General features: G+C 37.0%; 1 protein-coding gene across 2 annotated transcripts; it reads right to left on the bottom strand.

The window, feature by feature from the left end:
- Positions 1-1,853: 1,853 nt before the first annotated feature.
- Positions 1,854-38,317, bottom strand: SNX16 (sorting nexin 16). 2 transcript variants are annotated; one of them, XM_032610596.1, is made up of 9 exons: positions 38,135-38,271; positions 36,167-36,414; positions 35,940-36,079; positions 30,266-30,352; positions 22,618-22,766; positions 9,338-9,407; positions 5,262-5,398; positions 4,619-4,738; positions 1,854-3,876 (listed from the first exon to the last, which is right to left on the bottom strand). In XM_032610596.1, exons 2-9 carry the CDS (start codon positions 36,312-36,314, stop codon positions 3,780-3,782), a joined length of 948 nt encoding a protein of 315 aa, XP_032466487.1. In that variant the 5' UTR covers positions 36,315-36,414; positions 38,135-38,271; the 3' UTR covers positions 1,854-3,779. The 2 variants fall into 2 exon arrangements, with proteins under 2 accessions (XP_032466487.1, XP_032466486.1); XM_032610595.1 differs by having other exon boundaries at positions 35,940-36,414; positions 38,135-38,317.
- Positions 38,318-72,089: the final 33,772 nt, after the last annotated feature.

Genomic DNA, 72,089 nt, shown 5'->3' on the forward strand with positions numbered 1-72,089 from the left:
AAAGCAAGAGATTTCCCAGAAGCTACCAGACTTCCACTTGTGTTACTGGCCATAATGTGTCACAGGCTCAAACCTAGCTGCAAGGGGAGCTGAGAAAAACAAGTATTAAGTTTCTCCAATTCTTATTTTGGAGGTGGCAAAGGAGATGAGGAATGCAAGCATCCGTCAGGTTAGGCAATGAATGGTGTGTGCTATAGAGGGAACTGGAAGACTGGACTGGCAGATCAGCTCATTTTAGAAGAGTCCTTGAGATTAATCATCACAAGGTGGGCTTTATATTTCACACTGTAGCAAAGGACTTTAGCCACCATCTGACTAACACTAATACCTCTTTGATTACAATTAGCTGGGCTGCAAACATTACACTAGGGTATTTGAAGTCTGTACCTAGTCTCCCCTGTATCTAAAACACTACCTTTCATCTCTTGAGTATACATTGGCTGTATTTTTGTTGTTGTTGTTGTTTGCTTTGTGTGGAGATATTAACTCTGTTCTACTTTTCCATCAATGATAAATATAAGAAAGTGGCAAGTAGGGTTTGCTCTAATCTGAGGCAATGGTTAAAGCCATAATTTGAGTTTACTGTGTTCTGGCTGAGAACCTACCAATAGCTTACCACTAGCCAGCATTTCTAAATTTGCATTCGTGTTCACTGATTTTACTTAAAGGCAACTTTTAAAATAATTTGTATAATTACTGGCATCGCTTAATGATGCAGTAATTGTTTTAGTACAGGCTATGACAAGTTCTTACCTAATGTAGTCTAAAATATCATTAAAATCTGAGACTTTACCAGAACAAAATTACATCTGTTCTAATTGAAGAACTTAAATAGGGAAGAAAATTGGAGTTAAAAGAAAATAAGAGGGAAAAATAAAGTCATCTTTACTATACAAAAGGATAACTCATAAGGTTCTATACAGTAGCTACAGGTGAACCACAATTTGGCTTAAAGCTCCCCAGGAAACAAAACAAAAAGAGAATGACAGTAATAGTCTTTAAGATAAAAACAAATCAATTGTTTAGGAGACGCACAGGTTTTACTGGAACTGAGACCTACGAGAATTTTCTCCCATGAGTTCTCATAAATTGTACACAATGTGACAGAGAATGCATCAGCTTTAAAAACAACATGTACTGAAAATACAAGTTTTGATGATTGTTTTTGCTAGTAGAAGCCAACAGCATAGAAGCAAATTGCAATGGAGTAAAGCTAACTCTATGAAGAATCAAAATGTGGATCAAATATGTAGCTCTTTGAAAATCTCCCAGAATATAAAACTTAGATTCCTTTCTCTTTCTAGTTGGGAATACAAACTTGTTTTAACAACATCTAAAACTTCCTCTATTCCTATAAGTAATACAAATCCATTTCAAAACCAGACTAATTATTCTTAGACCTAAGGCCACTGTTCCCTGCTAATCTCACAGACAGGTGAAGCAGACTACATGATTTATCTGAGGACCATGGTTTTCCAAATAAATGTGCTTTAAATGGCTAATTTAAGTATAGTAGATAGAACATATTCTAAAATGCTGAACTTTATGGTTGTACTTCTTATACATGGACTTAATTTTCAAAACGTTAAGTTAAAAGATTATCTACAAAATTGTTTCAGTTACGTTCAAATTTTTAATCAATACTGGTTACAGTTGAAGTGCACTGCACCTATTTACAAAGACTTAAAATGATCAGTAATATGAAGTGTAAACTTAAAACGAAAATCACAGACTCATTCCACATCTGTGAAATGCCGCAGTTAACTGTAATTAAATTTACAATAATCGTAAGGGATAGGAAGAACATAGAAACTGGAGGAGAAAAATAGTATTCAAGATCTGAACAACACAGCTACTGTTGTACTGAAAAAATAATTTATTAAATGAGTATAATACTGGGAATAAGATGCATTATAAAGTAAATTCTAAATATAAACAACAGTGGTTTTTACAAGAGTTTTTCTTCACCCATTCAAAGTTTTAAATACAATCTTCTGAAACGCCAGATTTTGCAAGTGTATGGTTCACTTTAAACAGACATGTATGTAGCACTATAATATCTGGAATTTATCACCTTGTTTTATTAGACTAAAATGATATTAATTTAAATGATTGTTCTTTTTAAACCTTTTTAAAGCCTAGAATAATATTTTGAAATGAACAAGTAGACCATTTTATTATACTCTTTCTGTCTCCCCGGACAGCACACACATTTCTAATACAGTTTGTGGAAAATATTGAGATAGAGCACACCTGTCCATTTTGATGAAGACTTTAAAAAATTTTGGTACTTTGGTAAAAAGCAGTCTCCTTTTTAGATCAAAGGTTGACAACAGCCACTGTATCTATTAATCTACGTCCGTAGAATTTTAAACAACCACATCTTAATATGTACGTCAAGATACTGATAAGCTTTTAGCTAGTGAAAGAAAAAAATGGAGACCGTTACTCTTTCCCCACTAAGTTTCCTTCAGTTTTTAGAAAGCATACGCAGTTCAATATACCAACTGGGATTTCAAAATGCCAGCATGATAACAGTGCTTATTAACAGCAATATGCAAAACAATAGAAATATAAAATAAATAACTTCACACTATAAAAATGAAACAAGGCACTTTCAACAACTGTATGCAAAGCTGAGATAAACATTGTTTTCATAATGCGGACTCAAAGACTCTAGGAGACTTCTGTAAAGAGTGAAATAGTGAAGGCACTACATAATTCTTTTTCCTAACTCCACTTACTAAAGAAATTCACCAATTAAACTTGGCACAAAAGAGTTTAATTGTCATAAAGTGCATCACTTGGCTAAATATATTAAGAAGAAAATCAGCATCAATACATTATAGCAACATATTCACATATACAGAAATAAAAATGCAATGCCAGGAGTTGACATAGGAACTTTGTAGGATATATGGCTTTTTCTCTTTTATTTTTTTGTATAACTGCCTATTTGCTTACAATCTACATTTTCAAAAGAGTATGCCTTGATTAGCAAAAGAGGTAGTGTTTTGACAAAGGCAAACCCACTGATTCTATAGGTAGAGATTTAAGATAAAGATTATGTGGAAAATATACAAGTATAACAATAATACACTGGTACAACATTTATTATAGTATTTTGATATTAGCGAATTTGCTTTTAAAATCAAGGCTATTTTATCACTTTAGCTATGTTATTACAGCTCTTTCAAAGAGTTTTCCTTTGGTACTAGAAAGTTTTTTTCTTTTAAATAGTAACATTCCAAATAAGCAACTTTTATTTAGAGATGATAAACATGTCAACATTTAAAACTCAATTCATCTCTACCACTTATTTAAACCATTAATGAAAATATATCATGTCTGAGACACAAGGAAGTATATAACCAACAGATAGCAACATGCAATTTATGTCCACTTAACTAATGTAACTGGTGATTTAAACACACACAGACACACACACACACAAAATGTGCACACCCACGTTAGTCTGGAGCAATATATTGGCAAAACAACAAAATAATTTATGCACACTATTTAAGGATGTGGGCCTTGACAGAACTCCAGATTTTTTTTAGTGTGTTAAATACAAAGTTTGGCTAAAAGACAATGTAAAGCAACAGTGAATATATTTCCTATACCAATAACTTAAATTTTTCTTTATGTAAACTTTATACATGTGCAATCTTGCTGTTTTCTGTAAATGCTTCAGTCTCTTTTTTTCTTTTTAAATATCTGCTACTCTATTCTAAATTTGCAGGAACATAAAAATGGAAGGAACCACTTGAGATGCATTAGTCGTCTTCCGCATTATATGCCACTTCTGCTACTTCTATGTCTGATGTGGAATTTTCAGGTTCGCTAAAACTTGAGCATTGCTTATTATCAGCTCTGCAAAAAAAAGAAACACAATGAAGAGATTGGATGCATGCTATTTCACTTCACTATTACCTTAAACATTAATTTTTAAGTCATGTAAAGAATATTTAAATATTTAATGGAAAAAATATTTAATGAAAAAGAACATTTAAATATTCAATCAAGAATTTAATATTTTAAAGTTGTCATTGCCAGATAACACCTTTGGAGATATATTTTTAACTCTTTCAGCTCTCTGAACTACCACTTTTCAATAAAAATCTAGTTTGTAATGACCTTTAACCAACAGAAAATTTGTTCTCATAATTATAGCTTAACCACTATCACTAATGTATTAATGGTGACCTTGGATTTATATGTAATAAAAATTCTTTGTGTGTTCAAATATACCATCTTTCCATCATTCCTATTAGGTAGACAGGGTGGTTGCTATTACAGTGTCCCACTTTTTGCATGGAAAAGACTGACATTGAGAGAGATTAAAGTAATCTGTCAAGATTACAAAATTAATGAATTACCTGAGTCAGCCCAGTTAATTCGACGTATCTTCAAAATAAGTAATGAAATTTATAGGCTGGATGACAAAGATTCATTTTTAGGGACAGCCTAGAATATCTATAGTCTTCCTCTGTTTGCTCATCAGATTCATGATATAATAACACTGAGTTCATAAAAACATACTCTACAGAGTATTATGACTGTTTCTCTCCAATTATTCAGATGATTAGGTTATAATAAACCAAACAGTATATACCTAGATTCTTCATCTAAGACATCTTGATCAACCTCAAGTGCAGAGGACTCCACCTTTAGGATCTGTCCACCTTCTGTTCCTGACACGAGCAGTGATTCTTCAGGTTCCAAACGTAAGTTCCTAAAGGTAAAGTACAGCAACAAGTTATTTTCTATGAATAAAATAGGTATATATTTATTGTTCTGAATGTATGTAGCTTTAGTAGCCTTCAGCTGTTCTAAGTGGAGTCATATACCTAATAAACTGTTGACTCTGGGTGTCAACAGTGAAATCAGTACTTATGATTAATTTAAAATGATTTTAACATCAATTCGATATATGCTGACAAGAAGGCAAACTAGAACTTTCATATGTGAAAAGTTGGCATAAATGCCTAGAAACAAAGATACTATTTAAATAGGTTAAAAATAATGTTTGTCTTGGTGAACAACTTGAGCTTTATTTTCCTGATATTTCCTGTCCTTCAAATTTTCAGGCTTCTAAATAAATAAGCAAACAACAGACAATTTTCCCAATCTACAAGGATGTACACCATGAGTCTAAGACTTTTGGAGTCAGAAATTTCCTAAATTGTAACGTACAAAGGCATTTAGCCCAGAGTATCGAGCTGAATTAGACTGACAATGCAAGCATCACAACATACCTGATTCTGTTTTCTAGAGTGTCTATAAGAAGTTGCTTCTCACAGAGCAGTTTCTTCAGTGATTCCAACTCTTTTTGTTTTTCAAGTAGTTCTTTTTGAAAACGGTAGTTTGTCTCTTCTAAAGTTTCACAGAAAGCCTTAAAAACAAACAAACAGCAAATAAAAAACACATGCAGAAAGAGAATAACATTAATTACTTATGCAGTACCTTTCTCAAGGGCATAACTGAAGAGTCAAAGGACATAGGTAACCAAAATAATGTGTATACAAACCAGATGATTTGTTCTCCACCCTCATCTTTTTAGGTCTCTGCTACCTTAGTACCTACTGGGGAACTTATAAATAAGTACTGGGGAACTTATAAATAAATACAAGTCCCTTTTCTTGAGAATTATTAAGTAGTAAGCTAGGGTGCCTGAAATGAATATGTGATATCTCTCTAGTGTATAACTGGGAAAAAAATTACTAATAATCACTGTTTTAGCTTCTATTCTCCTTAGCCTGTTTTCGCCCAGTCCTAGATGATTATACTTTAAAGAAATAAAAAATAAAAAAAAGAAAACTGTGGCTATTGATTCCATTTGTATTAGCTCAGAAGACACATCCTATAATAACGATTTCCTTCATAGTGCCTTCAATATTATTTTCCCTTGCTTCTCCTTTTACTGTATTCACTCAAAGACATTCTATCCTTTATACCCAGGAAGCTAAACACTATTGAAATAGACTAAAACAAAATCATACTGCCATGAGAATGATGTCATGAAAAAAATCTGGGTCACTTACCTTGATGAGGCTTTCAGTGTTGCTTTTAACTGTTCCTAGTTATCTAACATTATCTATCATTCCCTGTCTCCTTTGTGACTACGTTAAACCTTCACCCCTGGCAAATCCCCTACAATATGTTACTACTGGTGAGCCCAAGCCCAGCAGATGATCTTTATTCCTATACCAGAAAAAAAAAAGTTACTCTCCCAGAATCCTAACTACATTTGCATTCCGTTCTTGTCCTCAAGAATATGTGCCTCTTCAAGTTAAGCCCAATCTCCTTTGGAAGCCCGCCCTATCCCATACACTCTCTCTTAAATTTTCAACCTTTCCCTCTCTTTTGGCCCTTAGATTTATTTAATCAAGTTGACTGAAGTTGATTAAGCAAACCCTAAAAATCTCTCCACATAAAAACAAAGTCATATCCACCGGTCCCTTGATAGGAGTCTCTCTAGCTACTAACTCATCTTGTTCTTTTCAAAATAAAAAAGATTTCCAGGAAAAAAGTTTTTATCATCCAAATTTAGCTTTCCCATTCATGGGAGAGTTTTACTCGCTTTTCTCTACTAATGCTAACAATGACTTCTAACTGTCAAATCCAAAGTACTGTTTTTCTCAACTTCATAGCATGTCACTACTGACTTAAAAAGTAAAAAAAAAAAAAAAAAAATTAATGGAATCCTCTTTTATTGTGCTCTGTGAAACTTCCTGGTTCCCCTAATTTTACAGTTACTTCTTAGATTTCTACTTGTTCTTTGCATGTGGGCATTCATCAGAGTTTTGTCCTTGATTATATATTCTCTTGCTCTATATTTCATCCTTGGGCAATTACTGTTATCACTTCAACTATAACCTATACTATTTGCTATTGACTTCCAATTTTTTTTCTGTTCATCTCCAGCCCAGACCTTTCCTGAGTACATAGATATCATTCATATGCCTATTGGTCCCCTTCAACTGTATGTACCAATGGTAAGTCAAAATGCACTCCCGACGGTGCATCTGCACTACCACCTCATCATCAAAGCCACCAGGCAAACATCTTAGATCACTGCATTTCGCTACTTTCTATGCCCCAGGTAACCCAGTCTTTTCCACCTTCCCCTTCTCCTCCTCTCCCACTGCCTCATCAACATCTCGCTATACTCATCTACTCTCTATACTCATTTCTACTGTGCAGTATAAGGCTAGGTAATGTGATCAGTGAAAGAGAAGAGTGCAGAAGCAAACCCTTCCTTTCATGTTCATTTGACTTTTGATAAAGGTGCCAATACAATTCAACACAGGGTACTGACACATTTTAATATCTATAGAAACTTAAGGTCCTCACTTCACACCTTATACAAAATTAGCTCAGTATGGATGTAAGAGTTAAAACTATAATAGAAAAAAAAATAGGAGAAAATCCTGGTGGCCCTGTGTTAGGCAAAGAGTTCTTATGATACAATACCAAAAGCATAAGCCATAAAGGATGTGATAAAATGACCTTCATTATAATTAAAAACATTAGCACTTCAAAAGATACCATTAAGAAGGTAAAAAGACACATACAGACTATGAGAAAATATTTGCAAATCATATATTTGATAAAGGACCTGTATTCAAAATAATGAATTCTTACAAATCAATAAGACAAACAACCCAACTAAAAAAATAAGCCAAAGGCTCAAACAGACAATTCATCAAAGAAAACATACAAATGGCAAAAAAACACAGGAAAAAGTGATTAACATAAAAATCATTACGGATATACAAATTAAAACTATAATGAAATACCATTTCACACCTACAAGAATGGCCATAATCCAACAGACAGATAATATCAAATGTTTGTGAGGACATGGAGAAACTGGAACTCTCATACACTACTCGTGGGAATGTAAAATGGCATAGCCACTTGGGAAAACTCTTTGTAAGTCTCTTAAAAAAGTTAAACATAATTTACCGTATAACTAAACATTCTACTCTTAGGGATCAACCCAAGAGAGATGAAAACATATGTCCACAAAAAGCCTTCTCTGAAATTGTTCATAGCAGCATTATTCATAATAACACAAAACGAAACAATCCAAATATCCCTCAGCTGGTGACTGGATAAACAAAATGTGGTATATGTGCACAACAGAAAACCATTCAATAATAAAAGTAATGAAATACTGAGAGAGACTATAACATGGATGACGCTCAAAAACATTATGTTAAGTGAACGAAACTAGATGCAAAGATTATATATACTGTATACTATTGCATATTGTATATATTATGCATATACAATATTATGCATATTGTATATATGAGATTATATATATATAGGCACACATATACACTTATATGCACATATATACATACACACACACAGTATGATTCTATTTATATGAAATATCCAGAAAAGACACATTTGCAGAGACTGAGAGCAGATCAGTAGTTGTCTGGGGCTGGGAGTGTGGAATGGCTGCAAAATTGCTTGTAGAATTTTTTTTGAGGTGATGGAATTTTCTAAAACTGGATTATAGTAATCTACAAATTTACTAAATTTACTAAAAAGTTACAAATTTACTGAAAAGTTATTAAATTGTACATTTACAATGGAATAGCAAATAGCAAATTTTATGGATGAAAGTTTTACTTCAATAAAGCTGTTTAAAAAAAAGCTATGGCATTCCTCTAACACAAAGAACTGACTCAGTTTAACTGAAAACATTACAAATCTACCAATTAAATCTGTTCCATTTAAACACTATTAAACATTTGGAAGAAAAACTTGCATAAATCCTAGCTAATCTATTATTACCAAATCTGTCTGTGAATCTAGCCAATTGCTTCAAGAAGTAGGCTACTTTAACACGTCAAGTAGTGTAATTTGAGTAGCCTTAAGCTTGAGCTGAATTGATAACAAGACAATAACTTCTACTTCTGAAGATTAGTTTTTAATTTGGTTTAACTGTAGGTTCTTTACTTTGATACTTAGATGGAAGAAAACTCAGCATGCAAATGTTACTTTTAAATGTAAAATAAATTTCCAAGTAAGCTTCTTTTTCTGAAATGGTATAAACAAAGAGAATAAATGTAGAATTTAATTTTAGGGCTTCATAGACTATAGGACATGTACGAATTTTATTTTTTCACTGAATTATGTTCATGTATTTCAATGAAAGAAAGCTTTGATTCAAACATTAAAAGCTTTCTGTGCAAAACTACCATGGTCCGAAATTATAACTTTGCTGTTTGCTGTTCCATTCAAGAAACAATGTAGTTATTGTACGGTATTATTTGTTCCTCTTTCATGTGATATATAATACAGCACTTACCCTGCTTTCTTCTAGGCTATCAAATGGACCTGGTGGATCATCCAGACAAAGAAATTCTCTCACTGCAAGGCTTTCAAAGGAAAAAAAAAAATTAGCTGGGATACAAATAAGTTACAAAAGAGAGCAAGATAGCAGAAAGCAAAAGTTACTCTGAAGTTAGCTATAGTGTTTTAAGCAAGTTGGTTCTGCTGATAAATGAAAATAAGCAAGATGGCGTATGTGTTTCACACAAGTAACAAAATACAAATATAAAATCTATAGAAGATACAAAGATTTAGGTTATTTCTATGATCTTATGAACATAAAAAGATTGTGAATTTATGTTACATAAAAACTACACGACCATAAAACATAAATCAGAAATGGTACGGGAAACCAACGTAAATGGTGAAAAGACAGTATAACTTTTCAAAGAAATATGAACTTGAACTAGTCTAAAAAAGTCATTATCTTTTATGAAGAAATACAATTTCTAATTTTATACTTCATTTGTTTCTTCTTCAGGAGATGATTCTAAAGTAACTAAAGTATTTACTATGAAACAAGTTAAAGATTTTTCTTGCAATCATGTTTTATAATTAATTTACTTAAATGTTTTTCCTAGAGAATTCAAGAGAAAGAATTCTGATTGCCCCATTTCTGAATACCATAAAGTTCAAATAATGAAATAATATGACATTGTTATACTTTTCAATTACCAGAAACAGGTTAAGAAGGTAGAAACCTGAACTTCCTTGTTACAAAATACTCTTCTTTCTAAAAAGTAATCTTGGATTGAGGACAGTTCTATATGTATGTTAAAACAAAAATGTGGAGACTTAAAGGATGATGATGAAGGGGGTGGTGATAAAGAGATAAATGGGATCTTTAGTAAAATCATTCAAAGGAAAAAATGAAATAGAGAAGTGGTGTTAAGAAAGTAATCAGAAGATCCCAAAAATAGAAAAAAGAGCAAGTTTCTGGATTATAAAATCTTGATAATATAGATAATAAAAAACATACACTCAGGGAAACTGAGATAAAACGTGAATATCATAATCATGAAATAACAGAGATGGAAGGGATCGTAAATGTGATCTAGTTGAACTATCCATAGTATGCTGCTTATATTACCCCTTTTGTATGTTCAGCCAAGAATATGCCTAAACACCTCCAGAAATAGGGACTATAACCATCTCTTAAAATAAACCATCCTAAGTTTGAATAACACAGAAAATTAGAAAATTATTTCTTCACTGAGCTGGATTTTTCTCCCTGAAGCTTCTATTCATGAGTCTTAGTTTGGCTTTCTGGGGCCCTTCCAGGTAAGGTCTAAGTCTTCTTTCACATGATAACCCTAAAAATATGTCAAGAATGTTATGTTTACTCTAACCTTATACCTCTAGCAAGCAATACTAACACACTAACATTTCCTTTTTCTTTTTTCATGTAACAAATTTAGTGAGTACTTAGAGCCTATATGGTCTTCTGCATTCATGGAGCCAACATTTTTTTCCCAGTTTTACTGAAATATAATTGACAAAAATTATATATATTTAAGTATATAACTTGACCCGATATATACATACATTATGAAGTACAATCAAACTACTTAACATATACTATTACCTCACATTGGTTACCATTTCTAACATTTTCAAAGATACATTACACACACAGGGTTTTCACATACCCTACTTTATTCAATTTCCACAACAATCATGTGAGGTGGAGGATAGGCATTATTCCTCCATTGTACAAGTGATAATAAAGTTCAGAGAGGTAAAATGACCCACCAAGGTCATAATGCAAGGGGTAGAGCTAGACCTTAAATCTGTCTTCTCAGTATAAATATGTGCCCTTTTCCTACCTTTAAACTCTTTTCTCTTATGTTTTGGTTCATTTGGATTCCTTCCCCTTGCTGATCACTTCTTTCTGACCACATTCAATTTCTCTGTATCTTCTTTAATCAAAGTCTCTAGAATACTGCAGTTGGTCTAATAGTATAGAGAAGAACAGGACCACCACACGTTCTTTTGGTTTAGATATTATACTTTCTATCCACCCACTATGTATATCAGAAAACCAACTATTAGGCAGAATGAGGCACAAGAAATAACTGATCTTGGGATTGCCAGGTCAAAAGTTTGGATGGGGGCTTCCTGGTGGCGCAGTGGTTGAAAGTCCGCCTGCTGATACAGGGGAGGCGGTTCGTGCCCCGGTCCGGGAGGATCCCACATGCCGTGGAGCGGCTGGGCCCGTGAGCCATGGCTGCTGAGCCTGCGCGTCCGAGCCTGTGCTCCGCAACTGGAGAGGCCACAGCAGTGAGATGCCCGCGTATGGCAAAAAAAAAAAAAAAAAAAAAAAAAAAGTTTGGATGAAACGCTGAGAGAACAGCCTTTAAGGATGAAAAGGAAAGTGCTAAGAAGTTTATGGAAGATTCTTTTAATACTTTCAGTGTATGACAACTTAATGTGTGACATTATTTCTTATAAGTTTATACTCAGATCTCCTCATTCTTTAGTAACATTTTTATGTTAACTATTACTCTAATTATTGGAATGCTGCTGCTAGGAAAGAAAAAGGGGGGTAAAGGGATATATGTATTTCTTTTCTCTTTTTTTTTTTTTTTTGCAGTACGCGGGCCTCTCACCGCTGTGGCCTCTCCCGCTGCGGAACACAGGCTCCGGACGCGCAGGCCCGGCGGACATGGCCCACAGGCCCAGCCGCTCCGCGGCACGCGGGATCCTCCCGGACCGGGCACGAACCCACGTCCCCCGCATCGGCAGGCGGACTCCCAACCACTGCGCCACCAGGGAAGCCCTGTATTTCCTTTTATACCTTTGATTAAAGCAGAAATTCAGCCCAAGATCCACAGTGATGTTGACAATGTACCTAGTTGTAGGAAATTTTTTTTAGAGTAGCTATTCCATTCATTCTCCTTCCCTAAAAATCTTATATGATTATGGCTCACTAGAGTTCTACGCAAATGAAATCCAATGGATTCTCTAAATTCTTTTTCACTACAGCTCCAAGGTTATATTCCATGCCCTATTTTGTTTAATCTGTAGCATAAGAGTGAAATTTAAAACTGGCACTTCAACTGTGATTGACAAAACAACTTTTTTCAGGGGTTCAATACATTTCTTCTGTTTCAATAGGACTCAGTTAATGGAGGAAGAAGTTAATACTCTTAAGCTCTTTTCCCATCCAAGGAAAGGGACACACAAGAATGTCTGGCAGATGGTAGTGTTTGAGAAAAGAATTTCTTTCTCAAAAATTCAGGTACCTTTTCCCCCCGTAGAAAAGGAAGCCATTACCCCTTCTTGCGAATCACTGACTAGAGAACTTTATTTAGATTTGATAAATATTTGACTGCCTATGTGTGCCATGGCTCTGCCCAGTGATTTCTTATATATTATCAATGTATAATTTATAAACAAATCAAGTAAATTCAAATAAAGTACCGAAAAGTCTGTATTATTAAATGGTCTATGGATTAAATAGAAGTCAATTTAAAATCTCTCTTCTGTATTTGATCTTTAATACTTTTGTTTCCATTTGACCATGATAATGAAGGTAAGAAAAACATCAGAATTAGGAGAGAAACCTATCTAAGAGAAAATCCAACAATCTGGAATTGAAAGGTATGGAAAGACTATCTTTCTGCTTATCACGTAGAGTAACTTCTTAGTGTGGTTGGGAAATCTCTATTTTAAAATTGTGATCAGTTGACTTAACTTGTCTGAATATAAGGAAACCAGAGATGGTACCCTTCAGCATTGTTTGCAATCAGAGCAAATTTGCCCTATAGCTTAAACTCTTCCTTTGAGTCTCTTGAAAAAGTCTCCTTTAAAAGAGTTTTACTGTAATTTTCAAACTTCTTAAAAAACTATTTCATCCAGTGAATCTTCACCTTTTATTTCATAATATACCTTCCTTTTTTTCTTTCATGGGTATGTATTTGTTTACATTCCACAATTTTTTTTAAAAGACCAGTAATTTAATAGCTAATGAGCTCTTTATCTCAAAATTTATATTAAAAAAAGCTAAAAACTAATGCCTACAATTCATTAAAAGGTCTATAAAGAACTAAGTAAAAAAAGTACTAAAAATACTAGATACTTCTGTCAAAATCAAATTAAGCACAAAAAGTCACTGCATGAAAATATTAATTGAGGGATTCAGATAGAAATGTTTATCAGGTTACTATTTCTCTTCAGTATTCTCTACCAGTAAAAAGAAAATAACAAAAATATGACATTAAATACAACCCCGAGGATAGGGACTCAGGGAATCAAGGTTGGTGACAGTGAGGGTCACGGTGAGGGAGATGGGCTGCTAGGTGTGAAGCTGAAGGGCTCACATTACCCTCCTGTGCTGGATATGCAGGCAAGGCTGTGGGCCTAGTTTATATCTTGATTATCTCTCACCTAGTTACTTTAGTCCACTTGTGTCCCTACATTCAGTTTTATTCCTTCTAATACAAAAATACTTCAAAAGCAAATGTTTTATGTCCATCTCAGCTTAAAACCCATCTATGCCTCCTCTAACAAGAGGGAACAAAGCCAAGGTCTTGGCGTTGGCATAACGCACCTGTGTACATTCAAGCTTTTACTGCCTTTCTTATTTGACACTTCAGCAGTAGTACTTCCTCATGCCTATCATGTTGTTTCATGCTTGCTGCTATCATCCTGGCCCACCCTTCCCACCTTCAGCTGGCTAACTCGACTTCACATTCATGACTTAGCTCATCTATTATCTCCTCACAGAATCTTCTCTGACTAAATCCCCCCTCCCCTATACTCTACTCGGTTCAGTACTCTTATATGCATTACTACACCACCTTGAAGAGATCCCTTTCATAGGACTTACTACACTGTATTATTAGTATTTCTGTTTACCAAGCAGTCTGCTTCAACAAAAGTAGATGACAAGTTCCAGGGCTGCACAGAATCTGAATAAATTAGCATAGCACAGAATAAGTATTCAAAAAATAATGAATTTATTTGTAAGAGCTATGCTAATTGCTCTTAAAAAATTAATGAAGACTATTAAGAGCATCAGAACAAGTTTCTACCCACTGTTGTAGATAAATAATACAGCACAACTCTCAAATTTGAGATGGAATTTAGTTTTAATAGATTATGCCTACTTTGACAAGGGAGTAAGCTTAGGACAGCAACATGTAAGACGAAAAGTCTTAAGAGTTAAAAGAAGGTTAGAATCTGGCTGTTTCTGATGGTATGCCTTCAAGATTTATAAAGAAGCACAACGAAGGAATAGCAATATGAGAAACTTAGAGCTGAAAGCGGATTTTTAGAGAACATTTAGTCCAATTACTTCATTTTCTAATTGGAAACACTAATTAAAATCAGTTAAGTAGGACTTCCCTGGTGGCGCAGTGGTTAAGAATCCACCTGCCAATGCAGGGGACACAGGTTCGAGACCTGATCCGGGAAGATCCCACATGCCACGGAGCAACTAAGCCCATGCACCACAACTACTGAGCCTGCGCTCTAGACCTGCAAGCCACAACTACTGAAGTTGGGGCACTTAGAGCCTGTGCTCCACAACAAGACAAGCCACAGCAATGAGAAGCCCGTGCGCCGCAACGAAGAGTAGCCTCTGCTCACCGCAGCCAGAGAAAGCCCGCATGCAGCAACAAAGCCAAAAGTAAATAAATAAAATAAATAAATATATAAAAAATAAATGCATACGTTTAAAAAAATCAGTTAAGTAATTGCCTAAAATTATTTCACTACTAAGCCCAGAAAACTGAATTTTGCATAAGGTCTTTGAGACCTAATTTAATTAGTTAAGAGTTTACGTGTATCTGAATACAAAATATTTAGCTTTATTACATTAAAAAAAATGTCCATAACTGAAGGTCCACCAAACTAATATTTTGTGGTAAAAATCATCCAACCAACCTTAGCAATAATGTGTTCATTCTCATGAGCTGTCATTATATAAACTATTGCATATATAATTAAATTCTTTTATAAAAATACTAACTCAACCTCTCTTGACAGTATCTTCATATATAAAAACAACTTACAAATTAATAAAATTTCCAGTAAGATGTGAAAATGTATAAAAAATAGCTTCTTTACATATTCTTGTTCAAAAATTATAGATTTATTGAATTTTACAACTAGAAGAGACCTAAGAAGTCATCTAATCCAATATATCCCATGTAAATAATTCCCTCTTTAATACCACTGATAGTTATCTAGCCTAGTCTCTTCAAATATTGATGCTTAAGGTAAACTCACTTTCTCAAAAGGCAGAACATTTTTATACCAGACAGCTTGAAATGACATGTAGCTCTTTTTTCTCTGAGCTGATGGGGCTTCCTCTAATTGTTCACTTATTCCTAGTTCTACACGTTAGTCTTGCTATTCAAAATGAGGTCCCTAGGCCGGCAGCATCAGCATCACCTAGAAACCTGTTAGAAATGCAGAATCTCCACTCCAGACCTTGCTAATTCAGGACGTGCGTTTGAACAAGATGCACACTATAGCTGGAGAAGCACCGCTTTAAAGCTAAATATCATTTGATTCCTTTCCCCATCATAATCTTTCAAAGACGTGAAGATGGTTATCATGTCTTCCAAGTACTTTTTTTTTCAAAGGGTAAATTCTCATTTCTTTCAATTGTTTCCTCACGTAAATGTTTGGATACTATATACTACAATATATATTTTTTTAAACCATGAATTGCTTGTTAATCCAGATCTATCTGTACTTTTTTTCTTTTAACATATGTAGAATTTAAAACACTGAATTTTGGCATGGGTAATATAAGGAAAATATGTAATTTTAAACCCTTGTATTTAAAGAATTAAGAAGAAAAATGTGGTAAATCAGGATATATGTGTAGTAATTCTGAAAACAGAGAATAGTAAGATATTTGGTGTGCTGATTAAATGATGTAATTATTTCAAAGTAGCACAAACTGGAATAAAACAATAAATAGCTAAATTTTAACTATAACAGATATGCAATATGAGAACATCCCCCTCTATCCATCTTTACACATGCTTCACCTTGACAAGCTGAGTTACATACTGTTTCGGGTACAGGACTTGGCCTGCTTGCTTCTGCATTTTCATATAATATTCCCTCTCATTTGGAAAGTCCTTCTTTACTTTCTCTTTGTCGGTTCAAATAGCATTCATTCTTTAAAATTCAGCTCAAATATCACCCTCTAGGAAGCCTCCTCTAATTCTCCCAGTCAAAAGTTCCCTCTCTTCCTCTTCTGAAAGACATCAAGCTCTATCCCGGTTATAGTTCTTTTGGGTTGTCTTCTTCCTATTCAGTTTTCTTGAATAAAGGATTAGCATCTAATGCACCTTTGTGCATTATATATAGTAAGTAATGCACCTTTGTGGCATTATATATATATATACCTTATATATAGTAAGACCTAAATAAACATTTATCAAACAAACAAAAACCAATAATAAATCCTTTATCATAAAAATATTAACATTTTTATCCGTTTTCTTACTTTGTATTCTCCAAATGCATCTGAAAATAACATTCTCCTAAAACATTTAAACCAACAATTCTTAACATCCCTTCAGTTCTTATTTCACTTCTGTTTTGTTATAGTTAGAGAAGTTGTAATATTTAAGAGCTGCCAGTTGTGTACTGTCAAGCTCTTAGCCCACATGAAGGTTAACAAATAACTGTGTCATGAGGTGTTAAGGAATCAAAACGGAAAGTGAAAGAACTGTATAAAGAATTAATATCAGATAATTACTTGGCCATATAAATATAGTAATTTTCTATGCTGCCGTTCCAACTATAACAGGATGCTAACAGGTATACCAATAGGTAAGGTAAACTCACTGATATTTTAAGTAGTGATTCTTAAATATGTAGTTTCATGTTTTTATAAAGAAGTATTGGGATTTTGTCTTTATCCTTTCCTCCCTTATAAGAATTCATAAATGGCTGTTTGACAACCTCGGACTTTCTGGATATTTTCTAATTATTTGTCCTCCCACCCATAATCTTAATCTATTGTTCAAGGTTCTCAAACCCCACGCCCTACTTTAGTATTGCTTGATTCACTGCAAACAGGACTGATCTTCCCCTTCTCTGAATTCCTTTTACTTTATAATCTGTATCATGCCAAGTAGGACTTCATAAACTCCATTATTTTGTTCAAACAGAAGCTTAATTTCTTCAAATGAATTAAGTTCAGTAAGTATATCCTCAGCTTCCTTTTTACCCTTCTTAGTATGACAAAGGGCAAATGCTTAGGATACAGATTAATAACTTTTCCCTCTGCCAAGTCATGTTTTAAACAGTAATTTATTAAGAAACTGCTTAAATTGTGAAATAAAAAATGCTACTCATCACTTGCAAAAAATATAGTACCCTAGAACAAACAAGGTATACAAACCTTATTTAGAGTTCTCTTTAAGTTACCTTACTTGTATTCCTTAAATGTCTGAGATATATGACAAAAATAAGTAAGCAAGTAAATGTGAGGCACAATAGAGGTTTTCGTGCAACACTTTTTCGAACCTTTAATATTCTAGGAATGTCAAATGAAACCTTTCCCCAACTTACTTGACCAAGAAATCATTCTGTCCCTGAAACACCTATCTATAAATTGAACATGATTATCACTGTTCTAAGGACTGCAGTTTTAGAAACAGGATCTTGAATGTTTTACCATACAGATACAGATCTATTAACAATAATTAAAAAAAAAAAGATACATCTCAACTAAGATACACTTTTAAGAAATCACAAGATGAGTTCATCAATGTGGTTCATACTATTTAATATTTCATTAAATAGAAAGAGTATAGTCATTTATAGAATAATTTGATTTTAATTTACCATATTTGCAATACAGAGACATAAAGGTTTACTGAATAAGGAATAAGAGAAAGGGGATATGATGTTTTGACTTCTTAGCTGTGAAAGTCTTCTTTTATGGTATGGTATAAAATATATTTTCTTCAAAGGCTTTTTCTATGATTTTAGACTTTGTTGGTTTCTATTCCTGCTTTGTGTATCTGAATTAACACTAACCTTTTTTTTTCTTTGGAGAAATGTAAAAAATTATAGAAAAGCATCCATCTTCCCACCACCTAGGCTGGAACACACAGTTGCTAAGTTTTGTCATATTTGTTTCAGTCTCTTTTTCTTATAAATAGTACAACAGCAAATATCAACAGTTCTGCCATTCATTCAACAAGTACTTATCGAGCATGGACTCTGTATTGCATTGTCCTAAGCACTGCACACTGAATGGTGGGTAAACCAGCCACGTGACCTACTACTATGTATGCACCTTACAGCCTGGTAGGAGAACACAATCAAATAATCACAGAAATAGTTACAAACTGAGATGTTGTGAAAGTAAAGTACCAAGTAGCCTTTCTCAGCTGGGATTCCATGACAGGATTAAACCCTGCTGACAATGACGTGAGTGACTATTTTCTCATTCTCTTAAGACTGGTACATAGCTAGTAGCATCCTAGAAGTATGTAATGAGAAGTTAATTCATTACATGCAATGGGTGTCTTAGGGCATTAGGAGCTGACTTTCAGAACCAGTAGAGAAGATACTTTGAGAAAGACCTGACCTAGTTTTTGGTGGTGGTGGTAGGTGAGGGGTTGGTCCAGAGAGCCAGTTACCTAAAAGTCTGTGTTGAAATGTGACTTTTAGGCCAGGGCTGGGGGAGCAAGGGTAGTAGTGTGAAATGTTGCCTTCCTAGGGAATAGCATATTGAAGGTCCTAGGGGACAAAGGAGCAGGTGACTTCGAAAAATTACAAGACCAAGACGGCTGATGTACAGAGAATGGGAGCAGGGAGGAATAACAAAACATGAAGTTGGAAAGACAAGCAGGTGGTCAGGGACCAGAAAGGATGACTTAAACTGCATTACAAAAGATCACTGTGGCTCCAATGGGCTATAGAAATAAGAGTGGATGAGGAAGATGAGTGATGGGAAAGGAGTAATTAAAGTGAGAGAAAACTGCTAGACTAGGTGGCAATGGCAGGAATGGAGAAAAGTAGACAGACTCGAGTAGTGTTTAAAGTATAAAGGCAGGGATGTGTCCAGATGACTTGTGGGTTTTAGGTAAAGGATGATGCTGAATATTGGGGGAAAAGTCAGAGAGTAAGCATTGAAGTCTTTCCTAGGTTTGAGGTTTGTCTGAAGGAGATGTCAAGGAGGCAACTGCAGATGTGAATCTGGAGATGAGAAAGGGGTCTGGCTTATAGTTCCTTTATTAGAGAAAGTGAGGGGGGATGGGCAGAGATCTTAAGCAGTCACTGAGCTTAGCACACATTAAGAAGCAAGATGTAAAAGCAAATTGGAAAAGAAGAAGTAAAACTGTCACTGTTTGCAGATGACATGATACCATACATAGAGAATCCTAAAGATGCTACCAGAAAACTACTAGAGCTAATCGATGAATTTGGTAAAGTTGCAGGATACAAAATTAATGTACAGAAATCTCTTGCATTTCTATACACTAATGATGAAAAATCTGAAAGAAATTATGGAAACACTCCCATTTACCATTGCAACAAAAAGAATAAAATACCTAAGAATAAACCTACCTAGGGAGACAAAAGACAATTTTCTGCATACAGAAAATTGTAAGACACTGCTGAAAGAAATTAAAGATGATACAAACAGATGGAGAGATATACCATGTTCTTGGATTGGAAGAAAACAATATTGTGAAAATGACTATACTACCCAAAGCAATCTACAGACTCAATGCAATCCCTATCAAATTACCAATGGCATTTTTTACAGAACTAGAACAAAAAATCTTAAAATTTGTATGGAGACACAAAAGACCCCGAACAGCCAAAGCAGTCTTGAGGGAAAAAAATGGAGCTGGAGGAATCAGACTTCCTGACTTCAGACTATATTACAAAGCTACAGTAATCAAGACAATATGGTACTGGCACAAAAACAGAAATATAGACCAATGGAACAGGACAGAAAGAGATAAACCCATGCACCTATGATCAACTAATCTATGACAAAGGAGGCAAGGATATACAATGGAGAAAAGACACTCTCTTCCAAAAGTGGTGCTGGGGGCTTCCCTGGTGGCACAGTGTTTGAGAGTCTGCCTGCCGATGCAGGGGACGTGGGTTCGTGCCCCGGTCCGGGAAGATCCCACATGCCGTGGAGTGGCTGGACCTGTGAGCCACAGCCACTGAGCCTCCACGTCCGGAGTCTGTGCTCCGCAATGGGAGAGGCCACAACAGTAAGAGGCCCATGTACCACAAAAAAAAAAAAAAGTGGTGCTGGGAAAATTGGACAGCTACATGTAAGAGAATGAAATCAGAACACTCCCTAACACCATACACAAATATAAACTCGAAATGGATTAAAGACCTAAATGTAAGACCGGACACTATAAAACTCTTCGAGGAAAACATAGAAAGAACACACTTGGACATAAATCACAGCAAGATCCTTCTTGATCCACTTCCTAGAGTAATGGAAATAAAAACAAAAATAAACAAATGGGATCTAATGAAACTTAAAAGCTTTTGCACAGCAAAGGAAACTATAGACAAGACGAAAAGACAACCCACAGAATGGGAGAAAATATTTACAAACGAATCAACAGACAAAGGATTAATCTTCAAAATATATAAACAGCTCATGCAGCTCAATATTAAAAAAAAACAAACAACCCAATCCAAAAATGGGCAGACCTGAACAGACATTTCTCCAAAGAAAACATACAGATGGCCAACAGGCACACGAAAAGCTGCTCAACATCACTAATTATTAGAGAAATGCAAAACAAAACTACAATGAAGTATCACCTCACACCAGTCAGAATGGGCATCATCAGAAAATCTACAAAAAAACAAAAGCTGGAGAGGGTGTGGAGAAAAGGGAACCCTCCTGCACTGTTGGTGGGAATGTAAACTGATACAGACACTATGGAGAAGAGTATGGAAGTTCCTTAAAAATCTAAAAAGAAAATTACCATATGACCCAGCAATCCCACTACTGGGCATATACCCAGAGAAAACCATAATTCAAAAAGACACATGCACCCCAATATTCATTGCAGCACTATTTACAATAGCCGGGTCATGGAAGCAACCTAAATGACCATCGACAGATGAATGCATAAAGAAGATGTGGTTCATATATACAATGGAATATTACTCAGCCATAAAAAGGAACGAAATTGGGTCATTTGTAGAGATGTGGATGGATCCAGAGACTGTCATACAGAGTGAAACAAGTCAGAAAGAGAAAAACAAATATCATATATTAATGTATATATGTGGAACCTGGAAAAATGGTACCGATGAACTGGTTTGCAGGGCAGAAATAGACACAGATGTAGAGAACAAATGTAGGGACACCAAGGGGGGAAAGTGGTGGGGGGCAGGTGGTGGTGTGGGATGAATTGGGAGATTGAGATTGACATGTATACACTAATAGGTATAAAATGGGTAACTAATAAGAACCTGCTGTATAAAAAAATAAAATAAAATTCAAAAAAAAGCAAGATGTATATGCATAGTACATGTGTAATATAAGGGGGTATACATAAAAGAAAGACTAAGAAAAATGGGTGAAAAAAGTAAGGGCAGTTTTCTTATTTGTTTTCCATTCTTATGTGAAAAATTGCTAAAGATAGTTACAGACACAGGTGTCCATAGAATATGCTATTGCTTCATTATAAATGCTCTGTAATTTTTCTCAAAATGGTTCTAATTTATCTGATAATGTCAGTTCCAAAATTAAATACCCAGGTGATATTAAATCATATAGCAATTTTCTTGTAAATATATTCAGATACAAAAACCCCATATAGGTCCTTTCTTTCCCTTTTTAATGATTTCTGGTATTTTCACTTTACCCTCTGTATAAATTAACCTGACTTCACAATTTTCATATTTTTGCATTACTTTGGAGACATATATTACCATCAAAATTATATGGTGTTATTTAACTAAAAATCTACCAGTATGTGAGCCATTCTGTTTAAAATATTACTAAAATTCTAAAATCAAGTTTATAGCTGGGTGGTTTGAATATATGGCACACTGAATTTTCAACTTTGCTGACTTTTTGGAGGTGTTACTATAAATCAAACACCAAATAATGTCCTTGCTGAAAAAAGGCAAGAAAATTACAGTTAGTGCTTTATTAGAGATAAACACACCTACCTTATATTTCTGTGCTTGAATATATATGGTCCTAGATTTATTCTTTAATTTAAACCAATTATTGGAATGCATTTATAACCTGTTATTCAATTTGTTACATACCAGTTAGCAATGTCCTTGTGAGCTACTAAATTTTGAAGAAACGCTTGTAATCCTAATTGTCTATCTTCTAAAAAGTCGGCATTGTAATTATCTTTAAACCAGCGTTTTGGTGGAAGTGCTAATCGAAAGCCTGGAAACATCTCTTTTAACTGAAAAAGAAGAAAAAAGAAGATACAATGTTCAACTCAATTATATGAATTCTACAAAATCTATCCTGTTGACTATGTGAAACTATGCACATAACAAGCTTACAATAAAAGAATTAAATTCAGCTATGCTTTTTATGCCTTGGTTGTTTTATTTCTGGATTTCTACCAGTTGTGTATGCATAGGAGCTACAGTTGCTCCCTGTCCCTGCTAACACGTGGCACTGCCTGTCTTTTTAATGTCAGCCATTCCAGTGGGTGTGTAGTAGTATTTCATAGTGGCTTTAATTTACATTCCTCTCTTGACAAATGGTGTTAAGTATCTTCTCATGTGCTTGGATCTGCATATCTTCTTTGGTGAATTATCTATTTAAATCTTCTGAACCCTCTGCTTTAAAAAAACTGGGTTACTTGTCTTTTAAGTTGTCAGAGTTCTTTATATATTCTAGATAGAAGGCCTCTGTCAGATATATGTATGACAAATATATTCTCCCAGACTGCGGCTTGATTTTTCATGTTAACCATCTTAACAGAGCACATTTAAAAACTTTTAATGTTACCTAATTCATCCACTTTTCTTTTATGGTTTATGCTTTTTTTAGATACTATCTAAGAAATCGTTGCTCACTCCAAGGTTACAAAAATTTTCTTCCACGTTTTTTCCTAAGATGTTTATAGTCTTAGCTTTCACATTTTGGCTTATGATCAATTTTGCATATTTGGCTTAAATTTTACTTTCTTAGGAAAGACTTTTCCACCTTTTAAGCTAGGTTAGATTTCCCTTTATACACTCTGATCAAGTGACTATAACTGGATAACAAGTTACCTCAAAACTCAGTGGTGTAAAATAACCATTTATTAGGCCATGGACTCTGTGGGCTGGTAATTTGTACAGGGAATGGTGAGGATGGGTTGTTTTGTCACAATGAATTAGAACCTCAGCTGGAAACTTGAAGTTGGGAGCTGGAAGCCACTGAAGTTCGTTCCCACATATTTATACTGGATCATGCTGCTTGTTGGCTGAGACATTAGCTGGGGCTGTCAGTCACAAGCTTAACATGGCCTCTCCATGTATCTTGGACTTTCTCACAGCATAAAGTCTGGGTTTCAAAGGGGAGCATCCCAAGAGAGAAAGCCAGGATGAAGCTGTATGCTTCTTATGATCTAGCCTCATCGTCCCACAGCATCAGTTCCACTGTCCTCTATTGGTTAGATCAGTCACAAGCTCACCCAGGTTCAAGGGGGAGAGGAAACAGATTCTACTTCTTGACAGCGGCAAGATTCTGGAAGAGCATATGGGACTGAGAATATTGCTGCATACATTTTTAGAAAAGACAATCTGCCACACATTCTCAAATCATTAATTTGTTTTTTAAATGACATTTATCACGATGTAAATTAAGTAACGTTTATTTAATTTTGGACTCTTCTACCAGACCAGTCTTCTAAACCTTGGTTGCACATTGGAATCACCCAAGGAACTCTGAGTAAGAACTCATAATACAGACACTTTGTGAGGTCTCTATTGTGAGGGCTCTATTGTAGAACAGCTCCCTCTTTTCTGAGGATAATTAATGAGGATCTTGTATTAATGACTGTGTCCTGTCTCTGATATATTTGCATTTAATTAGTTGGGATATGGCCTGGGCATTGTAATTTTTTTTGTTTGTTTGTTTTTGCGGTACGCGGGCCTCTCACTGTTGTGGCCTCTCCCGTTGCAGAGCACAGGCTCCGGACGCGCAGGCTCAGCGGCCATGGCTCACGGGTCCAGCCACTCCGCGGCATGTGGGATCTTCCGAGACTGCAGCATGAACCCATGTCCCCTGCATCAGCAGGCGGACTCTCAACCACTGTGCCACCAGGGAAGCCCTGGGCATTGTAATTTTAAAAAGTTTCCAGGGAAGTCCAAAGTACAGCTAAGACTTAGAATCATTTTACATTGCAATGACTGTCTTATTCATAGTTGCACCCCCAATGTTTAGCAAAATGCCTGCTACATTACAAGCAGCCAACAATCTATGTTCAATAAATGAATGAGATGAAATCATGTACTGTTCAAATTTCTATACTTAAATATAAGACAAAATATCACAATGTAAGAAAAAAGACTAGCAAAAGAGAAAATTTACAGGGTAAAATGTGAAATAAAAATATAAAACATAAATTCTGTCTATATTTCTATCCTGAAACCCTGATTTGATTTCAAGATGTAAACAGATAATTTTGGCCTTGGAGTCTGGTCATTTACTGTGTATGCAATGCAATTAATAAAAGCCATAAGGAGAAAATAAAAATAGTCTTTTTATTAATTTCAAGCTTTAAAATTTAAATGTCACATATGTCCACATGCATGGTTAGGTTTTTTTCCCCTTAAAAAATAATCCTCAGAAAAGAGTGAGTTGTTCCACAATTGAGCCCTCACAAAGTCTTTATATTATGAGTGCTTACTCAATAACTTTATTTTGAACAAAGGACAATTTGGGAACTATACATTAGCTTGAAATAACTTTAGTAAAGGCTAGTGTTTTTTGTTTGTTTGTTTTTTGTTTTTTTTGCGGTACGCGGGCCTCTCACTGTTGTGGCCTCTCCAGTTGCAGAGCACAGGCTCCGGACGCGCAGGCTCAGCGGCCATGGCTCACGGGCCCAGCCACTCCGTGGCGTGTGGGATCTTCCCAGACCGGGGCATGAACCCATGTCCCCTGCATCGGTAGGTGGACTCTCAACCACTGTGCCACCAGGGAAGCCCAAGGCTAGTTTTTATATTTCATTAAATTAAACATTAATAGATTTCCTGTGAATGATATCATAATAGGCATTTGATGTTTCCATAAAAAGCCTTTAAAAAAGTAATGCACATAATTTTTGGATTAAGTTGGAGAACTGAGTACACTCATCTAATTCTCTCTTTCTGCAGCCCTGCTAAAACTACAGTGAAGAGAAAAAAAAAAAAAAACGTAAAACAACATACTGGAAACCAAAAAGTAGAGAGGAGAGTAGCAATTGACTCAGAAGAGTTAAGAAAACCCAAAGTGCAGAAAAATTTATACCAGGTTTATACTTACAGAGACCTCAAATTGCTCACAAACTGGCAGCACAAGGCAGGAGACCGGAAAACACTTCTCTGGAGAGTCTGATCCAACAGGAAAGACCTTAAGATCCTGACATCAGAAGGTCTCCAACACAGCCCACCTTCCCCATTACACAGTGAGTCTTAAAGTCAACATAAGCCTCACCCATGGAGTAAGAGATTCCAATCAGCTTTTAGTACCCAACTTTTAATCACGACTAGACAACCAGAAAGAATTACTACACACTATTACTTAACATGGAAGACAAAGACAAACAGAAAAAAAGTAACTCAGAGAACACAGACAACACAAGGAGAAAAAAAACCATAAAATAATAAAAATACAAATAAAAACAATCTCTAATACACTCTATGGATGAAGATACTACATTCAAGAAATAAGAATAAAATGACCAAACACAGGGACATTCAGAGAACAAAAAGGTGGTTTTAGAAAGAAATAAGGAAATCTCCTTTGAAATAGCAAAAAAGAAAAAGGTAGTAAAGAAAGGGGAGGAAAAGATCTGGAACCAGCTCAAATGCCTGTTTTACAAGAAAGGTTACAGAAAGAGGGAACTGACAACACAGAAGGCAGGAATTCATTAATAAAGCAGTTCAAAAGCATTTTTCTGATCTGAACCACATGGGTTGCCCACAGAGCGTACAAGATAATAGAAGAAAAGAACTTTACAAAAAGTCACTGTGAAATTTCAGATTAATTACACAGAGAAGATTCAACAGACTTCCAAAGAAGAATAAAACAGGTGACATACAAACGATCAGGAGCAAGAATAGCTTTGGGCTTCTCAAGGGTAATACTCAACACTAAAAGCGAGATGAAAATAGCTTAATGTCTTCAAAATTCTGAAAAAAAAATTTCCAATCTATAATTCTATACCTAGCCCACATTTCAATCAAGTATGAAAACTGCATGAGAATATTTTTAGACATGTGGGGTCAGAAAGACATCACTTCCCATGTAATCTTCCTCAAGAAGCTACTAGGGGATTAGTTCTACTAAAAGGAAAGAGTAATTCAAGAAAGAAGACATGAGATAAAGGAAATAAAATCCAACAAAGGAAAAAAGTGAAAAAAAATCCCGAGAAAGACCGTAAAAGGCGAACTTAGGACACTACTTATGAACTGCCTGATGTCAATCAGTTCAGGACAGTTTAGGACAGTATGACCCAAGAGACAAACATGTTGAGGATTACCACTGAATTTCTTTTTAATGAGAGGATCAAATACTTGGCTGAGCTTAGCCCAGATTTTCATATGAGCTTGGCTTGTCTTGACAGTGAGCTGATAATGAATGGTTCTGCTCCCTCCCTATGCTCTGCTGTGTGGAACCAACTGAGAATAATCATTTTAGCTCACAGAAATACTCAGCTTTGACCTACTCTGCAACCTGGAAGTAGAAAATAGTGAGCTTTTAAGTAGAATATAGAGAAACCCCTACTCTCGTGGCCATATTTCTGCAAATCATTCATCACCAGCCTGCCCTACAACCCTGCCAGATGCCTCAACTCTGAAAAGCTCTATGTGTTCCAGATCTTGCTCATGACTTTGCCCTCTGACTTTCCCAGAAGAGGCTCTTAAAAACTCCTAGAGAAGCTGAAGCCAGATTATAACCCAGGAGATTAAAAAAAGAGGAATAAAAAAAAAGACTAGCGTTCTATAGAAAATTTTCTTTCTAAACAGAGTTATTTTAACTATGTTAAATAACTTTCATATTGTCAATTGACTATTTTTTTCCTCCTAGTATAGATAAATGGAAAACATAAACTCTTCAACATTAGAATCAGATCTATATAGTTTCTATATAATACCAAATTCCTAGCACAGTGCTGAACTCAAACTACTCATTTCACAAATACTTCATGATTGGTTTTATAAAATGAAAGATCCTAAGATTTTACTTTATTTTTAACAATTACAGAAATAATAACTACCATTTAAACTGTGTGGCTGCTGGTGCTTGACACACATTTTTGATTCTTGCCAGTAAAATCAGGTGATGGGTGGAGCTCTTTCTGGTACCTAGAAGACTGACACAGACACTTATCAATTTTAAGTGCCCAACTCAGAGTATCAAGGAGATATTTACTAGATTTAAATTAAACTTCTACTAACATCTTTCTTCAAAAGCTTAAGAGCTATCTAAATCTCAGCTTGCCTAAGATAAATATTTTGGCAATAAAGATGAATCTAGAGAGACCAAGGGACGTAAACACTAAATAATAGTTGAGTCCTGAAAAGAAAAATAAGAAGTCATAAAGGATGAAATAGCTCAAAATTGAAACTATTAGAAACTGTATGAACAAAAATTATAACAATTTCATAAGAAAGCTAAGAATTCCACTTTAGTATCTGGTAACCTCATGAATTACTTTGGTCTTCTTGTTTGTTTAATCATTAAAAAAAATAAACAGAAGTAAAGAATTACAGGTTTTAAAATCATGAATATAAGAAGAACTCAAACAGAAAATAAAATTTACATATAATGGTAGAAATATATTAGAAATAATACTTTTAAGTATTTTGACATGTTGCAAAAAGTCATCTTAACAATACCTTAATTAAGGCTAAAATAGTTTAGCATTTTATATTTTATCTTTTCATTCAAACTGAGGTTTTCAGAAATGGTAGAAAATTTTGGCATCTGGGCAGTTGCAAAGTCACATAAATGGAGTTTCCCACCACCAAACATTTTAAGAATATACCAACTTGAGAAGTTTTGAGTGTCCAGGAAGAAGGTGGGGGGAGGTGGCAGATGGGAAAGAATAGGACCAGTAAAGTTTCCTCTACTAAACATATGTCAAAATTAGGGAATAATTTGTGGTCCAAGTTCAGCTTACTTGGCCTCTCAGAAGTATCATAAATCACTTGCTTCTTTTGGAAAAACGCTCTTTCTCTTGGTTTCTTAAATACCAATTACCCCCACCTGCCCCACCTGATTTCTCTCCAGCTCTGTGAACGCCTCAGCTGCTGTTTTTCTACTGAACTCTTACTGCAATTAACTCAATGAATTCCCTAGTGTTGGAAATTTAGGTTGGTTCTAATTTTTTAACTATTAAAAACAAAATAAAACATGAACAAAGTAAACAATACATAAAGCATCATGATAAGTATCCTTAGGGCTAAATCTTGCTCATATCCATAATTTATTATATAGGATAAATCCCAGAAATGTGATTGTGTCAAAATTATGCTCAGCTCTACAGTGTCCTCTAGGAAGACTCATGTTTCCAACAATGGATAATACCATTTAAAGCCTGTCAACTTGACAGGTGAAAAATTGTTTAATTTTCTTTTCTTGGAGTACTTGTGACAGTAATTTATTGGTCATTTATACTTCTTCTGTGGATTACACCATTCATATCATTTGCTGAATTTTCTTTTTTTTTTGTTACTTATTTTTAAGGGTACTTAATATACTGAGGTTTATTATTATCGTCTTTGTCTATTTCACACGTGCAGTGGGCAGAATTCTAGATGGCCCTATGACCTTTGCCCTTGGTGTTGCCTCTGTGTTTTGTTTTTACACAGGAAAAGATTCTGTAGACGCAATTTGGGTTACTATTCAGTTGACCTTAAGATAGGAAAATTATCTAGGTGAGCCTAATCTTATCACATGAGTTCTATAAGGGTAAAGGTTTCTTCCTGGCTGGTGACTGAAGAGAAAGTCAGAGATATTCAAAGCACAAGAAGGACTTGACTGTCTCTTCCTGACTTTGAAGATGGAAGGGCCATGTGCAACGGCTGAAGAACAGTCTTTATGAGACAAGAACAACTTTTGGCTGACAACTAGCAAGGAAACAGGGACCTTGGTCTCACAACCACAAGAAACCAAACTCTGACAACAACCAGAATGACACTGGAAGCTGATTCTTTTCCAGACCCTCCAGGTAAGAGGCCAGTCAAGCCAACAGCTTGATTTTGACCTTGTTTGATCTTAAGCAGCAAACCCAGCTGAGCATTCCAAATCTCTAGATAATGAACAGGTAAGTTTTAAGCCACAGTTTGTGATAATTTGTTATACAGCAATAGAAAACTAACACAATGTGCTAAATGTTTCTTTCTTGTTCATTCTTTTGTAGTCATATGATTTAGGGGGTCTTATTATACATATATATCTTTTCAAACTCACAAGATTATATAAATAATCACTTATATCTCTGTTGCCAATTTTAAGGTTTTCACATTTTTAATATTAAAAATAATTTTTTGTTTCCGATAAAAGGAAGTTATGCGTAGGGATGGGACTTCGAACTATTAAAGTTAAATGAAACAGTCAATTTTGTTTGGAAATAGCAAAGACTTGACTTCGCTCAAATAATTAACAAGGAAGAAAAAACACAAATATAACAGAACTCCAGGAATAGATAATAATTGAAAACTGAAAAGTCAGTTTTAGATTTATTAACGTACTTACTTTATCATTAAGCCTAGAGAAGTCAGTGTATCTTCTAAAAACTACCCAGCTTTCTTCTGGACTCTTCTTTACTAGTATTTTATATACCTATGCAGAGAGAGTGAGAAACAGAGAGTTTTAAAATATATTTATGTAAAAATATTTAAAAATTCAAACCAAATAATTTAAAAACTTTTATTTGACAACCCAGATCATAACAATATATAAAAAATATCAGAAATAAAGACCATCAAATGTTCAAATAATCTAATGTAGGTACCAAAAGCAAGATTTTTTCTTAAGAAACATAACTGACATATTTGAGGCAAAATGCTTTTTTGCTGAATACTAATAACAAATAAACTTATCAGCCTTCAAAATATATTTTATGCTAATATATTTTAAAATTAATAAAAGACTCAATCATGCTTGAAAAAACTTTGAAAAATCTTGTCTTATACAGTCAACTTAATTTTTAAATTCAGTAACTGCCAAGCAAAGTTTTCGAATAAATTAGATGATGTTTTAATCTTCAAGGCTGAAATACAAGGTAAAAAATACCCATATTAAAGTTTACATTTATATAATTATGTACAATTATCTAGGTTATTGAATAGAAAAACTTGGTTGAAGCAAGTCAATATTTTAAAAAGCATGTAAGAAAAAGCTAGATCCTATTTTTCATAAGTATAATTTTGGAAGTACTATTTATAACAGAATCTCAGAGAAACATCTCCTGGTAGTTTTCGGTACAGTGTTTTGAGCTAAACTATATACATGATATATGAAAAGTACTCAGTAACTATCTATCGAATGAGTGAAACTCTCTTAAAAAGAGTAACTTTTTTTCTTAAAGTCTGCTGTGCAATAACTTTCAATTGTAGCTCTAGAGCTCCACTCTAACCACACGTGGCTATAGGACACTCAAAATGTGACTAGTCCAAATTGACATGTACTGTGAGTGTAATACAGACCAGATTTCAAAGACTTAGTATGAAAAAAGATGTAAAAATATGTCATTCAAATGATTATATACTGGTTACATGTTGAAATTATATTTTAAGTATATTAGGTTAAACAAAATACATTACTAAATATAATTTCACCAGTTTCTTTTTACTTTTTCTTAACATGGCTACTAGGAAATTTTAAATTACAAATATGACTCATATCATAATCCTATTGGATGATCTAGAGACAATTTATTATTTTAGGGACTGTACATCATCCTTACCATTTGATTTTTCTCCCTTACAGACTTCTTTTTCAGCTTTGAAGGGAGTCAGCAAGGGTAAGGATGAATCCCTTTGTTTTGAAGTAAAACATAAGTAATTTATCTTTATTACATTTAAAGGTGAGGAAGAAAATTATTTGGATACCCTGTAAAGTCTCCAGAGAGCCCTGACGTAAAATAGTCACGAAGGGGATACAAAGAAAACATTCTTTTTAGGAGTTACTAATTTCAATTGACTTCAAAACTTTTGACTATGAATAACTGATGCATGATACAAGTCAACTTCATATGATAATTAGGTTTATCTATACATAATACATACCAACTTTATTTTCCTGTTTTAAAAAAACGAGCCCTTTTCTAACTAAGCCACTCTTTACAGTGGTCCCTAAACACTCCTGTTTCTCTAGGAAAAACAAAGAGGTTTTCATTTTATCTTTTCTAGAAAGCTCTCCTACTTTTCTACTTGTTTAAGTAGTGCTTTCAATGAAAACTTTATGGACAGTATTGATCATTGCCTCCTCTATGTTCTAATAGCAGTTATTGTCTCTACTCTTTATTTGAAACTTAGTATATACTACTTTGTACTGTCTATCTTGTTATGTACTCCCTGTTTTAAGTAAACAACAACAAATGTAGATGCATACACTAATCATAAGATACATACAGAAAAGTGCAAACATCTTAAGTATATAACTTAATGAATTTTCAGAGTAAACACACCATGTAACTAGTACCAAGAGCAAGAAACAAAACATTACCAAAGAAGTCCACCTCATGACTCTTTCCCGATCCGACTCACCACCCCTTCTAGTCACTTTTTGCTTTTAAACACTTTTCAAAAGCTTGACACTCTCTATATAAGATCTTGCCGGTTTGTCCTAATACTTTCTTCAGTTAAGAGATCAATTTAAAGAAATATACCAAGGTAAAATTATTTTACAAACCTAAGACTCCCAAGCTTGTAACTCCAGCTTAGACTTCTACCCTAAACACAATATCGAATATATATAGAGATATAAAATACACATGTGTGTACACTCTCACATGCACATACACATACCTGACATCTCCATTTCAATGTCTAACAAACATCTCAAACCTAGCACTTCCCAAAACAAATCCTGATCTTCCCCTCAATATTTGCCATCTAGTTAAATGGCAACTCTATTCTTCACATTGTTTAGACCAAAAACTTCGGCATCACCTTTGATTTCTCCATCTACCACGTCCCAAGGCTCTACCTTCAAAATATATCCAGAATCTGATCACTTCTTAGGACCTCTTCCACCACCTGGTCCACGCCACCATCATGTCTCCCATGGATTACTGCAGGAACCTAACTGCCTCCTGTCTCTAATCTTCCCCCACAAAAATCTAATCTCAATTCAGCAGCCAATTTTAAAGGCTCATGGGAGCCTTTAAAAAAATTAAGTCAGATCATCTGACTTTTCCTTTTAAAACATTTTCAAGATTCCCATCTCATGCAGAGTAAAATCTAAAGGCCTTATAAAGGCTAGGTACTCTACTTGATCTGGGTGTCACACTTGCCTGCCTTTACTTGTTACCTCAGTTCATACATCTCTTCCCATCGCTTATTCTCCTGTCAGCCACAAGGGTCTTGGCAGTTATGCAACCTGTCTGGAAAGCTTTCCCCCCAGATATTCCCATGCTAACATCTTAGTACTAACATCTTTTCTGTGAGGCCATGACTGACAACGTTATTTAAATTGCAACTCCAGTTTCAAGAAACTCTCTATTTCCTTCCCCTCTTTTATTCCTCCCTATAGCACTTATCACCATGTGACATACCAGCATTAAAAAAAAAATACTTATCTATCTTTCATTCACTCAGTCGAGTTGCTGTCCCAACATTACCTGGAAGAGGGCCTGGCACATAACAGGTACTCCAAAAATGTCAAATTAACAAATAAACGACTATGACTAATTTCATATTTGCCACTTATTTCTTCCTCTGTATTGTCTTGAAAGAGTTTAAATTTATATATCACTGCCTTCAATTTGCCTATGAACTTTTCACACGTCACCTCAATGAATGCTCCTTCCTTCGTATGGAAGGTAGGTCAATGTAAGGAAATGAGCAACCAATTTATTATAATTTCCAAAAAATCACTCGCAAAAAAGTCAGGTCCATGCAGATTTCCCATCATATCATCAGTCTTACAATACTTGAACTCTAAAGACTGTCTCTTCATAAATTATTTCAGTACTTATTTTTTGGCGGTCCTTCCATACTATCATAAATTTACAGCATGAAATGTTGAAATAAATAGGAAATCATTACTTCAAGAAAATCCAAGAGAAAAAACAAACTAACAGTTTGAAAGAACAAGTTTATAAATGAATTTAATTTAGCAAGGTCACTGGATGCATAAATATATAATAACATATGAGACCAAAATATATAAACTAGCAAAGAACAAATAGAAAACATTACGTCAAGAACCTCAAACGACATCCATACCCAGAAATAAATCTTACCAAAACATGTAAGACGTCTGCCCTGAAAACTACAAAATATTATTAAAAGAATGTTAAAGACTTAAATAAATGGCTTAGGTTCATAGATTCAAAGACTTAGTACCGTAAATATGTCAGTTCTCCCTAGATAGATTCAATACAATCCCAATGCAAAGGGCCAAGACAATCCTGAAGAGGAACAGCAAAGCTAGAGTAATTAAGTTACCAGATGTCAAGACTATCATCAGGCTTTAGTAATCAAGACAGTGTGGAATTGGTAAAGCAGGGAAAAATGGAACACAGAATCAGACCCATACATTTATGGTCACCTGACTTATGACGTAGGCAACAGAGTAAATGCAGAGGAGAAAGAGTTGTCTTTTCAATAAAAATTTGACTTTAGGGAGAAAAAAAATGTGTCTTGACCCTGACCTCACACCACAGACAAAAAGCAATTCCAGATGGTTTACAGATCTAACTGTGAAAGGTCCAACAATAAAGCTTTTAGAAGAAAACATAGGACAACATATTTTTAACCTAAGAGAAGGCAGATTTTATTTATTTTTTATAAATTTATTTATTTTTGGCTGTGTTGGGTCTTCGCTGCTGTGTGTGGGCTTTCCCTAGTTGTGGCGAGTGGGGGCTACTCTTCGTTGCGGTGTGCGGGCTTCTCATTGCAGTGGCTTCTCTTTTTGCACGGGCTCTAGGTGCACGGGCTTCAGTAGTTGTGGCTCACAGGCTCAGTAGTTGTGGCACATGGGCTCTAGAGCGCAGGCCCAGTAGTTGCGGTGCACGGGTTTAGTTGTTCTGCGGCATGTGGGATCTTCCTGGACCAGGGCTCGAACCCGTGTCCCCAGCATTGGCAGGCGTTTTCCTAATCACTGAGCCACCAGGGAAGCCTGAGGCAGATTTTAAAAAGTGCTAAGCATAAAAGAAATTTAATATACTGGACTATATTAAAACTAAGAACTCTTGATTATCAAATGCACCATTAACAAAGGCAAACCACAGAGAGATGATAGTCACAATACACGTTCTGAAAAAGGACTTATGCCCAAAATGCATAGAAAACTACAAATCAAAGTGGAAAAGGCTTTCCAAAAGAAAAATGAACAAAGGTCTTGAACAGACACTTCAGAAGAGAATATCCAAATGGCCCAAAAAAAGGTCTTAAATGCAAATTAAAACCACAGTATGGTATCATTCTACCCACTAGAATAGCTAAAATGAAAAAGACAGAAAAATACCACATGTTGGGAAGATGTGGAGTAACTGGAACTCTCACACACTACTTAAAGGAGTATAACTTAGTACAACCACTCTGGTACATCGTTCATCAGTATCTTCTAAAGCTGGGCAGATGATCCAGCAATTTTACTCCTAGGGAGCTATCAAAAAGAAATGAGTTCATGTGCTTACTGAGTGACAAGTACTAAAAGGTTCACAGCAGTAGTATTTATAAGAGTCCCAAACTGGAAATTACCTAAACGCTCCTTAAGAGTAGAATGGATAAACTGTAGTAATATTCACATAAAGGAATAGCATCAGTAATAAAAATGAGCTGCCTACAACTACATGCAAAATCAAGGATGAATCTTACAAACATAATGCTGAAGAGACCATACCCAAGAGTACATACTCCATAATTCCACTAACATAAAGTACAAACATAGGCAAAATTAATCTAGGCTAACAGGAGAGTGGGTATTGACTGACAGACAGCATGCGGGGAGGCTTTTGGGCTGTTGTAATGGTCTGTTCTTGATTTGTGTGCTAGTTTCACAGCTGTGACTGGTTTGTGAAAATTCGTTCAAGTAAAGCCAAAGTTCACTACGGCATGACAACTTAAGGGGTATAAACCATTTGAATTTTATGTTCAAGAAATTACAAGTATAGGCTAACATCACTTAACACAAGTTTAGAACACAGGTTAATCAATTTTTCATCTTCTACTGATGTACCGCAGAAGTCAATACTCACAGTAAATTTAGCTCTTTCTTCCATCACCTCATAACCCAGGATAATAGGTGTAGAAGGTCTATCTTCCAAATTCACTGTTTCAGGATTTTGTTCTTCACTTTCTCTTGGTCTAGCAGAATACTCAATGGAAGAATCTGCACCTGTAAATTTAGTCCTAATGAGGGGACTGCTACAGACAGATGAAGTGCTTTCCATTTGATCAGGTACACTTGTCTGTTTAAAATTACCCATATTTGAGTCTTCTAACTGGCCTTTGGACGAGTTTGAGCTTGTTGAGATACTCCCAAAAGAAGAACTTCTTTGGTTTCTGTTCGTTGCAAAACTGGAAGCAGAATTCCCTATTGGCATAGGAACTGGGACATAAGGAGTTGCCATCTTCTTTTGGCTTTTGCAACAAACCTGCACACTTCTGAGTTCAAACAATTAGAGAACAAGTAATATGCAATCCATTATTTTCTTCTTAGGAATTCACTACCTAAAAATGAGAAGAACATATAGAAAGATTAGTCTTTCATCGGGAGCATTATCCAAAAAAACCCAAAATGCTCATATCCATTTCTTTTAATTTCGTGACACTGTATTACTTTGTTTGGAATGAAAACATGCCCCAAACCTCTTCCTTTAATCCCAAAATGTCATCTCTAAGAACTCCCGTTTTAAAGGTAAGGAGAGCAGAAGTATTCGCACCCTTTTTCTTGACCTTGATCCTTTTTTACCCACTTTATTTCTTAGTGATGGATTTATATAACGTCCATTGTAACCTGATCTCATCTATATGAGTTGCAAAGAGGAAAAGTGATAAAGACCGTCCAGAAACTTTATTCTCTGCTTAGGATCTACTAAATACAGTACAGGGAGGGAAGGGTAAAGGGAAGGAAAGAAAGGGAGAAGAATTATTCATATTTCCTTCTGATTTAATTAGTGAAACTGAACAATTACCCTGAGTAATGATAGTGAGCCAGAAGCTTAGACACCTTGTAAGATAAATAATAGTTCTTAAAGCAACGATTTATTAAACCCAGGATCAAATGGATTTTAAAAAAAACTTAGTCAAATTACATTAATCAGATAAACCCCAAAGAACATTAAACTTATGTCCAAAAAGATTAAATGAATAAAAGTTTAAATATTCTTCAGTTTCTAGATCACTAATTCTGCTACGCCATAAAGTGCAGGTACGTAACAAATCTTCAAAACTCATACTCGGTAAGCTCTGTTGTCAAAAGGACGAGTTTATCTTGCCTCAGAATAATTTCGTAATGATACGAAGAAAAAAGCTTTACCACTAAGTTGTTAACTAATAAACTAAGAAATGGAGATAACTACAGACCAGGGAAATGGCACATAACAAGAGGTCTGCCTATCCAATTACATCTACGCAACGCTACTGGTGAGAAAGGTAGGAAACAAGCCGCTCAGACTCTGACAGATGCTGAAATAAAATTTTTAACCCGGCACGTGGCTCTGGGCTACCTTCCCCATCATCAAAGATTCAGGAAACTTGAGCTGCTGATTCACCGCTCCTCGGTTCCGCCAGATGGCCTCCCCAAAAAGAAGTAAATAAAAGTCTGAAATCTCAACCTCCTCACCGCCTGTAAGGTCGCCCCGCCTCCAGCCATTCGAATGAATACCTGAGGCCGCAGGGCTGGCGCGGGGGGCGCTCAGACTAATACAGCCATTGACCTTGCAAAGACGTGAGCGCTACCCAAACGTTAGAAAAACGTACTGGGCTCATTAAGGGTGTCTCCACTTTTGCCTTGGCATCGACATGCTCTGAGGACGAACATCTCAGTGCTACTCTGGAAAACCAAGGGCAGGTGAAGTGTCCCGAGCCTGAGCAACACGGTGGGCGAGAGAAGTCGGTGGCGAGAGCAAAGTGCAGAAGCCCGGGCTTAGCTCGACCCCAGAAGTGTCTGGTCGGTATCTGATCAGGCCAAGGGTCTTCGGCTCGGTGGATGGCAAGACTCACAGCTCCCGGACCTCCTCGGGGCCCCAAGACGGTCCCGCCTCCGCCGCCCGGTGCGCAGCCAGCGCCTCCCAGACGCCGGGCGGAGTTGGCGGTGGCCTGAGGTTGGCCTGGAGCTCCTGCCGCGTACGCCCACCCTCCTAGGGGGCCGGCCCGCCGCCAGCCAACCGCGGGGGCGCAGGTGTCACTGCACGAGCGCCCAGGACAGCGCCCGCTGCCCGGTCCCTACCTTAGTCCGCTCCGGGATCCAGCTCGGGCGCGCTTCCCTGGGACGGTTAAATCCGACCCTCCTTAACCGCAGCTTTCCGTCTCCACCCACCACACCGAGAGGCCTCACGTGACCCCCCCTTCCAGAAAACAGCTGCTCCCTGCCTCTGCCCGCCTCCGCCCGGGCCACAGGGCGCAGGATCCCGGCGAGGTGGAGGGCGGGGCTGGGCGGGGCCGCCGCTCCAGGAAGTGACGTCACGCCAAAGGGCGCCGGCCCCCAGAGGCGCAGGCAGGAGTTGTGGGGCTAGGGGTGTTTGGCACCTAGGTTGAAACTAGTTTTGTGGTAAGAATTTTACCTTCTTTTCCACAGCTTTATTTTTATAAGTTAACTTTTGAGAAATGGAGACTACGGTACCTAGTTTGCCCAACAGGTGATGAGAAGACTACAATTCCCGGGAGGCACTGCGGCCAGCATTGGCCCGGGCTTCTGCTCTGCATCATGGGACTTGTAGCCATCACCAGTTTGGGCTTTTTCTACTAGGTTACAGAATAGTTTCCAGAGCTAACAGCGCTTTAAGGGATGACAGTTGATTCTGAGTGAGAAGATAGAATGCTCCGCTACAGCCTATTCGTCCTACATAATTCAGAACTCCTCATTGGCAGAGAACTCCTGAAATTCTTCTGTGTGTTAGTGATGGGTTTTTTGTTTGTTTGTTTTTTACTATCTCGAGAGCAATTTTATCTCAAATAATATGGTATTAGGCTTGTTAGACGTGCACATTTAAAGAGCTGAAGATTATCAGGAAAGTCGTTCTTTGATAGTCAAATACTGAAATTAAGACCAGTCTGCAGGTCTGTTTATCATTAGAATTGAGCAATTTGATATAAAAATCATTCCATGATTTCTAAGGCTGTGGAATATTACGAAGACTCGGAAAAATTGATAGTCGTAATTTCAAAATGCACATAGGAAGCTAATCTGGCTTGTGGCATAATAGTGGTTTTGGGTTGATAATATTGCTCTTCCAGTGTGAATGAGACATAAAAAGAGAATTCTGTAGAAACAGTAGACTAAAACATGAGGTAGTTTTCAGGACAGACTTGGGAGTCTTGGCTGTGAGGTGGCAGTTATATCCATGATTTCTGTAAGTTAATAAAGGTATAGAAAGAAAAGAAAAAGGAGCTTTGCAATATTTTCCTCACTTGTGGTCAGGACTGCAGGTGGTAGCAAAAGATACTTTTGATGTGGGAAATCTGATAATCTAATATCAAGGAAGCTGAGGAATATTAAACTTTCAAGAAGTAAAGGCATAGAGATATCCCAGTTAGGAGGAGAAAAAAGATCTAGGAAAAATCATTGGAATTGTCCAAAAAGAACTTCCTTCACTAATTATTGAAAGGAGCATACAGGATATACATACTATATGTAACTTTTATCTTCCAGAATATCTGGTATAGATTAATGTCTAGATTTACTTTTAGAAAATGAACTGAATATTTCTTAAAAATATTTTTAAAGAGATATAATTGACATATAACATTATATTAGTTTCAAGTGTACAGTGTAATGATTCAATATTTGTATATGTTGTGAAGTGATCATCACAGTAAGTCTAGTTAATATCTGTCACCATACAACTACGATTTTTTTCTAATGTGATAGTTACAATTTTTTTCTCATGTGATGAAGACTTTTAAGACTTACTCTCTTATCAACTTTTAAATATGCAATATAGTTTCATTAACTATAGTTACCATGCTGTACATTACATCCCCATGGCTGATTTATTTTATAAATGGAAGTTTGTACCTTGTGACCCCCTTCACTCATTTCACCCACACCTCCCACCTCTGCCAACCCCAATCTGTTCTCTGTATTGATGAGCTTCGTGTTTTGTTTTGTTTTTAATTCTACATATAAGTGAGATTCCATGGTATTTGTTTTGTTTTTCCCTGTCTGACTTATTTCACTTAGCATAATGCCTTCAAGGTCCATCCATATTGTCCCAAATGGGAAGGTTTCATTTTTTATGGCTGCTTAGTGTTCCATTTTGTGTGTGTGTATGTGTGTGTGTGTGTGTGTGTGTGTGTATCACATCTTTATCCATTCATTTATAGATGGACACTTAGATTGTTTCCATATAATAGCTATTGTAAATAATGCTGCAATGAACTTGGGAGTGCCTTGTATCTTTCTGAATTAGTATTTTGTTTTCGTTGGATAAATACCCAGAAATGGAATTGGTGGATCATATGATAGTTCTATTTTTAAGTTTTTAAGGAAACTTCGTACTGTTTTCCATAGTGGCTGCACCAATTTACATTCCCACCAACAGTGCAAGAGGGTGTCCTTTTCTCCACATCCTTACCAACACTTGTTATTTCTTGTCTTTTTGATAATAGTCATTCTAATAGGTGTGAGGTGATATCTCATTGTGGTTTTGATTTGCATTTCCCTGGGGATTAGTGATACTGAGCATCTTTTCATGTGCCTGTTGGCCATCTGTATGTCTCCTTTGGAAAAATTTCTGTTTAGATCCTCTACCCATTCTTAATTGGGTTGTTTGCTTTTTTGCTATTGAGTTGTATGAGTTCTTTATATATTTTGGATATTAACCCCTTATCAGATATATTATTTGCAAATATTTTCTCCCATTCATTTTCTTGATGGTTTCTTTTGCTGTGTAGAAGCTTTTTAGTTTGATGTAGTTCTTACTAGTTTATTTTTGCTTTTGTTGCCTTTGCTTTTGGAGTCAGATCCAAAAAATCATCGCCAAGACTGACATCAGGGAGCTTACTGCCCATGTATTCTTCCAGGAGTTTTATGGTTTCAAATCTTACAGTCAAGTCTTTAATCCATTTTGAGTTGATTTTGTGTATGGTATAAGATAGTAGTTTAGTTTCATTCTTTTGCATGCGGCTGTACAGTTTTCTCAACACCATTTATTGAAGAAACTGTCGTATAATATATTTTGGCCCCTTTGTCAAAAATTAATTGATCACATATACATGGGTTTATTTCTGGCCTCAGGAACATCCTTAATAATTAAGAAAGAATATCCTGTGGTTGTCAGAGTAAAAGTTGTATTATCACAGACAACATCTAATGGCTAATCTCTATGCATGGAATATTTTATTGATAGTTAAGCTTGGATGCCTCTATACAGTGCACACAATCAAACTGAATTGCATACATTTTAATTTGTAAAGTAACAGGTCTTTAATTTCTGCCCTTTCAGTACTTTAATTTTATATAAAAGATATATACGTAGCAGGATGTATTGAGCCCACTCAAGGTACTATTTTATACAATGATATATCGACAGTGGTACTTGGTGGTAGTGGGTTTAAGGGGCAGGGGAGAGGAAAGGTAGGAAAAAAACACAACAGAAAAAGTATGTGAAATAGGCAGACATCTCTTGAGGTAGCTTCCTAGATCCCAACATTTCCCTCTTCTATGAAGCTTGTCCCTCTTCTACAAGACTGGGGCCCTCGTGGCCGTGTTCGTAATATGATACTTTTATAACAAAAGTTTTTTGTCATAGTTGATTGTATCTGAAGAGGATATTTGACCCAGGTTGTGTCCAAATGATGCTCTCTTCTAGAAATTATTTTGAGGGCGGGTGGTGTGGATACAGGCTGGAAGTCACAGGAGCTAAAGTCAGACTAAGGGAAATTCTGTGGTCCATGAAGTCCCACGGCTGAGATCCCTGGAGTTGATCTGGTTCTTCCCCATTCTCCACTTTTCCTTAGAGCTCATGAGTAACTTAGTGTTCTTCCAATAGATTTGCTTTTTACTTAAATCTAGCCAGAGTTGGTTATTTTGCTTATAATCAAGAGTACAACTAATACAGCAAGTTGGAATGAGGCAAACTGAAGGTGCAAAGTAAAAGCTGATAAAATGCAAGCAAGTCCTTCTCAATGATTTATAATAACTAAAAAACATAAAATGACTTTTTCAATTATTACTTTGATATATTCATGAATTCCCTAATTCATATATGCTGTTTTCCATAGGCAGTGTTTCTGTAATCTTAATATTCAGGATCTGTACTCCACCTGCCCTTTATTTTCTCCCTGCCATGAAATTGTAAGAGTTCAGAAAATGAACCACAAGTGATCTGTTCTTAGAGTAACAGGAAGTGACCAAAGTTGTAACAGGGCAGCATGATAGCCAACTTTATTACAGTGAATTTGTGACCAATTTCCTAAATGCAGGGTAGGAATTACATGACATTTATAATGGGACAAAGAAGAGACTTCAATACTGCTACCATTGATTAGTGATTTTCCACTCATCATATTACATAAGGAAGATTTTGAAAGCATGTGTGGAAATCCTACTGGAAAGACAACAAAGAGACCAAATTCCTTCACCAAATCACAGTTACAGTGTTAGAACTGAAAGGGACCATAATGGTCATGAAGATAAGCCTCCATTTTAGAGCTAAGACTACTGAGGAAAACAGAAGTGAAAAGTTCTGCCTGTAATCAATCCCAGAGCCAGTGAACTCTTGACTCCCAAACTGGTAAACTTCTTACCATGCATAGTAAGACGCCCTTTTCTGAGCACTTTTGCACTCATTGTGTCCTAAATATCTTTCACCCTTCCAATAGTGTCTTGCCCCTGGTACATTCTCAGTTAACTTTTTTTTTTTTTTTTTTTTTTGGTACGTGGGCCTCTCACTGCTGCGGCCCCTCCCGTTGCAGAGCACAGGCTCCAGACGCGCAGGCCCAGCGGCCATGGCTCACGGGCCCATGGGAAGTCTTCATGTATTTTATTCATGAGGAGGGCCTGCATTGGGCCTTTAAGGATTGCTAGGAATTGAATACGTAAAGAATGCAGGCAGGGCTTCCCTGGTGGCGCAGTGGTTGAGAGTCCGCCTGCCGATGCAGGGGACACGGGTTCGTGCCCCGGTCCGGGAGGATCCCGCATGCCGCGGAGCGGCTGGGCCCGTGAGCCATGGCCGCTGGGCCTGCGCGTCCGGAGCCTGTGCTCCGCAACGGGAGAGGCCACAACAGTGAGAGGCCCACGTACCGCAAAAAAAAAAAAAAAAAAAAAAAAGAATGCAGGCAGGGCACCCTAGGCAAAGTCAAAAACTTGAGAAAGGGCATAACAATGTGGGGTGCTGTGGGACACTGAGGAGACCAACCTGATTGGATTGAAGGGTCTTTGGATGTAGCTGGAAATAGAGATATGAGCTCCTACTCATCCCTCAAGTCCATCTCCAATATGATCTCATGAGTAATACCTTCCCGATTTCCTCAGATGGAATTAAGTAAGCACTGCCTCTATGAGCCCATTATATTTGTATTTGGTACATGAATGGAGACAATCATCACATTATTTTTGAGTACTTTGTTATGTGTGCAGCCTAAGGGCCAGGATTATATATTGGACATCCATGTGTTGACAGCATTTTATATGATACCTGAATAAGGCAGGTACTTCATGTAAAGTCTCCATAATAACTTTTTTTTTATACCTGGCCCATCTTACTTATTCACATTTCCTATAATATCCCTCTAGACTTTTGCATTTTCAATTCCTAGTTTAGAGAATAAAATCCAAATTTTTTGAGTAGGCCCATGAGCCTCTTCATGTAATGACTTTTTTCTCCTTTATGGTCTATTTCCTCCAGATTAATTAATTAGTAAATTAATTAACCACCTATTTATTGAGTACCTATCACATGCAATGAATCTCAATGTCCAGCTATATCAATTATTTCCCAGTCTGAGCTTTTCATTTTTTTCTCTTGCTAGTATTTCTTGTAGCTTTTGCCTGGAATTCTACTCCTCTCGTCCCATTTCTGAGGCTCAGCTCTAGGTGACCTGCTCTGCAAAGGCTTGTCTGAATGCCTCTTCATCATGTGCCCACAGTCCTCTCTACAAGCTTCTGCTGTGGTCTTGCCCCCACTGGTTAGCCCTATATGACTGCCTTCCTGACTAGAACATGTGATCCTTAAGGCAGAGGACATGTCTTTTTCTTCTCCACTGGCTCGCAGAACCTCTGGCGTATGTTGGGGCTAGACTGAATAAATGAATGGAAATGGGTGACTAAAGTTGTCTTATTGGATCAGCTTGGTGGTTTAAGAGAAACAGACACACATACAAACATTCTCAGTGGAATTTGGTTTCAAAGAGACATTAAAGGGAAATTTGCTCTATGAAACAAAGTGAAACAACTCTGCTTAAAGAGAAAGGATTCCTTCATTTGCTCAGAGTAATTTGTAAATCACTGGACTAGATAGATGATTTCTAAGGTCCACTTCAGATCTAATGCTTTATGAGTTTATGTGTATCATTTGAAACCTTAAGGAGAGAACCAAACAAGTATCACAACCTGGTTAAGATCTATAAAAGGCATTATGCAGAGCAAAAATAAAATGAAAACCAAAAAAAGCTAAACTACCGAAATTAAACAGACCAATGGATTAGGTTTTATTGTACATTTAAGTCTTTGTCTTAATAAAAAGTTTGATATATGCTGCAGCTTCTGGGATAAACACAGAGAAGGAATTCTGGTTTCTGAGGTCCCAGTGCCAGGTTTCAACATCCCAGTGCGCAAGAGATCCTTTCAAAAAAGAAAAAAAAAAGTTTTCAGGGGAAAAAGTATAGCCTTGGCAGAAGTAGCAAGTGTCTGATCCATCAATACCAAGATTCCTGCTCATCTCCTATGTGGGATATCAGCCTCTTCAGGGAGGGCTTAAATCATCTGGGTTTCCTGTGGTCTTTTGTTTGGATTACTTCCAACTTTTTTCATCCGTAATATGCGACAATAATAGTTCTTCCTCATAGGGTTGTTGTGAAAAATTAAAAAATGATCTTGCTTGGTAAGTGCTTAGTACAGTGCCTGGCAAAATGAACAAGAGCTATTATTATTATCTTGAGTCAACTCGGTAGGTCAACTACTTTAAGAAGATAGACAATATTAATAGTAATGTATGTAGATACTTGTTGAATGAATGAATGAACCATGAGCAGAGAACTGCACTATCGATTTTATGTACATTAACTTATTTAACCCTCAAAATAATCCCACGAGTGACGTACTATTATCATAATTGATCCTTTACAGATTGAGTCTCTGAAAGGCCCAATAGCTTGTCCTTTATATATGAAAAGTTATTCTCTGAGAAGTTATCTTGTTCAGAAAGGTTAGGACTCAAGCCCGGTTCTGTCTGTCTCTGAAGCCCAAGCTCAGATTTCTCCTCCGCCATTCCTTCTCTGTCATTGCAGGGGGTAGAACCTAGACCCTCAGAGGGCCATACTTGGCAAGACATAGATTGAAAACAAAGTATTTGGACTTAGTTCCAGGAATTCCTGGGTTCCTCACTTCATGTAACAGTATGATAGCTGGCTCAGGTGATTTCATTTCTTTTTTCTCTTTGACTCTTACCTAGCTCTAGTATAATTCGTGCATCCTAGGTTTGGCTCCTAAAATAATTTGTCTTGATACACTGATGTTCTCATGTGCCTGTTCTGTCCTCAGATGCTTTATTGGTATTCTGATTTGCTCTTTGATATTGGTTCTGAGTTCTCACTTCTCTCATCTTCCTTATTGAAAGACTGGGTGGACCAGAATGATTGGGAAGGAACTAACCAGGTGAAGGTTGTGTCTGGATGGGAAGCGAGGGGTATAGTTGGGAAAAGGAGTATCCTAGGCAGAAAAGGTATAGAGGATTTTATGTAGAGATTGCTTAATAATGAGAGACAAAGTTGTTTGAATTGAAATAAAGACTTGCAGACAGTTTTAATTTTTATGTGGTATCAAATAGCCTCAACTCTGTGAGGAGCCAGATCTTCCTCTTCATTCAACAAATATTTGTTGCCTGCCTACCATATGTTCCAGTTATTGTTCTAAGCCTCCAGGAATTTATCATCAAGAACATATGCAAAGCCAACTCTTCTCATGGAGTTCACATTTGGTAAATGTTTATGTGGGGACAGACAATAGACATAACAAGAAATAAGTTTTAAGAATTTACCTAGGTTTATATTCTTTGAAGACAATAAAATAGAGTAATATGATCAGAGTGGCTGGGGTAGAGGGACGTGCAGCAATTATCCATTGAGGCATCAAATCGGACCTCTCTGAGAATGTGAATGTCTAGAAGAAAACAACTTTGTAGACATTGGGGGGGGGGGGCAGAGCATTCTAGGAAAGCTGTTTCGTATGTTCTGTAGGAGGAAAAAGGAAACCAGTTAGCAAAAGCACTCCCTTTTCCTTTTCCTAAGAACTCACTCTAATTCCAGGAAGTAAGATGCCAGATGTTTCTCCAATTGCATATGTGATCCATATGTCTCTGAGACATTGGATGTTAACATTAATACCCAAATCTTGCTAGTTTCAAGCTCCCACTTCATTTTAAGGAGCTCTAGTCTCTTGTAAATTTTTCCTTTTCTACATACCCTTAAACTCCCCAAGAGATATCTTCTGTGCTCCAGGGAATCTGTTTTGGTCATTGCTCCCTGTCACCATTGCTGGATGAGCTGCTGTCACTGCTTTTGCCACTGATGGAGTCATGCTTGCATTGATAGCTCTGCACTAGCCTTTCCACTAACAGAGTTGAGACATTCAGTGTCACTTGAGTCAAACTCTTATACCACGGATGCAAGCTGGAGATCTTCCAGTAATGCTACCTGCCCCTGCTGGACTGGAGACCCACAGGACGGCAGCCTGCTGCCAATTGAAACGGAGAACTTTCTTTCACTTTTGCTTGAATACTGTACACAGTTTGACAAGCAAGCCCTCTGAGTCTTGTTCACCTAGTCCTCTTTTCCCCAGAGATCACCATACCATGTGGGTGGCTGAGTTGACAGAAGCTCCTGTAACAGTTCTGCAGCAGACCTTATTGGATGCCAACTCTCTGAGTGTCTTTCTGAGTCTGGGGAACTCCAGTCTTATGAATCTGGGTGAGAGGTCAGAGCCCATTTCCCCCTATAAAATTCTAAATTGCTGTATACTTGCTTTCTCAGCCTCCACTGCAGCTAGGGTACAGAACATGCCCTCGGCATTACCAATCAGATGAATCCTTTCCCATGCCGGCTGTGTTGGTCGTCTGAGGTACAGAGTCTAAAGCTCAGTGACAGAAGCATTCTCACAAGACTTGTTTTATGGTTTGATTCTAGGCTTTCTTCCTGGCGGCATTGTCCCCAAGTTTCCTAGAGGTTCTGTGGGCTAGTCAATATCTTTAAAATTTTTCTTTTATCTTAAATTGGACAGAGCCACCTTAGGGCTGCTTGCCACATAGGCAAGTGAAGAGAAAGATCAAGAGAAAGGCCAAGAAAAGGGAATGGTTTAATTTCTGTTCTTGGGGGGAAATATTCTCTTCTTCTCCGCAATTGGCTATGAACAAGGAAGCACAAAGAGTCCTGACTGCCATTGGTCGTCATCTTGCAACTGCAAGGGAATCACTTTGGGATGGAGCCGGTATGAGGATGGCAGAGTGAAGGGGGGTAAGCATCTTGATGACATGATGGTGCCTTTGATTTTACTGTGCCTAGAGTCTGCTCTGCTTCTGGTCTTGAAATTATCTGAGGTAATAAATTTCCTTATTGATAAGCAAGCTTACCTTGGGATTTTCTGTTGTTACTACCTTTACTATTATACAATAAATACAGATAGGGCTTCCCTGGTGGCGCAGTGGTTGAGAGTCCGCCTGCCGATGCAGGGGACACGGGTTCATGCCCCGGTCTGGGAAGATCCCACATGCCGCGGAGCGGCTGGGCCCGTGAGCCATGGCCGCTGAGCCTGCGCATCCGGAGCCTGTGCTCCGCAACGGGAGAGGCCACAACAGTGAGAGGCCCACGTACCGCAAAAAAAAAATAAATAAATAAATACAGATAATAATGCCTAGCCTTTACTGAGAATGCAAAACGTTGCAGGCATTTTTTATTCATTCAACAAATACCCATTGAGCTCCTTTAACTGCTATAACCACCCTAAATGTTACAACAACGTACTGTTATGTATGCAGCTGGATATATAGACTTAGACATATGTATATATATGCTTTATAGATATACACATAAGCATGTATATAAATATAGTTATAGGAATGGGTGTAGATATAGATAGACATAAAGATATGCAACTGGCTGATACATGAGTTTTATCACCTATGGCAGCTAAGTACCAAAGATGAGGATATAAGTTGCTAAGAACTCCATGTTCTAAGGATGCAGTACACAGGTAGGTCGAGCCAGCAAACTTCTCCAAAATTCTTATTGAGGGCTGCTAGTTCAGAGAATTATTGAGATGTGCCACCAGCATCACCCAGGTAATATTTGAGAAGGCCTGAAGAGAGAGGATGATGTGCCCCGGAGAATTCAGTGTTTGTGAATAGTGTTTCTTTCCCATCACAACAGCTAACAGTTTAACCAACAATTTTTCAACCTTATTATCAGAATGGCCAGTTCCTCAGCCTGGGATATGCACTGGACCATGCTTCTCTCATTCAGCTCATTTCACATTTTAATACCAGGTTCTGAATTGGTTGGTATGACTTGGGGGTATAAGTAATAGAAAATATGGCTCACACTTGCTGAAACATTAATAATCAAATGTATTGACACAATTACCTGAAAATACAGAGGTAGGATGGATTTTAAGTTGGGTGATCTGATGACTTAATGGTTCTGTCCTGTTTTCTGTAGTGTTAGGCTAAAAAGCCTCACGATGTAGGATGGCTGCTGGTAGTAATGAAGTATATATGTCTCTTCGTTAATTCTTGTGGGAAAAAGAACTTCCATCTGAATATTCCAAGCAGATTCCTGAGATTTACCCTGATTGGACAGTTTAAGTCAGATGCCCAACAATGCAGCAGTGACTGTGGCCAGGGGAATAGAACATGTTTGTTGGCTTAAATCAACCAAGGTCCAGCCCCGAAGTAGGTGACTTTGAATAAGCTTTATGCAAAGAACATGGGTTGCATGGGGGAGGGGGTGTATGTCAGCATAACAATCTGGATGCTGTTGGGAGGGGAGGATGGAACATGGATGCTGAAAAACAATCAATAATATTCTCTATGAGGGTAGTTAATGACATAATGAGAGGTGATCAATGATGAGGATATGTGTAAATCCTAAATAAGAGGCAGAAGAACTTGGATGGTGTCCCAATTAATGGGTAAAGATGTATATCTTTAGAGGAAGGTTGGGATGGTTTTCAAGGATTCTTCCTCAATAAAGATCAGCTTATACTTCCCCTGGATCTCTATTGATTTATGGAAAGTCAGGTTAGGTGGTGTCTAGTACAGATTTAGGTCACGTATCTTCCCCTCTAGCGATCCACAGGGAGAAGCACCCACTTCATTGTGGCTGCTGAGTGACGAGAAGTGTTTGCCTGTCACCAACAGTCCAGCTGGAAAAATGGTAAAGCTGACCCCCCAATCCCAGTTTTTCCTTTTCTAGACGTGAAGAGAACAGAAAAGGAAGGAGCATTTCACTTAGGCCTAGTCCCAAAAGCTGGTTGAACATTCCTACTTGAATGTCCCATCAGTACTTTAAAGTCATTATTTCTTCATTGTCTCCCTTCTCTCTACCTTGATGTTCCCCTCCCCTCTCTACTTTGGTTGGTGACAACATTCCTACCTACTAGATCACCTGAAGCAGAAAACTTAAGAATTGATCCAGATGGGTTTTTTTTGTGGTATGCGGGCCTCTCACTGTTGTGGCCTCTCCCGTTGCGGAGCACAGGCTCCGGACGCACAGGCTCAACAGCCATGGCTCACGGGCCCAGCCGCTCCGCGGCATATGGGATCTTCCCGGACCGGGGCACGAACCCGTGTCCCCTGCATCGGCAGGCGGACTCTCACCCACTGCGCCACCACAGAAGCCCTGTCCTATATTTTTATTTCTCCATTCCTTATACCCTGTCAGAAGCAGTCTCTATCAATTGTTTTTTAAAATATCTTTCAAAACTGTTTTCTCTTCATTTATCACTACAAATACATTCCTTTGGGCATCTGATATATTGCCCTGGACCAATACAATTGGCTCCACATTGGTATCCTTGACACCAGACTTTCATTCTCCACTTTTGCTACTAGAGTGAGAATTCTGAAACATAGGTCTACATGCATCATAATCCTTTATTATTAAGCATCATTTATGAGATAAAACACAAAACTCTTTAGCCTGGCAGCTGGCACAAAGGACTTTATGATCTGCCCCCTGCCTACCACTCTAATCTCCTCATTCCTGGTTTTCTTTTTCTCTCTTTTTAGCCCCTATACTGGATGAAGCACTTGTTGTAAATGTGAAATGCCTCCTCTCCTTGGTCCATGCTGCCGCTTCTCTCTCCTTTGAAAGAGTCCATTCATAAAGCTTACATTTTAAATCCTTCATGTGTTTTTTCATACGTTTCCCAAGCTTAGCTGGCATTTCTTCCTCTGTGCTCCTGTTTGTCCTTAGTGTAAACTTCGGCCTTTATCACACTGTATTGAAATTGTTTTCATATTTGTCTCCCCCTTCATTCAGTCAGCCCACGTTTGCTGAGTACCTTGTGTGTGTGAAGCATAATTCCAAGTGCTGGTCATTTAAAGATAAACACTTTATACTTAACAACTTCAGTTAGCAGTTAAGTAGAGATAGGCACTTAAATCAATAAATATGAATGTGTTCTAGACACTAGGATCGATCTCTCAACAGGGTACCTGATCAACATAAAGAAGAGAGAGGCAGTTTTACTTGGAGTTGGGGATTAAGTGTCAGGTTCGGTGGTAGCCACTTTACATGTATTATCTCATTTATTCTTTTCACCAACAGATATTTATTGAACACTTATGGTTGCCCACAGATATTTATTGAACACTTATGGTTGCCATACTCCGACCCAAGAGACACAGTGGTAATAAAATCAGAATTAGTTATTGCCCTCATGGCATTTACAGTATAGTTCAAAGGCAACAGACCAAACAGGTGATTACAATGCAGAGCAGCAAGAACCATAACTCGGTCAAGTAGAGAGTGTTCATACGAAGGAAGTGGGCCAACCCAGGCTGTGGGGTGGATAATCAGTGATGACTTCCTGGAGAAAATAACATCTAAGTTCAGATCTGAAGGATTATTAAAAGTTAGACAGGTGAAGGGAATGGGGTTTGGAAGTGTGGGGAGGGGTTCATTCCAGGCAGGACAGTATTTCCTAAGGTCTGGTGGTGAAAAACAGCATGGTGGAGTCAAGTGTATTGGGGCAAAACATTATGAGTATATGAATATGTACAATTTTCCATGCACCCCAGACCTTAAAGTAAAGGAGTCAATCTTGCTTATTAGGTCTTTTGCGTAATGTAGTAATGGGCTGTTTTTTTTATATAAGTAAAGCAACCAAGAGGATAGTTGAGATTGCCTTTCCCAGGAAGTTCCATGCGTGCTTCCTTTCTGAGGACGTGAGAGAAGTCTAGGCGTCTGACTGCTAGGTTCTCTGTATGTCCTAAACCATTCTAGGATGGATTACCTTAGCTATTGGTCTTGGGTGGAAGATTGAGGACCAGGATTGGTACATGATGGAGGTGGGATAGAATGGAGGGTGGAGCTACCTGACTATAAGAGAGCCATGAGGGGAAAAAGATTTTTGCCAGCTGCTCAGAATGGAAAACCTTCAGGGGAAGGAAAGGTGTATAAAGGTAATGCTTAGGTAGCTTTCTTTGAAATTCTGCATGAAACTCCTGGTTCACCTCTTTAAGAACGTCATACTTAAGATCTACCCCATCTTTCAAGCTTTCAGACAAGCTCATGTTTCTGTGGCTGGAACACTACATAGAGACTTGACTGGGAATTCTTTGGATTTTAGAAGGAAATGCAAGAAGAGAAATAGAGGAAGTCCACAGAGCAAATACCTCAAATCATAGAATTGGGAAGGCTCAGGATGAGGCCGAGGAGGTGGAAGACCAGGTCACAGAGGACCTTGAAAGCAAGGTTGAGGAGCATGGAAGTTTCCTCTCGGGAATGGGCAATGGGAAGACAGAGAAAAGAACCCAGGATCAGATTTGCATTTCAGACAGATTATTCTGTCTGGTGTCTAGAAGAAATAGAGAGGCAAATCTCAAGGCAGGGAGGTGATTTGCTAGGGTATATAGAAATCCTTGAGGGCAAGTATTACTACCTTGATTTTTCAGATGCAGAAGCAGAGCTTAGGGAGGTGTTTGGCAGTAAACAGAGAGGATTAGGACTCTGACTCCAAAGTCCATAAATTTTCTTAGTAGATCATACTGTCCCTGTGTACTTGACTATACTATCCTTTGAAGGAAGAAGCTGGGTCTTCTCATTTATGGGTTCAGTGCCTGTCCTGGTTATTAATGAGTGACTAAACTTGGCAAAACCTAGTGGCTTAAAGCAATAACATTTATTTTGCTCATGCCTCTGCAATGGGAACATGGCTTGGGAGAGACAACTCAGCTTTGCTCTACTCAGCCACACCTAGGGCGCTTGAAGGCTGTGACTGGAACCACCTGTTGGCTCATTAATACTCAAGTCTGCCAGCTGATGCTCACTGTTGCCTGGAACCTTAGTTGGGGCTGCTGGCCAGACGCCTCTACCTGGACTTTCCTTGTGTCTTGTTCCTTGTTTCCTCACAACATGGTGTCTGGGTTCCAAGAGTGAGCATCCTAAGAAAGAGTGGGCCATGCTGAGGTTGTATTGCTTTCTTAAACTAGCCTCAGAAGTCACTGCCTTCTGCTCTTTGTGAATGCATCACTAAGGCTAGCTCATATCTAAAGAAAAGAACATTAGACTTTTGATGGGAGGAGTGTCAAGGAGTTTGCTGATGTGATTTAAGTCAACTACAGTGCCTAATAATCATAGCTAATACTTACCAAGCACTTAAACATAGCAAGCACTCTTTTATACTTTTTACTTATATTGAGTATTTGATCCTCATGACAACCTTATATTATTAGACCCATTTCACACGTGAGTAAATCTAGGTACGATAAGTTAAGTATTTCACCTAAGAGGACACAGATAGTGGGGGCGGGGTTGTGTGGACTACTATTGGAACCTAGACAATTTGGCTCCAGGGTCTATGTTCTTAACCACTCTGTTATGTTGTCTATTACAGAATCTGGAATATAGTCAGGACCAATATATATTTGTTGAATGAATGAATGTTTTGTATTTTGGGCTTCCCTCAAATGCTAATAAAGACATTCCTTAAGTGAATTATTTCATATCTGACATTTCATATCCTGTATCCGTCATTGAATGGGAGATATACTCTTGTACAAGTGAAATAGGTTAAATCATGGATTTCCAACACCCCTCGCCCCCCCCACACACATATACATGCAAAAATCATTGAAAGAGCGTGTAGTTGTACATATTACATTTTTTTCTCCTTTCCCAAACTGGCTCTAGTTGTGGCAAGCGGGGGCTACTCTTCGTTGTGGTGCACAAGCTTCTCATTGTGGTGGCTTCTCTTGTTGTGGAGCACGGGCTCTACAGTGCGTGGGCTTCAGTAGTTGTGGCTTGCAGGCTCTAGAGAGAAGGCTCAGTAGTTGTGGCACTTGAGCAAGTTGCTCTGCGGCGTGTGGGATCTTCCTGGACCAGGGCTTGAAACCGTGTCCCCTGCATTGGCACGTGGATTCTTAACCACAGTGCCACCAGGGAAGCCCTTCAGTGCTACCTACGTGATACAGTTAATTTAGACTCTAGGAAGAGCCACCTTGTGGTAAAATTTAGCATCTCACTGTTATGTATATTAAAGAAAAAGTTATAAGCAGCTTTAAAAGGAATCCATTGACTAGCAAAACAAAAGGTATTGATATTATATACAAGTCACTTAATATGGTTTCTGAGATACATGGTTTGATTTTAACATTAGCAAATATTATCCAAAGGTATTTACTGAGAATTCAAAAAGCCTAGATTAGAATAATTCATTAGTGTATGGACTAATTCATTAGTGTATGAAGAGCACTAATGGATTTATATTTAAAATGCTTGCTTCAAGGTTTCAGTTGTTTCCTAGTACACTGTTTCAGCACTGATTTGGACCTAAAAGTGAAACTTAAAAAGTATATTCAATTAGATATTTTTCTTAATATTTAATGATAATACAGCTTAAATTCTATTATATATTTCAATATATTTACATAAAAATATATAGTATTATTATGTATAGAGTATACATAATATATTCATGTATAGTATTCATGTATCAATAATCAAGAATACTAAATTTCCTTTTTGGTTCAGTTATTACATTGACACCTTTGCAGTTTTTCCTAAATTTCTTTCTTACATCCCAGCAATTCACTGAATTATCTGTCTTTCAATTGATTCTCACATGTTCATGTCTTCCATAAAACCTTCCCCATTTAGTTGAATGTGGTAGTAAATAGTTTGAAACTCTCAGTGAGTATTTGTAATGTGTACTGAAGTATGAAATGCCACACCATTGATGAGTTTCCTCTCTCTCCTTCTCCACTGACACTTTGAATATTTGCTATAAGTTAAGAGGTTAATTCAGCATCTTATTATCTGCCCTTCCGTTCTCCTGCCACTTCTCATTTCCTTTATTCCTGTTCCCCAGATCTCATCTGAAAATCTGGTTCCTGTCTGATAGTGGTGGAGTCAAGACAGGTAGTAATGGTCTAGTATTGCCATGGAAATGTGTCAGGGAGATCTGCAATCTAAAATATAGTCCAGGGCTTCCCTGGTGGCGCAGTGGTTGAGAGTCCGCCTGCTGATGCAGGGGACACGGGTTCGTGCCCCGGTCCGGGAAGATCCCACATGCCGCAGAGCAGCTGGGCCCGTGAGCCATGGCCGCTGAGCCTGCACGTCCGGAGCCTGTGCTCTGCAATGGGAGAGGCCACAGCGGTGAGAGGCCCGTGTACTGCAAAAAAAAAAAAAAAAAAAAAAAAAAAAAAAAATAGTCCAGAAGGAAGAGGAGTAGATGAGTTAGATTGAAAAAAAAGAGAAAAGGAAAACACTGAGACATGCTGCTTCTCCTCACTAATAAAACCCTCTGTGGCTCCTGCTTCCTTTCTCATTTCCAAGGATATTTATCCCTCTCAAACCTCCAAGGAGTATGGCTTTTGTTTGTCTTTTTGCTTATGTCTGTTGACATTTCTGGTTTGCCAGTTCTTCAACTCCAAATCTGGAACATATGAGGTTAAAAGAAAACACAGGTAACTCACTACCTTGTGATTCCTTGGGTCTCCATGTCCCTAGCTGATTTGCCTTCTCTCCACTTTCCAGAGTCATGTTTGTTTTATATACAGTTTCCAGGGTTTTCAGTTGTACTTAATGGGAGAAATAGGGGGAAGAAGATCTACTTTTCCTTCTTGAAGCAGAAGTTTCAAATTACTTTTTCTGTTTTCAAATTTACTTTTTATAAATCACTTCTGTTACTATGTGGAGAACAGATATTCAGAAGAGAAGAGAATAGGTTCCAGTTCAAGATGGCAGTGTAGGAAGACCCTGAATTCACCTCCTCCCACAACACATTGAATCTACACCTACCTATCAGAGCAATTACTCCTGAAGAAGAACTAAGGGCTGATTGAACAGCTTCTGCATGACAAATAATTGAATGACCACGTACAGACAGGTAGGAGAGATGGAGACATAGTATCAGCAGGAATCCCACCCCTGTTATGGTGACCTCCAGTAGGGAGGTATATCACTGAGGGGTCTGCATGCAGACTTGCCTGTCCTGGGGTATGGGGAAAGAAGAGTGGTTTAAAGGGCACCTAGACTATACATGAAGGAAATCTATTTACTAACCCTAGAGCATCTGCCATATAGGAGGGAATATGCTGGAATTCTCTTGGGGCCCAGAGGCACTGGAGAGCACCATTTTTTTGTTTTCCCCCTCCACCTTCATAGTATAAGCAGGAACGTGGTTCAGGTGCTCTAGCAGGCCTGCCAGGGCTATCCCAGTGTGCCCTAGGCCCCTGGCCCAAACCAGCTCCAGCTGTCCCCCAAAGGTGACTCTGGCATTGTGTGCTCTGAGGCCTCCTCCTAGTGTGTGCCCACTCCAGCCATCCTGCCAAGGTGGCCCCGATGTGGTACAGTCTGGGATCTCCCCTAATCTGTACCTACTCCAGCTCTGGCTGTCCTGCCAAGGCAACCCCTGGACCCCACCCTCAGCTGGCACCCACTCCACCTCCAGCCAGCCTGCCAAAGCCACCCAACACATGCAGTCTACATAGGGGACTCTCCTACACAGAGCCACAGCTTCAAGACTGGGAGAGGTAGCTGTTTTGCTTAATTCACAGAAACAAACAGAGAAACAAAATGAGGAGACAAAATATGTTCCAAATGGAAGAACAAGATAAAACCCCAGAAGGAAATCCTAATGAAATGGAGGTAAATAATTTACCTGATAAAGAATACAAAGTAATAGTCATAAACATGCTCCCTGAACTTTGGAGGAAAATGGAGAAACACAGTGAGAACATCAACAAAGATTTAGAAAATGAAAGAAAGAACCAATCAGAGCTGAAAAATACAATAACTGAAACAAAAAATACACCATGGAGAATCAACAGCATATTAGATAATAAAGAATAGATCAGTGATCTAGAAGAGAGAAAAGTGAAAAGCACCCAATGAGAATGGCAAAAACAAAAAAGAACTTTTAAAAATGAGAATAGTTTAAGGGACCTCAGAGACAACATCAAGTGTACTAACATTTGCATTATAGGGGTCCCAAAAGGAGAAGAGAGAAAAAGGGGCAGAAAACTTATTTGATAAAATAATAGCTGACAATTTCCCTAACCTGGGGAAGGAAACAGATATCCAGGTTGAGGAAGCACAGAAAGTACCACATAAGATAAAGAGATTCACACCAAGACTTATCGTCATTAAAATGGCACAAGTTAAAGAGAAAAATTTAAAAGCAGCAAGAGGAATACAACTAGTCACATACAAGGGAACCCCCATAAGGCTATCAGTTAATTTTTCAGCAGAAACCTTGCAGGCTAGAAGGGAGTGGCACAATGTATTTAAAGGAAAAAGGAAAAAAAAAAATCTTAACAGCCAAGATTATTCTACCTGCCAAAGTTATCATTCAGAATTGAAGGAGAGATCAAGAATTTCACAGACAAGCAAAAACTAAAGGAGTTCATCACCACTAAAATGGCCTTATGAGACAATTTAAAGGGTATTCTTTAAGCAGGAAAGAAAAGGCCATAGCTAGAAAAAAGAAAATATATGAAAGAAAAAAAAAATCTCACTGGTAAAGGCAAATATATACTAAAGGCAGTGGTTTAGCCACTTAAAAATCTAGTATGAAAGTTAATAGACAAAAGTCATAAAATCAACTATACAATAAGTACATAAGTGATACAAAATAAAAAGATATAAAATATGACATAAAAAATGTGGGAAAGGGGAGTAAAAATGTAGTGCTTTTAGAATGCATTTGAACGTAAGCAGCTATCAGCTTAAAATAAACTACTGCGTATAGGTTGATATATATATGAACCTCATGGTAACAGCAAACCAAAATCTGCAATAGGTACACACATGCAAAATAGAAAGGAGCCCAACCATAACATTAAAGAAAATTATCCAGTCACAAGGGAAAAGATCAGGAAAAGAAGAATGGAACAGATAAGAACTACAAAAACAGCCAGAAAATAATAAACAAAATGGTAATAAGTACATACCTATCAATGATCAGTTTAAATGTAAATGGACTAAATGCTCCAGTCAAAAGATATAGGGAGGCTGAGTGGATATGCTACCTACAATAGACTCATTTCAGATCTAGAGGCACACAAAGACTGAAAGTGAAGGGATGGAAAAAGGTATTCCATGCAAATGGAAATGAAAAGAAAGCTGGGATAGCAGTATTCATATCAGACAAAATAGACATGAAAACAAAGACTAACAAAAAACAAGGGCAGTACATAATGATAAAGGGCTTGAGCCAAGAAGAGGATATAATATTTGCAAATATTTATGCACCCAGCATGGAAGCACCTAAATATATAAAGTGAATAAATATATAAAGTGAACAGATGTAAAGGGAGAAATTGTCAGTAATACAATAATAGTAGGGGACATTAATACCCCACTTACATCAGTGGATAGATCATCCAGACAGAAGATCAATCAGGAAACATTCGCCTTAAACAACACATTAGACCAGATGGACTTAATATATATCTATAGAACATACCATTCAGAAACTTCAGAATACTATCAAGTGTACATGGAACAAGCTCCAGGATGGATCACATGTTAGGCCTCAAAACAAATCTCAATAATTTTTTGAATTGAAGTATAGTTGATTGATGATATTATATTAGTTTCAGGTGTACAGTATACTGATTCAATATTTTGTATAGATTATACTCTATTTAAAGTTATTACAAAACTATGAGTATATTTCCCTGTGCTATACATTATATCATTGTTGCTTATCTACTTTATACACAGTAGTTTGTATCTTTTTTTAAAAAATAAATTTATTTATTTTATTTATTTATTTTTGGCTGCGTTGGGTCTTTATTGTTGTCCACAGGCTTTCTCTGGTTGCAGCAAGTGGGGGCTACTCTTCGTTGCAGTGTGTGGGCTTCTCATTGCAGTGGCTTCTCTTGTTGCGGAGCATGGGCTCTAGGTGTGTGGGCTTCATTAGTTGTGGCACACAGGCTCAGTAGTTGTGACACACGGACTTGGTTGCTCCATGGCATGTGAGATCTTCCCGGACCAGGGATCGAACCCGTGTTCGATTGGCAGGCGGCTTCTTAACCACTGTGCCACCACGGAGGTCCCAATAGTTTGTATCTCTTATTCCCATACCACTATCTTGCCCCTCCCCCCTTTCCTCTCCCCACTTTGTTCTCTGTCCATATATCTGTGAGTCTGTTTTGTTATATACATTCATTTGTTTTATTTTTTAGGTTATGTATATAATTGATAACATAGAGAATTTGTCTTTTTCTGTCTGACTTATTTCACTAAGCAAAATGCTCTCTAGGTCCATCCATGATTTTGCAAATGGCAGAATTTCATTCATTTTTTTGGCTAAGACTCCATTGTGTATTTGTGTGTGTGTGTGTGTGTGTGTGTATCACATCTTTATTCATTCATCAGTTGATGGACACTTAGGTTGCTTCCATATCTTGGCTATTGTAAATAAAGAATGCTGCTATGAACACTGGGGTGCATGAATGTTTTCAAGTTACTGTTTTCATTTTCTTCAGATGTATATGCAGCAGTGGAATTGCTGGATCATATGGTAGCTCTGTTTTTACTTTTTTGTGGAACCACCTTACTGTTTTCGATAGTAGCTGCACCAATTTACATTCCCATCAGTAGTGTACAAGTGTTCCCTTTTCTCCACATCCTTGTCAGCATTTGTTATTTGTAGACTTTCTGATGATAACCATTCTGACAGGAGTGAGGTAATATCTCATTAAAATCTTTTGCACAGCAAAGGAAACCATTGACAAAATGAGAAGACTACCTACTGAATGGGAGAAAATATTTGCAAGTGACATGACTGAAAAGACATTAATAGACAATATATATAAATAGGTCATACAACTCAATAATTTAAAAAAAACCAACTTGATTAAAAAATGAGCAGACCTGAATAGACAGTTTTCCAGAGAAGACATGCAGATGGCCAATAAACACATAAAAAGATGTTCAGTATCACTAATCATCAGGGAAATGCAAATCAAAACCATAGTGAGATATTACCTCACATATATATACACACATATATACACATACAATGGAATATTACTCAGCCATAAAAAAGAATGAAATATTGCCTTTTCAACAGCATGGATGGACCTAGAGGGTATTATGCTAAGTGAAATAAGCCAGAGAGAGAAAGATAACTACCATATGATTTTACTTATATGTGGACTGTAAAAAACAAAAAAAAAAAAACAAAAAAAAAGAAAAAAACAAAACAAAACGAATAAATATAAGAAAAAAACAGACTCATAGATGCAGAGAACAAACAGGTAGTTGCCAGAAGGGTGGGGTGTAGGGTGACATGTGACATAGGTGAGGGGGATTAAGAGGTACAAACTTCCAGTTTTAAATAAGCCATGGGGAAGTAATGAAAAGCACAGGGAATGTATTCAATAATATTGCAAAAACTTTGTGTGGTGACAGATGGTAACAAGACTTATTGTGCTGATCATTTGGTAATGTATAAAAATATTAAATCACTGTGTTATATGCCTAAAACTAATATAATATTTTAGTTCATTATGCATCAATAAAAAAGCTGCAAAACTAAATAGAAGGGAAAGAAGTAGTGAAGTAGCAGAAGCTAGGAGACCAGTTAAAAGTTGTTTGAATCAATTAAGAGATGACGTTGACCTGCATGAGTGTAGTGGAATTGGAGCGAAGTGTATGTTTCTGCTAATATAATGATACATTCTTGTTAGATATTTATGTATTTCATGTTTTTATTTTTTCATCCAGCATATATTAATTGAGCACATACCACATGCTAGTGCCTGATTTAGTCTTTTGGTATAGAGTGGTAAGCAATATGAGTATTATCCCTGACTTTTATGGACCTTATCACCTAATTTGGAAAGATATGATAAACAAGTAAATAAGTAAGTAGTTATGAAACAAGTAAAGAAAAAAAAATAACATAACTACAACTTGTGACAATGCTGTGAATGAAGTCAATAGTGCTGTAATAGAGCATAACAGAAGACTAACTTAATGGCATAGAGAAGGCCTCTGAGAAGACGGTAATTGATGTGAGACCTGAGCAATGAGAGGAAACCAGGCATGTGAAAATCTGGGGTTTAGGTAGAAGGAGAAAGGAGGAGAACTGGATGAGGATGTAGAAAGCACTTTGGTTATGAGATAAAGGGTGACATGGGGGCTTGGACTTTTGGTGAAGTAGGAATATATGACAAAATGGAGTTAGTCTTGATAGGCTCTATGGGAGGATGTATACTTATCACTTGGGCTATGAACACTGAATAGTTTACTAAGCAGTAAGGAGTTTTCAGTGAAGCTGCTTTTCTAGGAAGCATTAACTATGACAGTGGATAGGGCTATTGCTCATTCAAGTCCTCTCAGAGGGATTTGATCCTGATGGGCAACATGACTCCCTCAGGCAGCTGTTGTGGAACTTGTGCAAAGCTTGTCAGATTCTTTTTATTTCCACTAAGTCTGTTTTCACCAGAACCCCACTTTCATTGTCTTGTTTAGCAAATATTTATTATGTTCACGAGTACAACATGTACACTGTAATATTTGTACCCATATGGCAATACCATGATCATTTAGCTTTGTTCATTAACTGAAGAGAAGACAAAACAGATATACTTGAAATATTGTGTTAGTTCATATGTGTGCCAATGATGAAGATAATGTAAATTACTAGAGAAGAATATCAACATAAATTGAAGATGCCTTAATATACAACTTATTTGTTTTAAAGTTTGACCTCTTTAACTGAAACACATTTTTAGTGTAAGCAGACTATTAAGGATTTGGGGGGAGAAGAAGGAACTCCGCAATAACCAAGTAGAACTCGTATATGTTCTACCTTTAGACTGTAAATCTTTAAGTGTACAGACCATGTAGGATGTATCATTGAAGTCCTAGTACCTATATAGCTCCTGGAGTGTACAAGGTGCTAAGTAAAGGTCTGTAAAATGAATGAATGAATGAACAGAAAAATGAAATGTTTAAGCTGATGCTTTGAATACCAACCAGCATGATTTTTGATCACACAAGTGCTCATTTCAAATGGTGAATGTGTGTGTGTGTGTGTGTGTGTGTGTGTGTGTGTGTGTGTGTGTGTGTGAGATATCACACAGTACATACTGCCCTAAGTGAAAGCAGAAAATAATTAGAAAGTAGGTTCACCACCAAAGAGTTTTTGTCTGCGTTGTCTGTTCTTGGTTATTCCATCCACTCCATCTCTGTTAATTCCCACCTTCAGAGTTAAAGTTTACTGCAAGGGATTAGGGATGTACAAACTGCCTGCTAAAAGGCACCTAGCTGCTCATAAGCTAAAGACTGGTTTAATTCTGGAATATGTGTTGGGTTGGGGTGCAGTTTCAGAATGAGGATTGACTTTTCTACCAGGGAGGTGGAGAGAGGAGGCAAATTAATGTGGCATGTAGCAGAGAGAACAATCTTTCAGAAGAATTAACATGGTTACAGTAATTTCCATCTATTATCGGCTGTGTGCCTGGTAGTTTATATTGGCTCTATTAATCCTCAAAACAACACTCTAAATACTGTTCTCCTCCTGTTTTTCCAGATGAGGGAATTGAACGTTCCAGTTACTCTATCTTTGTTACAAATTACACCAAAACAACCATTTATTAGGTTCACGTATTTGTGGATCAGGAATTCAGATAGAGATGACTTGTCTCTCTACTCCACAGGGTCTGAGGCCTCAGCTGGGAGACTTGAAGAATGGGTCTGTGATCATCTGAAAGCTCATCCACTCACAAGTTGAATGGTTGATGCTGATAGGTGCTGACGAACTGCATGTGATATTTTCACATGGACTAGTTTGCACTTCCTAAGACCGCGGTGGACAGATTTCAAAGGTGAGTATTAAGAGTGGAGAGAGGGAGAGAGAGAGAATGAGATCATTTTTATGAGTAGCCTTGGAAGTCACTGTAGCATTAACTTCTGTCACATTCTGTTCATTGAGTGACTATGTGACTATGAGGAATGCCCAATTTGAAGAGGAGGAGACATTGACTTTTCTTCTTAGTGGAGGAATGACAAGGTTCTGAAGAGAAATGTTGACATGGTCACTTTTAGAAAATACAGTTTACCATACAGAGGCTCAGAGAGGTTAAATGACTCTCCCAAACAGCTAGTAAGTGGAGCAGCCCCAGCTGCTCCGATTTACTTGTCTCTGACTTTGTGTGCTTGCCCCTTGGTCATATTGCACAGTAGAGTGTTGTAAGATCAGTACAATCCTAAAGAGAACTATTGTGAATAAATAAGCAAAGAAAGTCATATGAACAACTTGAGTTCAGAGTTTTGATTCTTACGGAAGACCCCCAGGCTTCGTGATTTGCAGATCATTGAGACAATAGTTTGTACTTTTTTGGGTACCCTTTTGATGCTACCTATTCACTTTTTACCTTAAATTATGTTCTTTGTGCGTATATCTTATAACTCACCACATCTCCCAACACATATACTCTGGTTGCTCATTTTTTTCAGTGTAGGATCTTTGTCTAATTTGATTCGTGTTTCTACCTATTATGAGAAGCAGGCTCATAGTAAACCCTCAATAAATGCTTGTTAACTGAATAAATATGAGTTTATACTAGCATAAAATGGCAGAATAGTATAACTTGGTTTTTGTTGAACTGCTCTGGGATACTTTGATTATTAGTATTGTGAGGACCAGATTAGGTAATTCAAGTGAAAGTGCTTTAAAATGGTAAATGCCAAAAAATGTGTTTTATGGTGAATATGGTAGTGGTGGATTCAGTCCTGGAGCTCCAATAGACCGGTGAGGGAGACATTTTAATTCTTGGTCTTTGACAAGTAGCATGAACTGTTTTCTAGGAATAAAGATAAATCATGGTCACAAGATCATTGGATGGTAGGAAGATCTTCTCAATATGTTTTTCTTCCTATCTATCTATCTATCTATCTATCATCTATCTATCTATCTATCTACTATCCATCTATCGATCTGTAATTTAACATAGCTCATAAATAAGACCATTTTACTTGTAATATTCTATTTTCCTTTTACTCTTAAAAATATATCTTAGAGATCTTTTTATGTAAGTACATGTAGATTTACCATAGTCTTATACTGCTATGTACAATTTTGTGGTGTGGGCACACTGTATTATATTGAAATAATTCCCTGTTTCTGGACATTAGGTTGATCCTACTTTTCTGTTGTTGAAATTATAGATAGTGTTGTAATGGTGTACTTGTGCATTGCAAGATTTCTATAGGATGAATTCCTGAAAGTGAATTACTGGGTAAAAGGACGTGCTTTTTTATGTTTAAAATTTTGATAGCTGCTAGAAAATTACTCTCTTAAATGGCTATGTGAATATACTTCTACCAATATTTTCCTACATCTTTTCAGTGCTGACTTTGTTGTGCTTTTTCTAGAAAAATTGTTGTATAGAACATTAAAGAATCCTCATGTCAATAACAGAAGGATTTTGAATTGATATCTGGTTTGAAATTCTTACTCTGCCACAAACTAGTGTGTGATCTTGAGTAAATCACTCCTTTTTTTCAGCCTCAGTTTCTTCATCCATAAAATACAGGTGATGATAACCTTCTTGAATTGTTGAAAAGAGTTAATGAGATAACTACATATGTACAGTGCTTGGTGAGATTCTTGGAGCTAAGAATTATAGTTAAATTATTTTTCCCTTCCTTCATCAAATTTTTATTTAAATATATTACCTGAAAATATAAGCCCTATTTTGGCCTTTATGCATCTTATTACAAAGTCCTGCTTGATTACTAAATTTTCAGGAGAACAGCATTTTTTCTGAACTTATAGCTTAAATTAAATACACACACATATATAAATATATATATATATATGAAGAATGCATTTTGATTTTCCTGACTTAAAAATCCACACACCTGGGATTGTAGTTTTTTTAAAACTTCCTTTTGATTACTCCCTTTGACCATAGAGCAATCATTGTTTCTTGATAACATTTGTGTCTTACAAAGTATGTTTTGATGGTGCTATATCATACTAATCCCGAAGAAAAGCTATAGTTTTCCTATATATTGTTTTCACTGCAGATATACTACTTTAGGGAAATATTTTAAAAGTTCAAGTTTCTACCTGTTAATGTAAAATGTTCCCAAGAAAAAGATAAAGGACAAAATTTAAAAGTTCACATTTATACTGTAACCCTTGATTGTGTTTCCAGTAGTTGCCTGGTCTGAATGAAATTATTTGGTTTATAATGAGTTTTAGAAGAAATGAAGAGAATGGAGGTATTGGAAAATGAAATATGTCTCTTAATTCAAAAAAGACTATGATTGTTTCTTTACAATCTAAATCGAATTATTGTGACAGTGGTTTCAAGCAATTGGAAAGAAGAATCATTCTCTGGAAATAATGACTTCATTATATAACCTATAAAATATACGTTAAAAAACCCTTTAGTTGTCTTTCTGCTGAAATAAATGATTTTAAAATGAAACTATTTTTATTCTTGTTCTTCTGCAGAATTCTTTTTTTTTCAAAATAATATATAAACATTAGAAGACAAGTGTCTGGTTCTGTACTGGAACTTTCATTTGGGCCACCAGGAGATATAAATATTTATATATTTATAAATATTTATATATTTATAAATATAAATATTTACCTTTAGGCAAAGGAAGTGAAACTATATATATATCATACATATATATTAGGGTAGGTAAATATTTATGATTTTAATTGATTTGCTTTCATAGAAGTTTCAAGCAATTCATTTTTAAATTTACTATTTGAGATGAATATAAATTTTCAGGAATATAATTTGCATTTTTATATTATACACACAACACATACACAATCCCAGTACATGAAAAAAACACTACATTGGATGTAGTAGGATGCCCCAAATGTTGATGCTTATAAAAGAAGCATGGTGAATTAATTTTCCTCACATGCTGAAAGAATACTTTGAACTATTTTTTTTACCTTTTAGGGAAAATGATCTCCCCAAACTCCAATACTCACTAGATTTTTTTTTTTTTTTTTTTTTTTTTTTTTGTGGTACGCGGGCCTCTCACTGTTGTGGCCTCTCCCGTTGCGGAGCACAGGCTCCGGACGCGCAGGCTCGGCGGCCATGGCTCACGGGCCCAGCCGCTCCGCGGCACGTGGGATCTTCCCGGACCGGGGCACGAACCCGTGTCCCCTGCATCGGCAGGCGGACTCTCAACCACTGCGCCACCAGGGAAGCCCTCACTAGATTTTTAATAATGTGAAATAGCACCCAATTTTCACCTCAAGAACAAATACTAACTGTCCAAATCCAGATGTTAGCAATAATTACTAAAGCCTTCAATCATTTTCCTTTTCCCATTTACTGGTACATGGACCATGCAAATCCTTATTTAGGCATAGCCCTTAAATGCTTGGAGTCTTGATTGGGTTCCCACATTTTGGAGACTGGGAATTTTGGTAAAACAGTGTAAAAATACTTATCTGCCTGTTTGCATGTCTATTCATTTATCTAGCTAATATCTATCTGTTCTATGGATCTATCTGTCCATATCTCACCAACTTACCTACAGTACATGTACTATGTATATTACTCTCTCTTCTACTAAACAAATACTAGTTTCTTCTGTATATATACTGTGTCAGTTACATTTCTTTTCCATTTTTATATAACATTCACTAGATTAACCTTTAGAATATAGGTGTTTGGGAACAAATACTCATAGAATCACACTTGGAAAGTTGTAATTGTTTGAAAATTCCTTCTTATTTTGAACTGAAACTTCTGTCCATTGTACTCACTTTTACTAACGAGCAGCATGCCTAATCTTTCCTGAAACCCTGATCACATTTCATAGTCCTACTGTTTGTTTCTTCTTTCATCTTTAACTTAATCCCCTCCTACAGGGTTTCACACTCAGCTTTGGGGCTTTGTCTTAGATACATATCTCTAAACAAGAAATGTTTATATGTTCAAATATCTGTACATACCTCCCCACTCTGGTAACTTTCTTTTTCTGTGTTCTGATTGTTGATCTTATTCTCCACAAATCTCAACTGCAGACAATTCTTAAAAGTGTCACCTATGCTCGTACCAATGTGCAGAGTAAGGGTAACAAACATAATAAGTCTGAGATTTTAAACTAGTGTGATTAAAACAAGCTCATAAGTCTAATTCTTAGTCCTTCTGTATGCTGCTGTCAAAGATAAATCTTCTGAAAATAAGACTTTCTCAAATCAGTATCTCAAAACTCTTCACTAATTCTATACCGTGTAGAGAAGGAAGTACAAATGCTGTATCGAGGCACTGCAGACCCTTAAATCCATCTTGCCAACTTTATCTACAACTATCCTCTCATCAGAAACTTTAGCAAAATAAATCTGCTCAATATTCTCTGATAGTCAGTGTAGAGAGGCCAGGTTGTCTGTATTTAATTCCTGCTCTACTACCTTCTCATTGTATAACTTGGGTAAATTAATTAAGCTCTTTGTCTCACTAAAAAGAACTAATAATAGTACCTATTTCATAGGGTTATTATGAGAAGTAAAATGTTATTACATAAAATTCACAGAAAACCGTACATGACACATGGAAAGGATTCAATATATGTCAGCAAAAAATGGCAGATTTGAGTTTATTTTCACATACCATTTCTTTTTCCTATAAAATCATTACTTTTTTCTCTATTTATTTAAGCCCTCCCTTCCTTCAAGACATATTTCAGATCAAATCTCCATTCTTCAGTGATGTCTACCCTTCTGAAGTTGCATGGTTTTTTTCTTTGTCATTGATACTGTGCTTATTAGTTAGACCAACCACATTATTTATTATTCAAGCTGGGACTCTTGATAGTGAAAATGAGTACCATTGATAATTACACTGTGACAACTGGTATAAATTGGGACTGACTTGGGCAAAGAGACAGATGGTTACTTTATGAATAGTGCAGCCTTAAGTTATCAAATCTGTTATTATCAAATCAAAGCAAACTTTATCTTTATATGCAAATTGTTATGGGAAATCTCCCATCAATTTATGTGTCTCAGCTATTTCTGGCCATTCCCAGAGTACTGCATCTCACCTGTTCAGACCTCAGTTTCTTCTGTTCAGTCTTCTTCATTTGATCCTAGGACTTTCTTCTGCCTTCCTGACCACTGATCCTTACTAGATAGCCACTCCCCCTGGTGCTCCTACATTGCCCAACCCCACTGACTCCCTATGTTACCCCTCCCGACCCTCATACTCACATCCTTCTCCAGGCTCTGGAGAGGAGGAACTGCTCCCACTTGTATCATTCCTTCTCACAATGCATGCACTAGGCCTTTCTTAGTGATCCACTACACAACTGAGACCATGATAATTCTTGCTTAGGCTTTACTAATACATCATGGATAAAAGAAAGGAGTAGAGAGGTTTAAGTTAGAGAAGTCCTAACAATCACTGCTCAAACCTGTGTTCACACCTATGGTCACTTATAGGCTCATTCTTTGCCTTGCTTTTAGCCTGTCTCCTCTGACCAGGGACAGCTCAAACCTCACCGTTAGAACCACTCTAGAATTCTCAGTCATCTTCATGCATCAAATGCCCATGCCCAGAAAGAGACAAGTATCCTTTATACCCAAGTTCCCCAACACTACCATTTCCCATCCCAGCTCTCTGGTTTAACCTCTTTTTGGATGACTGATAACAGGAAAACTCCTCCTTTCTGGGGAAACCATCCCAGTACTCTAGGATGTGGTCTGGTTCTATTCTCTTGTTAACATAATTCTAATAGCCTGACATTGGTATATTTCCCTAAAACTGGGATATTCAGCTTTATTCACTATTACCTGTTGTATAGTATCTGCTACTTTATTATGTTATTTGCCTTTTCATAAATATGTTCTGTATCCTCAACTTGACTGTTTGTTCCTTGAGAGCAGGTATTTCCTTTGCCTAGCAAAGTTCCTGACACAGAGATGGTATTCAATGACAGTTTGTGGTTGATGAGTGTGGGGTGATACAGTAACACAAAACACTCTTAAGTTATGAAATACCCATTCCTTCTTCAAATATTGTTTTCTCCTTGTAAGACATAGTTTATGTGTAGAATAACATTCCATGAACCTCTGGGTTCTCTTGGCAGGGCTGTTTTGCCTCCTGGCCTACTCAAAGCATTTTCCTCCTGGTGTGTGCTGCTTACATTGTGACATACCTTCCCTTCTGCCACAAGTTAGTCTTGTATTCTTGGTATCAAGCACAGGTCGGCTCAAATATTGGTGAAAAATGTGTTTAGGAAGTGAAATCCACAAGAGATGTGTCACAGAATCACCAATACTAATGCTGGGCTCCTGGGGATTTGTGTTAAGAAATTTCCCCACCAGCTTTATCTTTTTCTGAACAGTTGTGTCAATAGAACTTCAGTGGCCTGCTCTGGCAATTCTTCAATTTGTTTAACACAGAAATATTCCTCTCAAGGATAAATTTTCCTCTTTTCAACTCTACTAGTTTTCACATAATAATATATCTTTGTCAACCAACACTCTGTGTGTGTTCCATTGGATATCAAACATGACACAAAACAAGGAAGGTCTTACCCTTTTATCAGTACAATGTTTTTTTCTATCGTTCGAGCTGACCTGGTGTCAGCAGCTATTTCACCAGACACCATCATCTGTACTCACAGTTAACCACAGAGATGTACACTCAGATTTTGACCTTTGTTCTACACACTGAGGACAAAGAAGAAGAAACAAAACTGGTTTATCTGAATAAATAAATTCTACCATTTACTATAATTCAGTTTTAAGGTGGTTTTTAAGAATTACATACTCATTTTAGCTAAATAAATTGAAATCTTCCAAACAGTGGCAGATATATGATTTTTATTATTTCATTGATTGCCATATAATTTAATGATTTGCATCTTTGCTGGGCATTATATTGTCTACCTGGCTTGTGAAACAAATAATGAAATCACAACTTAGTCTTTGGTGGTAGATTAATGATATTAATAATCTTACACTTTATGCAGTGTACAATAAACTCAAGGAAATTATATTGTCAAATGTGGAATTTGGTCTGAGAAACTTTTAACTTAGTATTTGTTGGGGATCATTGAGGGGGACAAATAAATACTACCTCTCTTCCCCAGGGAGCAAGGCTGATGGAAGTCCAAATATGATCTCTATTCCACACAAAGCTAATATTTCAGAATGTGGCCTACATTGTATACAAATGTGTTTCTTAATACTGAATTCTGGAATTAGACCAATTTCCTCACAAAGTCATAACTGTATGGATTAAGGCAACTTTCTGCACAGACATCACAAACCAAAGGGCTGGAATCTGTGGCTGGAGCTGAACAGACTGCCCGCTCACTGTGGGCAGGGCCTTCCTAAGAGAACGGACAGCCTAGAGGAAAGGGTTTTCATACCCACTTTCTCCTTCTGGACTCACCAGTCACCTACAGGCATTTAGGGGATCATGAATGAGGGGGTGGAGAGAGGCCAGGAGTGTTTTACTAATGAGGCTCCCTCTGCATCAAAGGAAATATTGGGATGGCCAATAAGCATCTCTCACCACTAACATCTCCTGGGTTTTTGCACCTTAATCCGTTGGGTTTAACTATTAAATCTTTGGTCAACCAAAGTTAGAGCCATGCCACTGGGAAAGGGAAGTAGGGGTCTCTCAGGATGACCCTTCCCCTGAGGCTGCTCTGCAAATACTAGTCACTGCTCCATTGAGTACCTACTAGGACCACTAGTAGGCAGTATAGATTTTACACCCAAAAGGCTCTAAAATAGGTCATAACAATAACTAATTAAATTAACTCCTCTAAGGCCACTCTGTATTCAAGGCTGAAGTTCACTTATATGTTACTTCACCTCCCAAATGTATACAACCACGAATCCAGAAGGGCCTATCAGAGGTTCTTCAAAGAGAACAAATGACAAGTCATAAAAATACAATCCTTATTATCAAATTCCCAGGGAGAAATGAAACTTGTAAACTTAATTCCCCTTCCAAGCTGTATCCATTAAACTCTAGTAGAAAGCAGATGGCACGCTCAAACTGGGCAATAGAGAAGAGTTTAATAAAAGAATTGTTTACACCAGTGGAGACAGGGTATAGGGAAACAAGGATGGACAATGTTCTGGGATTATCAAGAGGGAGTACTTGACAACACCCTGGGTCTTAAGGGGCACAAGGAGGGAGAGATCCTCAAATTCTGAAGAAAGTGATTGTATGGAGACGGCTACCTTAAATAGAGGGAGGAAAGTTAACTCGTGGTGATCTGGGAAGGAACAAAGGGAATAAACACCCTGACCTAGTTTTCCTCTTATCCCACTGGTGCTTTCCAATGGTTGAGTTCAGTGGGGAGTCAGAGGGCCAGGTGCCTGCACAGGCTCTGGGGCACAAAGTGTACAGAGTGATCTGGGGGAGCAAGCAGAAAAGAACCAGCTCGTAAATCCAAGTGTAAGAAAAAGTGCTAAGGAAATAAAGTCCAAAATCTAATTCTGTTGCCCTTGTGTTGTAAAATGCCAGAGAAATTTAAGTGCAAAATCCATTCTGTTTAACTTAATATTCTGCTCAGTCTCAGCTAGAGTCATTGCTCAGTGCTTGGCAGAGTTGGGTTTCTTTGAAAAGCTGCAGGCTGAGCTATTTCCTTCTGCAATGGCTCTAGATCCTTCAGGGCCTCAGAAGCTGTATTTGCTTAATGCCAAATGTTTGTTTTGTGAGCTACACTTTTAAAGAGACCAAATGATAACTAGGCCATCAGACGGTATCAGCTCTAGGCACACACACACAGTAACTTTTGAAATGAGCCAATCCCTAGTCCCTAGACCAGTTGTACAAGACAAAATAATATTTCCAGAATCCAGAACCCAGGATTCCATCTACCCAAATATTATTTTTCGAAGACCACAGTATTAACTCAAAGATAGCTAAGTGAAGACAGAGAAAATATTCTTTTTTTTTCATTTTTGTTAATGTATTTATTTTAAACTTCATTCTTTGGAAAATCTCTGAACATTAAAATATCTAAATTTTGAAGCCTTCCCAGAAGACAAAACTGGATCTAGTGTTGGGAGTATGAAAAAGAAGGATTTTGACTTAAAAAAAAAAAGTTAGAGATCTTTATCAATTAAGAAATAAGAGATGACCTAAGAAGGATTCCACATTGGTAGATGTTCCAAATGATAATTCTAAGATTTCTTCCAATTAGAACATTTTCTAATGTTATGGTTCTTTCCTGGTTTCTTTGATCACTGTTTTCTCTGAACTCCTACAGATTTTATCTACCCAAAACATAAATTAACCTTATGTTTCTCAACTGCCTATCAGATAAAATAT

This window comes from Phocoena sinus, chromosome 17 (genome assembly GCF_008692025.1).
Source record: "Phocoena sinus isolate mPhoSin1 chromosome 17, mPhoSin1.pri, whole genome shotgun sequence".
Lineage (NCBI taxonomy): Eukaryota > Metazoa > Chordata > Mammalia > Artiodactyla > Phocoenidae > Phocoena > Phocoena sinus.

Excerpts from the sequence above, each read along its gene's own strand:
- SNX16 (XM_032610595.1), bottom strand. The coding sequence starts at position 36,314 with ATGGCAACTCCTTATGTCCCAGTTCCTATGCCAATAGGGAATTCTGCT. Across the intron at positions 22,767-30,265 it reads TCTCTAGGCTTAATGATAAA|TTAAAAGAGATGTTTCCAGG; the intron begins GTAAGTACGTTA and ends CTTCTTTTTCAG. Across the intron at positions 9,408-22,617 it reads CACAAGGACATTGCTAACTG|CCTTGCAGTGAGAGAATTTC; the intron begins GTATGTAACAAA and ends TTCCTTTGAAAG.